The following is a 69772-nucleotide window of genomic DNA, read 5'->3' as shown; positions in this document are numbered from 1 at the left end:
CATGAGCATTGCTCATCTCCAAGCACCGTTACCACAGCCCAAGGGAGGGCATTCGCAGGGCACACCTCATGGAAAAGCTCTATAAAACAGGGACGAGCCTTCAGCAGGTACAAGCCGACCTCAGAGAGCAGAGCCGCAGTGGAGCTAACCTCAAGGGGAAGGCAGGAGCGTTTTCAGACAGACTTGGGAGGGGAGCTGGCAAGAGCAACACGAGGGCGCAGCGTTGCAGGATGCCAGCGCTTGCATTCACCCGCCGCCTCCCAGGGATGTGCACAGGATTGGGGCTGCTCCCACTTTTCCCTAGCCAGCCTCCCTGGGCAGGAGGAGACAAGCAGGAGCTCGGTGCTCCTGGAGCTGCCGTCCTCCCTGCGAGAAGAAAGCAGCATTGAACAAGTCTTGGGCTGTCGGCTTCCCAGCACCTTCAGCAGCACTACCCATGCCAGCACAGCTCTCCTCCACCTCCTTCCCGCCTCGACATCACTGTGTCTGCAGAGAGAGAAGAAGCGGCTCTGCTTCCCAGCCCGGGGTAACAGCAGCTGGGGAAGGATGGAGCCAGCTTGTCCCCATTTCCCAGCCCCAGGTCACTGCACCAGCCAGAGGGGAGCGTCTCCTTCCTGCTGCTCCGGCTCCTGGTGCAACAAGGGCCAGGGAGGAAACCCCCGCATGGGGCTGTCACTTCCCCAGAAAAGGCTCGTCCATGCAGGGTGGAAAAGGAGGCTTCCGCTATGAGGTAAAACCAGGAGGCCCTGGTGCTTTCCAGCTCCATCGTCAGCTCCCTGCGATGGTTTGGGTAGAGCTGTTCAGTTCAGGTCTTCCTGCCCCTTGCTGCAGGGGGGAAGGCACTGGCCCACCTCCCACACCCAGACTCTGCTCACTGTGCTTCATCAGGAGAGCCTCCGTGCAGTTTTGCACCAGACTTTTTGGTTGCCATCAGTTAAGTCTTCTGGGCAGGAGATTTTAGAGCCTGGCGCTGCTGGCTCTGCCCAACCAATCTCACTGGCATGGGGAAAAACCCTTAACTTTGCTCTCCAGCGTGGGTCCTCAAAGCACCCACCGGGGATTAAGACGTTGCTGTCCTGACGCTCAGCATGCCGAAGGACTGAGCGGTAACTCAGACACACAAAGAATGCAGAAGCTCCACATCGGTGCTTTGCACCATCTAAAAGCCTTTTATTTCCTTTCACTCGCTCTCATTTCAAGCTAGCCGCCAATACCTTGGGAAACACAGGCTAGAAAGACTTAGGATTTATTTTTGAGAGCTTAACATCCATTATGCTCTTAAAAAATTTATGCCCTTAAGCATCTCCACGGTGGCTGCTGAACACCCATTTAAAAAATTTCATCCATTGCTTAAGCTTGACAAGTCTTACCTTCGAGAGATACCCATAAAGACCTGGCAAGATGCTCAGCTTGAGCCCTGGGCTCCTAAGACCTGACCATAGCACAAACAGCCCTGAGGAAGACGTTATCCCCCCAAGAGAGCAAGACACCAGAGGTGAGGTTATATCCCGGAGCAACCACTACACGCTGACTTTGCTGCAGACGACCGTGGCAGGACAGCTTGATGTGTCAGTTGGAAATGCAATTAACTTCAATGTGCAAGGGGGTAAGGGAAGAACTGAGGTTCCTATGGATGCAGTTGCTTGGCTCTTAATTCCTCTAGCAACGCTAGCCTAGCGATGTTATCCACATTTCATTTCTACCCTTTCCAGAGCGGGAAAAGTTCCCTTCAGCCTTGGGAACGCCTGTGTGCATGAGAAAGTCACGCAGCATGCAAAGCAGCACTGCACCAGGTGCTGTTTACAGCCAGCTTCAGCTCCAGGACCCCAACCCGCAGCTCCTGCTCCCTCCTCCAGCAGCTGCATTTCACCCTTCGGGGCTTCTGCTCCAACATCAGAGCAGGAAGGGTCCGGGCTCAGTCCGGGTCCGAGCAGGACTGTGTCAGAAGCAATCAGCTTGGGGGAAACGGAGGGGTGTGCACCTCAGGAGCCTTGGTGCAGGGCTCCTCCAAGGCACCTGCTGCAACACAACCATCACAACACGTTAGGCAGCCATGAGGCTGCTGGTACAAGGCTCCCGAATGGCAGGCAAGGGATGAAAAAGCGAACAGGAACAAGCAACAGAGCTCGACAGGCCTGCAGGGGAGCTTTCCTGTGCCCTCCTCCACCAGAGAGCTTCACCAGGTCCCTGTGCAGCCCATGAAACCCCTCCCCAAATGCTGTATCATGGCTCACACAGCCTCACAGGCGGGTCCGTGCTGGGCCAGGCATGGCACGCACACGTACAGGAGCTGTTTGTAAGATGGCAAGTGTCAGCGTCACAGCACCAAGGAGCGCAGGGAGCACAGGGAGTAAATGACTGGATCAAGGTCAGGCAGCTTGGCTGCGGGCTGAGCTGTGCAGCATAGCCCACAGCACGCAACACCTCACCCAGCCCCTGAACAGCCCCCAGAGAGCAGCCAGGCACAGCAGGAGATGTTAGCCTGAGCCCCCATCCTCTCCCCTGAATCCAGGCGAGACAAATTTGTTTCCCCCTACACGATCACCTCCGTTCACACCTCGCAGTAAAGGATGCACTGGTCTGGTCACCCCGTGCTCCTGCACGCTGGTGTGGGCTGGCCACAGATGGGCAAGGACCCCCCCAGGCTTCTCATTTCGGCATCCATGAGACAGCAGGTTGGTCCCGTAGCACAGAAACAGCATGGGCTCCCTGTGCCCCGGGCACCCCAGGCTCCTTGCTGGATGCAGCAGCCGGCAGCTTGCCGCAGGCAGCCTCTCGCACTCCACTGCTTCCTTCTGCACAGAAGAGGACCTGGTGCCGACTCCGCTGCAGCCCAGAAGGGTCTTTCTGCTGCCCTTGATGCACCCAAGAGGTCACAGCTGCACAGGTTGTGATCCAGCATCCAACCACGTGAGTCCCTGCACGCAGGCCAGCCGGGTCCTGGCACCTCAAGTCCCTCTGCAGCCGCAAACTCTGATGGGCTTCAGCCCTTCCGCTCCCACTGTGCCACACATGCACCAGGAGCTTTCTGCACCCCAGGGAAGAGTTCATCTACTCTGGGTACAAACTGCAGCCAGACAACCCCAAATCCAAGCAACACCAGCAGCTCTGCCTGCTGCCAGCCGTGCTGGGCCAGGCACCAGGCTGGAAGCAGTACGGACATGAGCCTGAACTCAGAGCACGGACCAGCTGGAGGCCAGTTCCAGGCAGGATCAGGCATGCCCCATACTCTCTCCAACACTTGTACCCAGGAGGGAAAAAGGATCGAGTGCAGCCCCTCCACAAGCAAGCACCCAAGCCCTGGGCTGTGAGAAGGCTGAGCTGCACCCAACAGCCCAGGAGAGAAAGACTAGGCTGAGAACACCGGGCTCAGCCCTGCCACCCAAGCCCTCCCCTTTCCTTCACGCCAATGACAGCCCACAGGTGAGCCGTGGTGTGCAACCGTGGGCAGCACAGGCAGGCCTGGGCCATCTGCCCCAGAGCATCACCCAGCATCAGCCAGCTCAGCTGCTGGCGCCCTGAAGCGTCACAGCACTCCCCACCAGTTGCATTTTGGTGGTTATTCCTGCTTTTCCAGTCAGCGAGCTTCGGTACCATGCTCCAGCAGCCCCTCTCCGCACATTTGCCTGCCAGAGGGATTTCATCCCCCTCCGCTAAGGCTCAGAGGGGTGCGGAGGCAAGGACAGTGGGGACAAAATGATTCGAGGCAGCCAGGTGCCAACCTGCAGCTGGCCAGCTCTGCTGGGGCAGATGTTTCACGGGCATGCCCATCATGATCCCAGCGCAGGATCACCCACCCAGCTGTGGCTCCCACCCTGCACCCAAGCCAGCCCCAGCTGCCCCACAGCAGGCAGGAGCTGCAGGGGGCTGGATGCTTCACTGTCATCTCCCTCCAGGTTTGCACAAGCTGTCTATAGGTAGCTGCTGGCAAGGAGCCAGGCAAACCACGGTGGCTTTGATGTGGGTGTCTGCTGGGCACATGCCAGGGCCAGTCCAGGGTGTTTGGCTGGAGGCATCGGGTGCCAGACTGAATTATGCCAGGGAGGGGTGCGGAGGGAAGAAATCTCCAGGTCACGGCTGTGCCACAGTGACATGAGAAATCTGCCTCGCTGCCCACACCGTCACTGCTCTACGCTTCGCTCCAGAGCTCTTTAGCCGCAAGGCTCATGAGCGGGGATGTCTCCCCTGCGAGGAAACAGCCACAGCGCTGATTTTCCATGGCACGGTTCGGCACCCACCTCCCATCAGCACCAGGCTCCCGGGCACAGAGCGCCGGGAGGAGGATGCTCTGGAGGGGATGCAGGACCAGAGGTGGTCCAGCGTGGCACACGCAGCCCCGCGGCGAGGCAGGCCCACCGCTGTGCCGGGCTGCCGATGCCCAGGCGCCGAAGGAGTTACTGAACGCAGGAGATGTCATTAATAACGAAGGCCACGCGAGTGATTTTTATCTTTAAAAAGCCCACAGCCCAGGTTGCGCGGCTCCGCTAGGGAGCTCGCTCGGGCACAGCCACTGCTCCTTTAAGGTATTTAACAACAAAGTGGGTGAACACATTGGCTCCTCCCCGAGACTGTACATTCCCTCCGGGTCCCCCCGCCCCAGCCACGAGTGGCAGCAGGGGACCCCCACACCAGGCCTGGACTACCAGTCCCGGCATCCCCCGGGCACCCCCGGGGGTTTGCTCCCTGCCGGGAATTGTAGTCCTCCCACCGCCGTCCGTCCGTCCATCCATCCACCCACCCACCCACCCAAGGGGCACAGCAAGGCCACGCTCCTCCCCGCTGCACTGGAAGGGTTCTGCTCGGGGAAGGCTGCAGTCTCCATCGCAGGCAGGCAGCAATTAACCATTTCGGAGCCCTGTGACAGCTGGCAGCACTAATCGCACACGTTTGGGGTCACTTTTAGCAAGGAAGGAGACCCCACCATGCCTGGGAGCACAGGCAAGTCCCACACACCATCCCGGTGTTCATTCCCCGCCCGAGCCACAGCTCCAACTTCAATACAATTTTTGCCCCACCTGCCCTCTCTGTAGACTTGGCGAGCACAGGGAACAGGGAACGATCTGCTGCTTCGGTTGCTCTCAATGCCAAGCATCACCGCCTGGCACCGGGAGCCCCGTGAGGGTGGTCTCACTGGAGATGGGCAATTCCTATTGCAGGAGTTGCCCAAGGGCCCCCCACACCAGACACTGCCTGCATGGTAAGACAGGCCCTGCCCTGTGCAGATTAGCATCTAGAAACCACAGGACAGGGTAGGTGGGAGGGGAAACAGAGGCAGAGAGACACGATTAGCCCTAGATCAAAGGTGCCTGCTCTCCATGTCCTCCCATTACTGTATAACAGCTTGCTGCCCAGGCTCCTCCAAGAGTCCGCTGATCCCATCGCCGGTAGGGAGCACGGTTGCAAATCCCGCTTGGTCCCCAGCAAGTCCTGTCCTGCTCCACCTGGGACAGACAGGAAAGGGATCTGCAGGTAACATCCCTCATTCATGCTGGGGCTGGAGACAGACCTTCCAGTTAGGGTAAGGACTGTGCTCCAGCACGGCCACGTTTACAGCTATAACATGGGGTCAGACCAAGCCCAGGGATCAACCTTGGCTACACAGCACTGAAGACTTTGGGGTATTTGACCTAGCAATTAAATAGGGTCGCTATCAGGTACTACAGCCCAGCAAACAGCCCTGGCTGCCCAGGGCATCTCACCCCTCCTGGAAGTGATGCTCTGGGGCGGCAGCAGCGAGACCCCAAAGCAGCTCCAGAGAGCCAGTTGCACCAGTTGCCACCAGGAGCCCCCGGCACGGACCTGCTTTCTCCAAGGAGGTCATGGTCACACGTCCACAGCCTCCAGCAAAACCCACTCTGGGGACCTAGCACCAAATGCAGCAAACAACTTTCTGGCCTTTCTTTTGGTTTCTCCCCAGGACAACCTGTTGACATTCCAAACATCAGCACAGAGAAGCAGCCTGACTGCTCAAAACGCAGCCAGACCACGGGAACAAAAGCACATTTCCCAGGCAGGGACAGAGCTCAAAGCTGTCCTTTAGCCATGTGTTCACCTCTCCGTGGGCTCTAAGTGATATTTGTTCCCATCCCTAACCCAAGAGCCACCACAGGTCAAGCATCCTCCCAGGAGTGACCCCACAAGCCATGGTCACAAGTCCCCCAGGTGAGAGAACAACCCTGATCCCCCTGTAGCCCCAATCTCAAGCTCTGCCTAGATAAGAGCTAGTGCTGAGCACAGCCAGGTTTCATGGACAGAAGCATTGAAATTTTCTAGCCCTTCGGCACAGGTCCTGCACGTCAGCCAGGAAAGCACCCAGGCAACTGAGCCCAGCCTGGAGCCATGCAGCCCTGCAGCCAGGCTGAGCTTCAGTGCCATTACCACTGCAAGCTGCAGGACTCTGATCACCCGCAAGTCACTGCCAAGCAGAGCAGAGACTGTGGGTACGATGACACCTGCAGCAGCTCAGAAACGCTCAGGGGAGCCATGGGGACGGCGCTGATGCAAGGCCCCTGTGCAAACCCCCAGGCAGCCACCACAGTGGCTTTGCCTGCCCTGTGCCGGCAGCAGAGGAGCTCCCGGGATCCCTCATGCCCCCAGGAGGGCAAGCACCATACCCATCAGGGAGCTGTGATGAGCTCCCTGGAGTTGCAGGGTCCAGGGGAGCACCCGGTCCAAGGTGCAAAACTCTAGCTCACTGGAGGGAAAGGACGCCAACTTCATCCCCTCTTCCCAAAAAAGCGTCTCCTAAGCTTGCCACACCCAGTTCATCTTGCAGCTCTAGCATCCCGCAATGGTTTTGCGGGAAATCCGCATCCTCCAAATGCCAGAAACAAGGAGACAAGGCACCAGCAGAGATCAGCACAGTGGGACAGGCTCACTAGAGACCTGGGGAAGGACCTGTGCCAGAAGCTTTACAATGCTGCTGCTGCAGAGCATCACCCCAGCAGCTCTGGGTGCCAGGCAAGCCAACCAAATCACACCGAGACCAAGTGGGACGCTGCAACCTCCCCGTGAACACCCACAGCTCTGCTCACACCATTGGCAGCTCATTCCCCCCCAGCTCTAGCAAGGAACAGATCTGCTACTGCAGACCAGCCTGTGGGCACAGCGAGCCAGCAGCAAAAGTATTCACGGGCTACAAAACATTGCCGCGGTCAGACGTCCCCTTTTCCTTTGGGTCACGTCATCAGCTGGCCGACGCAGCCAGTATTTGCCCGCTCACGGCAGGATAAACTGAGCCCACTGCAGAGGTGCTCAGCAATAAGACCCTGGTAGCGATCACCTCCTCAATTCCACCCTCCCAGCATTAGTCAAAGCAAGGGTCATGCAATTCCTGGCCAAGGGGACCTCCCAACACATTGGCAGGAGTGCAGGAAGCACTGGGAATATTTGTAAGCACCTTGGGCACAGGGATGGGTTAGGCTGTGCTTGGCCACGCAGCAGCGAGAGGCCATGAAGCAATGGCAGGGCAGTTTACAGGCTGCACCCATACCCTGCGCAGCAGTGCTCAGGGTAGAAGAAACATAGGAAACGAGTCGGTAAAGTTAAGTAGAAACAGACCAGATCGAAGTACTCAGTGCTTCACCCATGCCCCATGCCACAGTGGTGCTTGGGAGGCATTATACAGCTCCCCAGCTAAAAGCAAGGAGGAACAATAATTGAATGGATGATTTCTCATTATGGTTTTTGTCCCTATTTTCCCCAGGTTTTTATACAAAGTATTTGACTGTGGTACCAGAGCTGTGAAAAAGAGCTAACAGCTACCACAGCGGCGTAATGGCCTTACCCATCGCATGCTCGATCAGTACAGATGGATATGCTGCTCCGAGGGCTGACGGCTTCTGGAGCCTACTTGTCCCATCCCCCACTCGCTGCAACAGACCCTGTGGGTCCATGCTACGGGTCCGTGCTACAGGTCCCCCCAAGTTGGGGAGCAGCCTGGGGGGCCCGGCAGCATTGTGTCTGCCTGGCACAGGGGAGGGGGTGGCAGAGGCCAGCCCTGCTCCCAGAGCTCAGCCTGAAAACCTTGTTCTGGCTTGTTTTCCCACTAGCTTTGGGTGCCTGACTTGTAATAAGTGAGCCTGAAAAGCAGGCTCCTTTTCAGACATGCCAGGCACCCACAGCTCCAACTCGCAGACGCGTCTCCAGGGAGTCAAGTTCCAGGTGCACCCAAAAACAGCCAATACCTGAATGCCTCGCTTCCTTGTCTGAGAAGAGCTGGGCAATGCCCGGGCTCAGGACTCTGAGGCTCAAGGGGAAATTGCTCTATAGCAGCCAGTCTAATTGCACTGAAATTACGAGATCAAGCAGTAAATTCATGTCGGTGTTCATTGCTCTGGGTGGCAAAGCTGCACCCGCAAGCGCCTGATCTCCTATCACTGCAACTTCACATTTCATTGGAAAGGGAAGGAGTGGGTTAATGAAGGAGAGCATTGCCAGTTGGAAGTGCTACCTAAAAAGGGTTTCTCCTACTAGCTGAAGCAAAATGGTTTCTCTTGCCAGCTTGTTTACTCTGCAGCTGAGAGCAGCGGACCGCCAGGTTTTGCTGCTGGAGCCCGCTGCAGGATCGACGGCTGCGAGACCAGCCCTGGCACCAGGACATCAGCCGGGCTGGACCAACTGTGGTACAGCTGCACTGTCCCCAGCCCAGGGCCAGCCCCACGGCACCCACACCACAGCCCGGCCCCCAGGACCAACAGCATGTATGTGGGGAAACGTGCAGCTACAACCCTCCAGACAGCAAATCCTGGGCCCATCCTCCTTTCCTTTGGGGAAATAATGGTACTTGCCATTTAATGGCGAGTTAAAAGCTGCAATTACATTTAACCGAGATGGTTTAAGACCAAACGTCCCCTACAGCAGTAGGGTCCTGAGGGCCCTTTCCCATGGGAAGGGTACACAAACCCCAGCAGATACCAGGAAATAGGGATGCTGGACAGGACGCAGATATTTTTCCTGGAAAAGGCAAGCACCAAACAAACCCATCCTGCCCCAGCTTGCTGCTGCAGAGCCAAAAAACGGACAGGACTCATTATCCTCTTTTAGAAAAGCAGAGCTTACAGTCATGTGCCAAGACAGGTATCAGCCAGATTCCTGTCTCCGGGAGATTTCGGAGTCCACAGGCCAAACTGAAGCAGAGCAGCTTTCACAGCGCGCAGCCCATCCCGGCTCCAGGATTAAAGCCACCGTGTCTGCAAACAAAACACTCGCACCCGCCGGGAGAGCCAGCCGGGGCAGAGAGACAGCCTGCAGCCGCCGCCGGTCTCGCCAGCCACAATGCGGTGCCCGGCAGTCAGCGAGAGGATCAGGCCCGTGTTTTATAGCCTTTATATTAATTACACAGAGTCTAAATAAGATTAAAGTTTTAATTCCATCTTCATCTCCTAGAGGGTCCTGCTGTGCTCTTGGGTTTTCCTGGTGCCACGAAGCTTCTCAAGCAGCTACAGCAGAGGGCACTTCTCTGACAGCCAGAGATGGCAGCATCTCCCGCATCAGGGTCACCCCACCATGCCCAAACAGCCCCGAGGATGCACCACCCTCTGCACCTCCATAAACCCGGCACTGCTGCAGGCAGGGCCCTGCAAAGTCCACCTGACCCTTCAGTTAAAGCCACGACCCGAGGCCAGCGGGGCCACACGATGATTAAAAAGCGGAGAGCCGGTGCTGAGCAGTGTCCTGAGGCCACGCTGCAAGTCCGAGGTGAGGCGGGATGGTGAGCAGGAGCTCAAGGCGGAGGATGTCTGCCAGGGCGATGCTTTGCGGCTGGCACTGTCCACGCTGCCCAAGCCACCCCATAGCAGCCGGCCGACAGGCAATTCAGGCTCTTAGCCTGGACCACCTAGGCTGGAGTTTTACAGCTGGAGGTGGGCCAGAGAGCAGCAAACGCCAGCTAAGCCAGAGAGGCAATTGCTGCCTGCACTGGCTGGGTGGAAGATGTGGCATGGGCTGGCAGCAGAAGCGCTCGCTGCCCTGGTTCCCTGGTACTCAGGAGGCCATGGGAAACACTGCAGAGCCGCAGGTGGGGCTCAGTCCACAGGCACCAACACCAACGCCCCACAAGGATAGAGCTTTTGATCTTGCTGAGCAGGAGCAAGGCCTGGCTCCAGCCACCAAAGCACCCAAAACTCAGCACCGGTCTGTGTAACGCACCCCAAACCCCAGCCCGGCTGCACCTCATGTTATCTGCGCACGCCAATTGAGGGTATCACCTCCCAGATCACCACCTCCAGCTGCAGTACAGCCACAGCCTTGGAAAAGCCGACCCATAGCTGGGAAGGGCTACAAGGGAGAGAGACTGGTGGAAGAGAGGAAGCAGACGGCACAATCCCCCATCTCAAATGCTGCCCATACCCACCACCTTGACCTACAGCCACCCTCTGAACAAGGTTGTTATTATTTTCTACATTACAGCTGAGGAAAGTAAGTCAAGAGCATCCTACAAAAGCTTGGGAATGCGCAGAGTGTCATTTACCCTGGCTTGCGTGGCTGAGGGCAGAATGTGGAGAAGGTTGCTCCACAAGCAAGGCTGCACAAACAAGGAGGACTTAACCAGCTGCCACTCAGGGGGCAACAAGCTGCCCCAGCCCAGCTACTGTCCCAAGGGCCCTTCCAAGAGGGGAAAATCCTCCATGGTGCTGGGCCTGCTCCCGTTCCCTTGGGCAGAGAACGTGGGTGAGCCGAGCCAGTGGAGTCCAGCCAGGCCAGGAAGCAAGCAAAGCCCCCAGCCCTCCAAGCATGCCCCCACAGCCCCCCACGGAGCCCCGGCTTTGCACTGTGCCCCCAAAGCTGATGAGCCTAGTGACCACCTTGCCCAACTGCCCCTGCGGTTTGGAGGTTGGGCTGCACCAGCGGGAGCAAGGGCTTCGGAGGTTTGCTATGCAGTGGGCTCCACGCTACCTGACGAAGTGAGGCTGCTCGTAGTCACCACTAAGGTACGCACGCCAGCGCGTCCCCCAAAGCTAGCGTTCAGCATAGGGAGCGTCCCCCACAGTCCCTGAGGAAACCCCCTCCTCTCTCCCCTACCTTCTGCTTCTTACAGAAGATGCTGTTTCAGGAGCAGCTCTGCAGCTCCCATTGCCCCAGCACTACGGTCACTCTGGGGCACCCCAGCTCACGGCCCCTTCTCCCACCGAGGCACTGCACCCCCTGCCCCGAGACCCCCCCAGTTGCACACCCACCCCCAGCTCTTACCTGCTGGCCAAGGGTCGCTCCTCTGCAGCACTGGCTCCCCCAAGTACTACTGCTCCCCAGGCAGATGGCTGGGTCCCTCGGTGACCAGGTCCTTTAAGCAACAAGCACGGAGGCAGCCCTGAGCCCCTGCACCCCCCTAACCCCATCCACCCCACAAGGGCCTCCCCAGGGAGATACACCACCCCCATCACGTGCACCCTGTGAGGGGGGCACCGCTTGGAGCAGGGGGCCTCGCTGCCCTGCAAATTGATGGCATCTGTGTGCAACAAGGTGGGATGGGATCCCTTAATTAGCAACAACCTGTGCACGGTCCTCCACCCACTTTGGGGGAAAAACTGGTGCGGTTGGGCACCTCCTGAGCAGTGACCGATGCACAGCCCTGCTCCCGCGTGGGGAGGGGGGGAATATCCGACTCCTCTCCGCCAAGCGTGGGGTGAAGGTGAGTGCTTGCAAGGCAGGAGGAGAAGGGGGGGGTCCCTGCCGGGACGCTACTCGCTGCCGGGGCACGGGGAGAACCAGCAGTGCCGGGGGACAGCCAGCACTTCAGAACCGTTAACGCCGCAGGGCCGGGGCAGCCCCACGGCGAGGGGGGTGCACCGGGGTCTGCAGAGGCGGGCAAGGGGCTGCGCCCAGCCGGGAGGGGGGCAGCCCCCAGGACGCCCGGGGAGGGGACTCCCGGAGGGCGCTGGGGGGGTGCCGGTACCACCGAGGGTGCTGGGGATAGGCGGTGCCCCCGGGGGTGTCACTGTGAGAGGGGTGCGGGGGGGGGGCAGTGACCCCAGAGAGCGGAGCGGCTCGTGCCGCGTCCCCGGGGGGCGCCCCCGCCCTCACGGCCGCTCGGGGCCGCCCACCGGGGCGGGAGCCGCCCCCCTGCTCACCTGTGTGAGGCGCAGGGAGGCGGCGCCCTGGCCCCGCCGCCGACTCCCGGCGGACCCCCCCCGCCGCTGCCCGGCTCAGCCCACCGTCCCCCGCCCGGCCCGGCTCAGCCCCCGCCGGGTCCCCGCCGCTCTCCCGGGCCGCGCCGCGCCTGTCAGCATTTGAACGGCGCGAGGGACCCGCCTCGCCGCTATTGGGCGCCGCGCCCGCCCGTCAGACCATTCGCCGCCGCCCCGTTGGCCGCGCGCGTCGGGGGGGCGGGGCGGGGCCGGCGCGGCGCTATAAAAGGCGGGGGCTGGGCGGGCGGGCGTTCAGTGCCGCTGCGCGACAGGTACCGGCCGGCGGGGGGCGGAGGGAGCGAGCGAGCGCGCGCGAGGGAGAGCGAGCGAGGGAGCGCGCGAGGGGGCGGGGCAGGCGCGCGCGGAGGGAGGGCGGGCGGGGGCGGTGCGCGGGGAGGGCGGGGGCGCGCGCGGCGCTGGTGGCGCTGGCTGCACGCGCCGTGCCTGCACGGAGCGCGGCAGCGGCGAGCAGCGGCAGCAGCAGCGGGAGCCACCGGCGCGCACGGCGATGCCCGCTCTGCTCCCGCCGCTGGCCGCCCCCTGAAGACACCCCTCTCTATTCCCCCCCCTCCAGCGACCTCAGGCTCTTCCCCCCCTTCCCCTTCCCCCCCCCCTTCTATTTCCCTCCCCCCCCCGCCTCTTTATCCTCCTTTTTTTGCGACCCTCCGCACCCTCCCGGTTGCCGTGTGGATGCGGCCCGGGGTGCCTGGCTGCGCGGGTGGCGAGAGCAGATGCTGAGGGGCCGGAGGAGGATGGAGTGCACCCTCGATGCGCAGAGTTTGATCAGTATTTCCCTGCGGAAGATCCACAGCTCCCGCACGCAGCGAGGCGGCATCAAGCTCCACAAGAACCTGCTCGTCTCCTATGTGCTCCGCAACGCCCGGCAGCTCTACCTGAGCGAGCGCTACGCCGAGCTCTACCGCCGCCAGCAGCACTACCCCGACGCCGCTCCGCTCCTCGCCATGCCCGCCTGCCCGCCGCCCGCCGCCGCCGCCCCGCCGGAGCTGGCGGCGCTCCCGCTGCCCGCCGACACGCAGGACCGCGAGGCGCGGAGCTGCGCGGCGGCGCGGGGCGGCGCGGAGCTGCTGGAGGTGCCGGTGTGCGCGGCGCCCGCGGAGCTGCAGCGAGCGCCCTGCAGAGACTCGTCCCTGGGCTTCTACCGGGCCGCCGGCAGCGCCGGTCCCGGTGGCGGCGGCGGCGCGCCCCCGGGGCTGCTCTACGCCGCCGGCTGTGACTTCGGGAGCGGCGGGGCGCCGCACTGTAGCAGCCGCACCACGGTGCTGGATTTGGACACTCACGTCGTGACCACGGTGGAGAACGGGTACTTGCACCAGGACTGCTGCTCGCAGTGCCCCTGCTGCTGCCAACCGGCACCGGGGCTCGCCTCCCCGCCGCCCGCGCCGGGCACCAAGCGCAAGTATTACCCGGGGCAGGAGGAGGAAGAGGAGGGGGTGGAGGAAGGGGAGCCGGGGGGAGGCGGGGTGGCGGGCGGCCCCCCCTTCGCCCCGTGCACCAAACGCGCCCGTTTCGAGGAGTACAGCGCCGAGCACCCCCAGGACTCTTCCAACATCTCCAACTTGATCTCCATCTTCGGCTCCGGTTTCACGGGGCTGGTGAGCCGGCAGCAGGCGGACTCGGAGCAGCCCCTCAACGGGCAGCTGTGCAGCAAGCAGGCGCTGGCGAGCCTGGGAGCCTGGACTCGGGCCATCGTCGCGTTTTAGAGGGGAGCGGGGAGCAGAGGCGGGGGGGGGCGGGTTGCAAAACGGGGGTGCGATCCGAGGGACAGCGGCTCTGGAGGGGGGGGGACCCTGAAACAAAGGCGGGGGGGGGAGGTTGGGGCGAGGGGAGGGTTGGGGGGTGCCGAGGCGTGCGCAGGGGAGGTGGGAGGGCAGAGCCACGCTAGTGTTTTATAAATTGTACAATAAAGAAAAAAAAATCTAAGATCTTGGGACTTTATTTTTGCAGAGATGAGAGAAAAAAAAAAACAACAAAAAATAAGCAAACAAACGAAAACAAAACAAAAAACCAACAACGAAGCACCTATTTAAATAATCCTCTTTGTGTCCGCTCGGGTTCTCTTTGCGGCGGGCTGCCCGGGGCCGGTGCTGGCGGCGGGGAGCGCCACGTGAGAGCCGGGCCCCGCCGCACCGGCCCCGGGACCCCGCGGCGGGGAGCGCCCCCGGCCCCCCGCCTGCCCCGGCGGGGTCCCTCCGCCCCCGGCTCGGTCGGTTTTGGGGTGCGGGGAGGGGAAGAGCAGCCGCTGCCGGGCCGCTTTTGTGCGTTTCTTTAGATATTTAAAAAAGAAAAGGCAGAAATGAAAACATTTCAACTTTCCTCCCCGAAGAAACGTGTGCGATGTGACTTCTTCTGCCCACCGCTTGTGCCAGGGTAACGCTGGAGGGTTACGAGAGCTGAACTGGGGGGGTTGGGGGGGTAAAGCAGGGGCCGGGGGTCCCTCCGGGCTGCTCCCCGCCGCGCCGGGGAGGGGGCGAGCCGCCCCCGGCAGCCCGGAGCCTCCGCCTCGGTGTGTGTTTGTGATGCCGCAGGTAACCGTGTAACACTACTCACGTCTCCGGTGTGCTGTGTCGGGTCTCTTTTTTTTTTTTTTTCCCCCCTTTTTTTTTTTTTCTTAAGTTCAACTGTTCTGGTTTCAGCCTTCCAAACCATAAAACCAGCATTGTTCGGTCCTGTGAAGAGATCTGTCTCCTGTAGAGTCTCTTGATTTTTTTTATATTTTTTTTTTTAAAAAGAAAAACCTTTTGTTGTAAAAAGGTGGGTTTTCTGGTCGTGTCCCCCCCCTTGGTTTTTTTTGCAGCCTGCCCACTCCCAACTTCACGGTATCAGCACTATGTGTAACTGAGGATGCTTTGCCAAACGGTCTGTTGGGGTCTTTTTTTTTTTTTTCCTCCTCCTTTTTCTTTGTTTGTAAGCCTGTATTTTTGTGCATATGGAATTGTATATCACCGGGTAAAACTGTTCAGATTTGTTTAAATTTATAATCTTAATAAAAAGTCGATTATAAAGTTGCTGTGCCCTCGCTTTCCTTCACACCGCAGCCCGCGGAAGCCCCTCTCCGCAGCCGCCGCTTCCCCTCTGCACCGGGGAGCCTTTGCGGAGGCTCCGACCCCCCCGTGCACCCCCCCCAGCCCCGGCACCCCCCCTTTGTCCCCTCCCCAACACCATCCAGCTTCACCCTCTCCCTCAGCCCCCCCCCCCCCCCCCCGGGTCTGGAGGTGCCACGCACAGCGAGACCCAGGTGGGGAAGGGGCCGGGGCTTGTGTCCCCTCCCCGCTTCCCTCGGCGGGGGGAGCCGCCAGGACCCCCCGGCCCTGCCCCTACCTGCCCGCCCCCCGCACCTGGGCAGCGCCGCCGCCTGCGCGCTGCTCCGCGCTGCTCCGCGTCCCCCGATGCGCTCGGGAAGTTTTTTTTAAGTTGGAGTTTGTTACCGCCGCGCGGGGCCGCTCGGTGGGGCGTGCGGGTGTCACCCCCCCCTCCCTTTTTTTGTGTGTGTATTTTTTCCCTCCCCTCCCTTACACCGGACGAGCGGAGCCGGGGCCGCCCCCCCCCCGGCTGACCTCGGGAGGGGAGAGTTTAATTTTTATTTATTTATTTTTTTTAAAATCCCCTGCAAAACGCGCTGTTTCCAGCATCCAGCGCAAATCCCGCAGCTGGAGCCGCTCCTCTGCCCCCCGCACCCCCGGACCCCTCCGCCCAGACCACCACACGGACAAAACCCCCCTCCCCAGCCCCGCGCATCACCGCGGGAGCGCAGCCTTCCCCTCTCCCGGGGAGAAAGGCCTAACAAACGGGACTGCGGGGCGGGGAGAGAGGGGGCTCTGCGACCGCGTTACAGCCGCAGACGAACCGAAGCGCGGAGCGCTTTCCTCCCCGCGGCTGCGCTCCGCGCCCGCTCCGCACCCGCGCTCCGCTCCGCGCCCACAGCGCCCCCTGGCGCCCGCCGCGGGAGCCGCAGCGCCCCACCGGGGCCGGGGGTGGGGGGGGCGGCCCTGACCCCACTGCGGGGCAGAGGAAGGGGCAGGGGCGGCCGCGCTGCCCGCCGCCCCCCGGGCAGCCCCGGCCTGCTCAGGAAGCAGGACCCGGCTGCGGGGCTGAGCCACGCTCCCCTCTCCTGCTGCTCCCCCAGATAGCCCCAGGAAATAAATAAATTAAAAATATAAAACCTATAAAACCCCTGTCCAGGCGCAGCAGCACTGGTGGCAGCATAGCCGAGCGCGCAAGCGCTTTGAGAAACCCAGGAGTTGGACGCTTTGACCAAGGGAGATTCGCCCATGGAGCCGGGGAGAAGCCCTCTCCCTGCTCCAGGCCCTGGGGCCGGGACCCCGGGGCAGCCCCGAGGCCTCTCCCGGCCCCCCCTGCCCCGGGAGTCCCGGCTCCCCGGCGCGGAGGCAGCTGGAGGGGGGCCCAGGCAGTGGGAGTAGCAGCAGCTCCTGCCTGCATAGCCCTGGCTGCTGCACAGGGTGTTTGGGGGAATTTTCAAAACCAGGTGCTCCTGCGGGTGCCCACAGGTCAGCACAGCCGGGTGCCGAATCCCAAACCCCATAGACCCCCTGCCCCTCAGCCCCCGCTCCAGGCAGCCCAGCCAGCGAGGGGCTTTAGCCCAACAGCCACATGCACACACTCACCCGCCTCCCAAACCGCTCCCCGTCTCCCAGACTTTGGGGTTTCCAGTGGTAAAGAGACCACCACCGGGAGAACCCCTCGTTCCTGCAGGACTCGACTGCCCCGGGCGCACCCATCCCTCCAAACCTCCCCGCTCCCCAGGGGAGCCAGCCCTCACCCCTGCTCAGGGTGGAAGTTTCTGGGGCTTCAGTCAAGGTTTCGAAGGCTGGAATCGGCAAAGACGCCTCTGCATCACCGGTAAGCACACAGGGTGGGGGAGACGGGGTGCATATGCCACGGGGACACTCATAAAAAATCCCTGACACTGAGGAACGAGGAGGTCCCACGGCTCCACGGAGCCACTGAGACTCAGACGCTCTCGGCGGCGCAGTTATTTATTTATTTTAAACCCCGGTACATGACATTTCTCTTCTTACGAAGGCGGCAGCAGCAGAAAGCCCATCACACAGCCGCTCTCCTGAAAGCAGAGCCTGGAAACCAGAGTCTCATCTGCATATTCATAAGTACCTGATAAATTAATCATGATGGCAGAAGCATTCAGGCTAGAAGGGAGGTGACAGGGGAAGGTTGCACCCCCCAACACAAGCCCACCCTCACTCTCGCACACGCTCCTCATCTTCCAGGCACAAAATGTTTTGATCCCTTCGCAACTCAGCTGAACCCCCTGGGCGCTCGCAGGGAAGGGGGCTGTGCCCCCCACGCACCTGGTAGGCACCCGCCGCCTCAGCCCCCCACCCCTCTGGTCCCTATCTCCGGCAAGAGATGCTGAACAGATGGGCTGGAGCGGAGCAGAGGTCCCGAAATCTGGGGGGAACTCAGCTGCCACCACCAGACACCCCTCCCAGCCCAGACACAAGCTCTGCTCCCATGTCAGCACCTGTCCCCATCCCAGATCTGCCCCCCAGCACAGTTCGATGTGCCCCAGCGCTGCCCGACCTTAGAGCTGGCATTGCTGATGCCAAAGAGTTTGACCCTAAAAATCCTTCCACGTCCTCTCTCCCGTTAGTGCCCCCTCGGCCGGGGGTGAACGGGCATCTCCAGGATTCTGCGCCCGGCAGCCCCGGAGCGGGAGCAAGGCGCAGAGGGGTCCTGCGGAGGGGGCAGGTGGAGTTTGGCTGGCACGGAGCTGCGGGAGGTGGGAGATGGGGGAGAGCGAGGGGCGCCGGGGGGGTCCTGCACCATGCCACGGCAGAGAGAACCACCTCCTTGCACACACCGCTCGCTCCTCCAGCTGTGAAACAGCTGTGGCCTTCCCTTCACCGTGCAAAATGCTCTCCACAGGCAGATCCAGTTCTTGGGGTGTCCTCAGTGTCACTCCGCTGAACCCCCTTGGTTTGGGGGAAGAGTCACCGTGCCCCGGGGAGAGATGCCGCCTCCGGTAACAGAGGCAGAATTTCAACCCGAAGCTGGTGCAGCGCCTGAGCCCACCCCGCTTTCCCCCGGAGTTGCCCTCAGCAGAGCGGGCAGGAGGGGCAGAAAGCAGCTGGCAGCTGCCTGCGGAGCCCAGGAGGGTCCGGCACCGCTCTCTCCTTTATTTCCCCGACCCTGAGGCAATCGCAGAGGTGGCCGCAGGGCTGGGCTGAGCTCACCGACAGCAGAGGGTCAGCACAGTCCGTGGCACCCACCGGTCCCAGGGCTCTGCCCAGCACCAGCAACACCCCACGGGCATTTGGAGGGCTCAGATCCGGCGTTAGGAAGTCGTGCATCAAATCCAGTGCCAAAGCCAACAGCCCGGCCAGGTCCGCGCGCTGCTAGAGTGGCTCAGCCTGGGAGAGGACATTGCTGCACACCCAACAGGTCCCTCTGCACCAGGAGGGACAAGGATGGACATGGTGATGGAGAACTGACCCCTCTCACCGCCCAGGCTGCCAGCCCGGCTCTGCCCCCAGCACCCCCGGGAAGAGTTGGGCACCCACCCAAGAAAAACCCACCCTTGCACCACAAGCCAGGCACCGGTTCCCGGGTGCTGACCCACAGATGGAGCTGCTCCGTGTCCTCCTAAACCACGAGGGCCAAAACCAAGACTGCACCCAGTCTCAGGAGTGCATCCACAGAAGAGCAACTTTGAGCTCTGCCGATCCCAGTGCGGGATCCGGCCTTCCTTCAGTCCGTCAGCTGTGAGTCAGATCCCTCCCACCGTATCTCCCTGGCTCAAATACGAATGAGCAGAAGGGTATTTTGGGATCTGCACGTGTTAGCAGATGTTTGGAGAAGTCCCCTGCAGAGAGAGCAGTAGGAGAGCTACGGGGGACACAGTAACATGGTCGAGAGGCCGCTCCCATTAGCGGTGTGTTTAATATGTTGGGTTTGGTCTGGGCCTGGGTAATTAGCATCTGAGCGGTAATTATTCACACTTGGCCTTTCTATATCCTGCTTATAGATTTGATGATTAATGTTGCTCCTTGAGTTAAGCCTACCCTGGATTTACGAGCACGCGTTGGGAAAGTTAAGAGGAGGTTGTCATGTGAGAGAAGATGCTGTCCCTTATATCTAACAGCAAAAACAATACGATAGAAAAATTAGAGTAAAAAGCACTTTGCACAGAAGCAGCAGACTAAGCACAAAGCAGCCATCTCAGCAACACACCACCGCCACCATCGACGCACGAGTATCTTGGTTGTGTAGTAGGAGCAGCAAAAACCTCCCCCAACATTCGGAAGACGCCGACGCTGGATGCTTTGGGGGTTTGCTGGCACCACGCAGGCACAAGCTGGGCAGATCCCTGCAGCAAAGCAGGGGCACACAGCCCCCCTCAGCCACCTTTCCACCACATTAACCCGAAAAGGGGTCTCCAGAGAAGGACCTGCAACCCCCCCAAGCTGGGAAATGGGGAAACCCAGCTGCTAACATCACGCTGGGACTGATACAGCTCAGCCAAGCAAAATCCATAAGCCAGCAGTGGGCTCACCTGCTCTCCTGGGCACCGGCTCTCCTGGCGTTGCTGCTGGCTCCGGGCGAGGAGGCTGTGCTGCCCGTGACGGTCCTGGTCCCCCCGCAGAAGGACCAGGGACAGGTTTGCAGCACCGCTGGCCGAGACCCTCGGAGGCTGAGTGCTTTTCCAGCTCCTTCTCAGGGCAAAAGGCATTTCCAGCTGAGCTGCTCTCTGGACTTTCTATGCCAGGCAGGCAAGAGGGCCACAAGTTCCATCCAGGATCTTGCCCAATGCCAAATAGCACGTGGAGTTTGGCACGGAGAGAAGGAGCCAGCCAAGCCCAGAGGCAGAGGGCAGGCAGAGCTGCCCTGGCTCCTCGTCCTCAGGGAAGGCACTCAATGATTCCAGGTCCCCCAGATGGAAAAGAGGAGAAAAGAAGAGGAGAAAACCTCCCAAACCCTCCTCTTATCCTCACCTCTGGCCCCATGATTGGGCCAGCTGAGCAGAGGCTCCTGTCCCACACCTGGGGGGGGACGAGGCAGAGCATTAACCCTCTGTGTGCTGCTGCCCGGAGGAGGGGAAAGGGCTTTCCCCAGAGCAATGAAAGCCCACGAGCCACCCAGGATGCTGCTGTGGACCATCCCTGCTCCTTGCTACCCTCCTCTAGCTGCTTTCATGGGACCGAAGCTGCACCTTCTTGCCTGGCTGGCAGGTCCCCCTTGGGCCAGACCCATGGCCAGGAGGGGAGCGTTTTCCTCCTGCTCCCGTTGTGCCAAACTCAGGGGGATTCATACGTATCAGAGCACAACACCTGCACCATGCCCCTGCTCCCACCCTTCTGGTGTGGGAAACGGGGACGGTGGCTGCAGTGCAAAGCCAGAAGCACTTCTGAAGTCGGTCCCGACCAAATCAGCTTTTCGTTCTCCCCAAGCAGGGTAAAGCGAAAAGTCATGTCTTTTACAGTCAGGGCTGGACTCCAGCGGCTGCTTCAATGGCCCCGCTCGGGCTCAGTCCCCGCGGGCAGGAGCAGCCCTGGGCTGCAGGGCAGCCACACCTGCCTTGGGTCCCTGAATATTTCCACAGTTTCATTCTGGGGGCTTGGTTTTTTATAAACTGCCACCAAAGCAGTGCTTTCCCCGCCTTTTCCTTGCCAAAATGAGGCTTTTGCATTGAAATGTGTGAAGCTGCTTTTTTTTTCCCTTTTTCCCCAGGTTTTACAACATGAAAGTGGATGTTGATGTGCACGGAATTTTGAAATTGGAGACGGGGAAGTTCTGCTCCGGGAGGTGACTATTTGCTCACAAAATCGCCTCTTTTCAAGCTCCCCAATGAAATTCTGCACAATTATTTTTTTCTCCTCCTTGCCCAGCCAGCCCGGTGTCCTGCGCTGCTTCAGCTTTTGTTTCTCCTCTGCTCCCTAGCGAGGACTAACAAAACACCACCACGACGTGCCGTGCCCGTGCCCACTTCTCCTCCTCATCGCGGCTGCCTGCAGCGGCTGCAGCACGCAGCCCTGTGCTGCCCGCACCCCGCGTGGCGCTGCCGGCGTTAGCACACATGCTCGGCAGCGCTTGGGGCTGCACACCCCAAATAGGAACCTGTTCCTGCTCCTAAACCCTTTGCAAACAGGATGCCAGGGTGCTCAGGATTCAGGGATATTCCTATGAACTCCCCCCTAGCAGAGAGCCAGGGTTTGTCAGACGCACAGCTCGGGGAACGGTGTTTCAGAAACTCGCTGTTTCAGAAACTCACTGTTTCATTTGATTTGGTGCTGGAGAGCAACCACCAGCCCAAAATATGCGTGTGAAGTGACGGGCTTCGCCCTCATCAGCCCCATGCTGGTGTAAGGCAAGGGAAAGCTTTGCAGACAGCTTCCAGCAGGACTTGGGTCGGGATGCGGGATGAACCTGTGCAGGGACAAAGCAGTGTGGTCCTACAAAAGCCTGGAGGACTCTCAGGGCCAGGGGACAACCCCCACGTCCAGAGTCCACGGCTGCTCTCCTCCATCACCAGTCTCCCCCCAGCAAGGGCCATGCCTGTGGTCCCTGCAGCACCACAAACAGCCCGGCTCTTCCGCTCCCGCATGAACCAGAAAGCAAGAACATGGTTAAAAAGCCCTAAAAGCCAGGACATGAACATCCCAGGCTCCGCGGCGCTGCGCGCTGGGCTCGGTCCTCCAGCTCAGTGACAAGAAGAGATAAGGGGGAGGATTGAGCCTTCCATTTGTCCCTCCGGAGCTACTGCTGGATTAACTCAGCCTAACGTTGTTTAAGGAGCATTTACATGCAGAGCTTCTTCAGCTTGGTCCTCCGTTGCCTGCCGGGTTAGGCAATGCCTCTGGCTTATACCTTGGCTCGGGATCTGTTGACTCTGGAAAATCCCCAGGTTTTGGAGCACGTCTATTTAAACAAGCAGCGCTGTGGTCATCCAGGCTCTTCCCCTTCTGCCCATGGACCACGGAGACCACGTGCTCCGGTCCAGCGTGAGAAACGGCAGAGCCGACTGCCAGCCAGGGTGGATCAGCGGTTCCTGGCGTGGTGCTTCTAACGGGGCATGATCGCCACAGCCTCGCTGCTACTTTATTTGTCCCATGGTCCTCCAACACCAACTGGAGCATCTCAGAGATGCATGTTCAGGACAGGCAGGATGAGAGGCGCAACCGAAGGCTGGCAGCTCCAGCAAGAGCAGCTCGTGGAAACACTGCAAGATGGAGGAAACCTGGTCCCTCTGACTCCAATTTAAAATTTATACTTTTTTTTTTTGTTGTTTTAGGTTGCAGTAAACAGGACCACACTACCAGGCTGGGCTGAGCGGAAACGCGAGGAGCTGCTTGAAGTCGTGAGATGCTCCAGCCGGGCAGTGCAATGTGTGGAGAAGCCCATGCCCCAGCTCCCTGGATTTCACGTTATTGATGTATTTATGTCACCTCATGCCTGGATTTACTGGGTTTATAAAGCAGGACGGTGCTTTTATTCTTGGTCTCCAGGTGGGAAACCGAGGTGGTGCCCTTAGTCAAGGTTACAGTGGGGGTCTGCAGTAGAGTAGGCAACTGAACCCACATCTTCTGAATCCATCCAAACCAGTGGGCAGCTCTCTCATGTATATGCAATTTACATTTGACTCTCTCCCCAGGGACTCATCTCCTATCTATCTTCCCCCTTCAATTATAAAAATTAGTAGGTTTGAGGTGTATTTGAGGGGTTTTCTTTTCCTGTGTTGACAAAGCGCAATACTTGATGACTCTAACCCCAAATTCTCTGCGACACAGATACCCTGGCAATTATAAAATACTTCCAATCTCGCTCCATAAACCCCTTTGCTGTTGCTATTAGTATGCATTAACATTTTATTGGTGTTACAGGATGAAACATCCAGTCTTGCAGCTCCAGTGGGCTTGGGGATTTCCAGCATCCTGCAATATGTATCCGTGCAGAGGAAATTAAAATGTGGATGGATCAGCAAGATACAGTCAAATCCTCTACAGTAATTTGGAGAAGACTAAACTCTGGTGCTAGTGGAGCATATTCCAAGCTATCTAATAGAGAGCTGATGATCTCTGTAACAGCCTTTTTGTAAGTTTTATTCTTGCCTACAAGGGAATTTTTTCAAAGGGGATATGTAATACCTAAACTAATATTTTTAAAGGTATATGCTCTGAACGTGGAAAAGTAAGACCCTTTGCAGAGCAGTCGTTTCCAGCGATCACCCAATAAAAGAATACGCTCCAGTATCTTACAATCTAGCTGGAATTTCTTTCTAACCACCCCACCAGTCAATTTTATATAGTTTGTAGCCATTATAGGACATATCAACTCTTAGGAATATGGGCATGCTTTGCTCTTTTAGCAATAGTACATCATATATTTCCTTTAGCAGCACCACCACTTGAAACTCAAAGTGTTGTGTCTACATGAAGGCTGTAGAAGCGCAGTGCCGGTGTACCTCATTAACTCTGCATACATGAAGTTGTCTACAGCTACACAACTGTTCACCAGGCTGGGGTCCAGCACTGCAGACCTCACCATCTCAAAAAAGCCCTGTTTCCACACGTAAAACTGGGATGAATTCATGTCAAAATAGATAATTTGGGTACCTTGACTTGTGCAGTGCGGTCTGCTTGGGTTTCTCTCTCCCAGGTGTCTTAGAAACAGAAGAACTGATAAAGAACTGCTCCTCTGCTTCCTCCTTCCTCCATTTATAGGTTCAGCAAATCCTTGATCACATCCTTAATCTATTTTTATAAAAGGAAGCGAGTATGCGCTCAGGAAGACTTAAACACACACCTCGATGCCCATTGGAACAGGACCCCACAGCGCCGTTCCCGCAAGACCCCGCTTCTGTTTGCATGACTTTGCATGCACCGAGCATTAAGGAGCCCAAATTCTGATGAGGGTTTTCGATGTTATTTATTATCTGTGTTACAGTTGCAACTGGGAACACGGGGAGTGACTCGTTCCAATTTTAGCGACAACTGTATTTACGCCCTGCATAGAGCCGGCCGATGTAGACATTCCCAAGCCCCGGCTTTTTATAGCAAGCAGAAGCACCCACTCCACCCCCTCAAAAGCCTTTTCTAACCTCCGAAGCCTTGTGCTCTTCAGAACGAGCATATCTCCAAGCTGAAGATGCCCATCATGGTTCGGCCCTCACTAAATCTGCTGTGGAAGCAGCCCTTTTTCAATTTGGCTCATCCTAGTTTGAAGTTTGGCACAATTTTTACAAGATCAGTCCAGAGGAAGGCATGTCTGTCCCCAGGACGCTCAAGGAGTTTGCCGTGATGCCAACAGGAAGAGTGCTCATCCACCAAAGAGGAAGCAACGTTAAAGGATGAAGATCTCTTCTCTTGGCTATTAGAGCATGAAATGACCTCCAAAAGCCGTTAAATTCTACATCTGAGCCAGCAGAGTCCGTGTTGAAGCAGCAACGAGATCCCCGTGAGCTTCTCAACCATAGAAGGTTCCCACTGGCACGCTGGCAGCGGGAGAGTTCAGGTTACGTTAGTAGTTATCGTTAACCACCAATTCCACCTTCTCCCACCGATTTCTGCCTCTTTCCCTCTCTCAGGAAGGAATTCAACACAGTTACAGGGACACAGTGCGGTGTCCAGGGCTCTTGTGTGGTTCAACACCAGCTCCTTGGGGTACGAAGTACGTCTTCGTCCTGGAAACTGCCAGCTCAGATTTTGCTGCTCAACAAATGCTGGTCCTGCAGTGGGGACTTCTTTGTTTAATAGCAGGAACCCAGCACTACGTAATGGAACTGAGCCGCACACCAGGGACAAGTTAATACAGCAACAATGGCATGAAACAGTTCTATTTTTTATTCTTTCACTACTATCACTGCACGAGGCTGCTTCTCTTAACTCTTACTTCATTTATTATTGGCTGCCATGAACGATCATTTATAAAGGAGGGCTGCGAAGAAAGAGCCGGGGGAAGGTTGACGGCAATTTGCGAAACGCGCCCCGTGTAAAGGCAACAGCTGTTAAACAGAAACACGAACCGGCCTACGTATTGCAACCCCGAAGGATCCAGTTCTGAAAACTGAATTTCAAAAAACTGGCTTGGTCAGTGGGCTGAGTGGGAAGATGGTGAGAAACCCACACTACGTCTGCTTCCCCTTCACTGCACGTCATGTTCACCAAGGGACACATTCAAGATGAGTTCAAGTGCCTTCAAAGAAAACATCTGTGATCCAAGATGACATTTCTGCTCGCCATCCATCCCTCCACGCTGCTGCCACTTTTAGCAACATGCACTCACACAGTTGGCCTGCGTTGACAGAGAAGATACAACCCAGCGACAAGAAAACTCGCATTTGCTAAGCACATCTATGCTAGCTCCAACCGCTCGTGAGAAGGTCCAGGTATAATTTTCTACATAAATCCAACAAAGCTGCTGAGATAAACTGATACTGGAAGTCCTGAGTCAGCCCCTACAGCAGGACAGGAAAAACATCTGAAGAAAAAGGTTCCAGTTCTCACCCCGCCTCAGAAACAAGGCTAAAACGTCCTTTGGTTGTAAGAGTCTCTGATCTTCAAGAGGTATTTGCTGGCCTGGGAACAGGCTTTGCACATCACCTACCTGCCAAATCCAAGCTGGGAGAAAGGGGAGTGCACATAGCAAAAAAGTTAAATAAATAAATAAAACATACTATATGACAGAAAGACACCTAGGAAGGACACAGACTGGATATACTTGCTTCATGCAGTTAAATAACGAGTCAATTTTGGTGCAAGAGATCAACCACCAACACGACATGTGCCTCCACAAAGCCTCTTCCCTGTGCCGAAGGCTCCGGCCATCGGCTTTGCTGGCTATGCTCCCAAAGCGAGAGCAAACCCCAGTCCGAGAGAGACCAACACAGTCACCAGTGCAAAACACCCAGACTTTAATTAAAACCACAGTGTGGGAGGAGGTGGGGAAGTGCTGCTTCGGGCATCAAGCAGCCCTAGGTGCTGCTACGTGTGTGGACCCACACGTAGGGGGAGAGCCCCTAGATCCAGTGATGGGTGCCGGTGGGAGTCAGAGGAAGGCAAGCAGCTGACTGCCATGCGATGGGGGCACATCCCAGGTGGGCTGATAAGACTTAAACAAGAATTAGCTGCTTGAAGTCCAAAAATCCCTAGCAGGACAGACGTGCAGACTCAGGCAAGCAAGAAACACCGAGCTCTACGTGAGCCTTCTCCCACCTCCTTGGCAGGTCCCGAGCCCAGGGACACCGTCCCCAGGGAGCAGTGGCTGCAGCTGCAGGGGAAGGATGCACCTCCCCACCCTTTTTTGGTGCTGTATTTCACACTCTTGGTATCCCTCCCACGCATGGATGTCAACATTTCCACCCATCCTTTTGCATGGAAGCCCCATTTCCATAAGATGACCAGGAGAGATGCGTTCCCGACCCTTGGGCAGCTTTGGGAAACACGGGCTTTAGCTCAGCCACTGCCAGCCAGATGCTGCACAGCCATTTAAAGCATGGTGACGCTTGTCAAAAGCCACGCAGCAACACGAGGGGACACAGGTGGAGACACCTGGGGTCTCCGCTCTAGGCTCTGGCTGCTAAACTGCTCCACCAGAGATGGACTCATAAAGTCCCAGCAAGCACACAGATCTCCAGCACCGCTCCAGGAGTGGATCCGTTTGGAAAGCCAAGACAAAACACACGTCCCGTTTAGGAGTAAAAAAAGACTTAACTCCAGTCTTCCATTTTCATTTAAAATGCAAGTTTATAGACTTGTTTTAGGCAGGTCAAAAGATCCTTGCCCCCTCCCACCCCGGGCCAAGCCAGGAGCAGACAGGACAGTAGCAGTGCTAGAAAGCTCTGCGGACACCCATGTTTCACTGCCTCTTAATTTAGACTCTTTTCTTGCTCTCCTTCCTCATAGTGCCTGCGAGAATCTTTACAAGAAGGAGCGAGTAGGTCTGGCAAAAAGAAAACTGTGAAAAAAAAAAAATTCACAAGCAGGCTTTTTTTTTTTCTCCCCCCAACAATAAAGCAGTGCAGCAGCGAAAGCTGAGCAGCCTGGCTGGGGGCCCCCTCCGTGGTCTGCAGGAGTGCCAGAGAAAGGATCCCTGCTCCCCCCAAGCCCCAGAAAACACCAGATCAGAGCCCTGTCCCCCCCACACCCGTCCTGAGAACCCCAAGAAGAAACATCCCCTCTCCAGCTGCAAAGTTCTGGACCACCTTGGTCAAGACCTGTGGACTTGACTGCTCATCTCAAACCCGGCACCAGCCGTTTCTGCCCTCCTAGTGATGCTGCTGGCATGATCCGGACCATGTCCCCATTCATTCACCTGCCTTGGAGACACTACTGCTGGTGGCACTGGAAGTGTGGTCCTTCTGCCTGAGGTCCAGCACAGCAACACCAGCAGCAAATGACAAAAGGAAAGAGCTTTCTCCAGGTATAACCCACTGTCCTGGGCTATTTATGCTTTTTGTTTCCAGCGCGGGTATAGAAATGCACGTAAAGCTGCATGCTTGCCCCCCCATGCTGCCTTTGCTCTGGGGATGCCTCCCTAAAAGAGCTGGGGAACATGTTGCTTCGTGGGGAAATTACTTTGCTATGGGGCTGTCGCTACAATTTATGACCAAGCAGTAGCAACCACGGTCACCTTGTGCCACTGAGGCCAGCCCAGCCCCGGGGCAGCAAAGCATGGAGGAGGAAACAGGGAGTGCAGAGGTCAGGTTGGACCCAGCGATGAATGTGTGTGAATATGTGAGGTTTTGTGACCATTAAGAGGGAGCCTGAGCAGGCGCCACTCGAGCAGTGTCTTTGCATAGCTGTTCCCACAGAGCCGGGTCCCTCCAGGGACCTTGTCTCCAGCTCCAGAGCCAGCTCAGACCCCCGCAGCCCAGAAGGTTCCCAGCTTTACCCAAGAGAAGAGGCGGTGGTGGGAAAGGAAGACTCAGGGAATCTTGCAGAAGACATGGAGGGAGGAGGGAGGGAGCTTTCCTTACCCAGAATAAGGGAGAGATGGCACCCTGGGCTTCCAGCAACCCACAGACCTTCCCTACAACTTCCTCTACCCACTTCAGACCCGCCCCCCCCAGCCCCGCAAGCAGAGGTGGCTGCCTACAGGCACGTGCAGGCTCACACCTCACCCCTCACAGTGGTTTCCCAAACCAAACAGCAACAGGAAACTTCAATGAAATTCAAAAGGGAAATTGCAGTTACCACTGCCCAACACATACACACGTGCCTTCCTCCCCTCCACACCCCCTTCCTCCCGGGAAGGGAAGCAGAAGGCCTTTGCTGCAAGGCAGCCCCTAGTCAAACCCCATTCACATGCCCAGAGCCGTACACGGCAGTCGCGCTGCCCGTGGACGCAGCAGAGCGGAGAAGCACAGCCCTGGCTTGGTCGCTGGCGAGACATCCCCATGCTGGGGATGTGCAGGAGGAGCCGCTCCGGGTCCCGTCTCCCGTGCAAGGCCGGCGAGTGCTTTGGATCTGCGATTGCCAATGAGGATGTGCAGGAATGAATGGGCTGTGTGTAACGGGCAAGATGATGAGGAGGGGGTGAGGGAAGGAGGAAGAGCGCCGCTATACGCCTCTGCTGCCTTGACTCCTCCCGCGGCCTCCTTAGGACGTCACAGGCTGGATGGGGAGCAGGCTTCCGAACTTAAAGTGCTGGATCACAGGAAACTTCTCCAGGCACTGCAGGAGGGGAGATAAAGAGGGGTGAGTTCAGGCGACATTTCCACCTTAGACACGACATTTCCACCTTAGACACGCAGCCAGAGCTACATCCTGCCTCTGGGGTCAGGTGGCAGCAACCTCGGGGCCACTCGGCTCAGCCGCAGGCAGAGGGACCAAGTCCCATGTCTCCCCTCCACATTCCCATCAGGCTCCTCAGCCCAGTAACACTTCATAACCCCATCCCCTTCCCTTCAGCCACAGCCTTTTGCTTGCTGAAATTCAGGCCTGGAGCATGGCAGAAGAGGCATGTTTATGTCAGCAGCTTTCTCTCTCACCACCTCTCCTTGCTTGAGCTGACCTCTTTGAAGAGCTTCACCTTACAAATCCTTTGAGAACTGCAGAACCCACTCCGGGGAAGAGACTCTCCCTCCCCAGGATGGTGCCCATGCTCCGGGTTCAAGGCACGGTCTGGTAGCACTGCCCAAACTGCATTCCAGATTCTCAGGTCTTTGATAGACAAGCAGCAGTGATTTTGCTGCCATAGTTTAAGATGTGATCCTATTCCCAACAACCCCTCACCCCTGAAATTCCCACCCCCCATTGCAGAGGAAGGATGGAGAGAGCACGGATCACAGATCAGTCACACATGTCCACTATGAGGCAGCTTAGCTCAGAGCTGCTTCCTCCAGCTAAGATCGGGCTCTGCGTGGGGAGAGCCGGGCTGCAAGGGCACAGCCCCTTCTGCTCACCATCCTGCCAGGGCAGGAAGGCCAGTGACTGTGGTCAATAACCATGTCAAAGTTTGCCAGCACTCGCCTGGCACAGTCACTCAGAGCTCTGTTTTTTTGAGTCTTTGCAGATTCAGACTGCCCAAAACTCCAGAGAGCACAGAGCAGACTCACCTCCAGACACAGAAACCTCAGCAGTACGTGTAGACCAACCCAGCAGCTCCCTCTACACTAACATCATCCGCGTTAGCTGTGAGTGGTTGTGCTAAACAAGGGCTGTAGACCACCTCACCGTGCTGCAATGGGGACTCATCTACCAGGGCGTGTGGGGACATGGCTGGTGAGAGATGGTGGCCGCTTCCTTGCTGCAGGCAGAGGGGCAAGTTCTTCCCTCCCTAGACAGCATGATATAAAGAGGAGAAAAGAAACCCAAGTGCCCTGTGTCTTGGGAGGAGAGCCTTTCCCCTGTACCCAGCTGAGGCATGGATCTGCTGATGGGAGACTTATCCTCCAGGAGACATGGAGTACATACAACCAAAGCACAGCAGCTACCAACCAACAGGAGTCCATCTAGTCCCAGCAATTCCTTGGCACAAACAGCATCTGCTCAGAGCCCAGGTGGATGGGATGCTGCACTAGGCAGGCACCCAGCTCCCCACAAGCTGCAGACCCAACAGCAGGAGGGTGTCAAGGCCGCACCGGCTCCTGCCTGCAACCAGCAGCCTCCCAGGCAGATCTTGGGGACAAGATGCACGGCTCATTCCTCCAGGCATTTCTTCGAACCACAGTTCCTTCCAACCAAAGGGAGGCAAGAGCCATGTCGTAGTTACAACTCTCCTTTCCACAGGAAGGAGCCTTGTGCCCTCTACGGGGCCGAGGTGAACCCATTGCAGCAGGGGAGATCCCAGCTCTGGGGATGGAGAGGAAGCGGCATGCTGCAGACAGCTCTTCACCCCAAGACAGGGCACAGGCAGAGACAGGCAGCCTGCCCGTGTGCTGTCGTCATGGGCAAACAGGAGGATTTGTGCTCAGAAGCCCAGGCCTATGGTAATCCCTTTGGAGCCAGAGGTCAGACAACTGGTTCCAGCACATCTGAACTGCTCGCAAGCACACTGGAGCCAAAACAAGTTTGGAGGTGGTGGAAGTACAGCACGGCTGTATCTATTCCTGGGGAATAATAGCCATGCAGAAAACCATAAGCCTCCATGGCAAGGCACCAAGGAGAATGAAGTCCTGTGACCATCAGGGCACATCACCTTCAAAGCTTCCTAACGCGTGGGACGCTCAGAGCTGCTGCCATCTCCCAGCACAACCACTTAGATAAACCCTCAGAGGAAGCAGTGCTGGACAGCAGTGACGTGAGGGAAGAACAGAGAGAAATGAATATTGAAGATGTTGACAGCTAGAAATGTCATCCCAACTAGCTCCAAGGAGTCCCACGGAAGACCAGATTGGTTTGGGCTCTGGATGAAGAGACTTTACGACCAGTAGGAAGAATGGGTATCCATTCCACTTAACACACTGCCAACCCAAGAAGAGACAAGCAGAGAAACTTCTCCTCCGTCCAGCAGGACTAGCACAAATTTACTGGGTTACTAGAGGTGCCAGGAGACAGGACCCTCCTTGCAGCACTTGCAGGTGAAACTTAGCCAACACTAGCTCAATGGAGAGGACAGGCTTATTTTCTTCTTGCCATCATCTTGATCACACTGAAGGCCTGCTCAGGACTCAACTGGGGAGTAGAAACATGCTTTGGGTCCAACCTTTAAAGGTGGAACTGGGACTAGATTAGTTACAATGGAAAGTATTTCCCAACTGACTGCAGCAGAGAAGGAAAGATCAGGAGACTCAAAGCAGGCTCAGGGGAAAAACATCAAGGCTTCTGCTTTAACCACACTCCATTCTGTCAACTACTTCACTCGCCTTTGATGGAGAGAATAAGAAAAGCCCTTGTACTTACAAGCAAACACATCTTCACCCATTATATTTATATTCTAAATAGACACAATCGAGATTTCATAAACACACAGAGCTGAAGACATGTTGTCTTCAGTCTAGTGCCCATCCACAGACTCCACAGTAAGCACCCTGGAGTGCCTGGATCCAGACTAGAGCTCCCAGCCACATGGACGCACCTGAGCTTTCTGTCGGCTGCTTAAAGTCATCCCATAGAGGGGGACAGTGCAGAGACAAAGCATTCAGAACACTTTTTAAATGAACCGGGTCTGGGGACTGCCCCGCTCCTGCCAGGTGAGAGCAGGTTGCAAGTGAGCATTTAATTTCTCCTGATCTGCTTCTAGCAAGTGAGCCCTTCGCCCTGCTGCTGCCTCCGCTCAAAACCCACTCACAGTCAGTGCCGCCCAGCACCGAGCACTTCTCAGCTGCCCCAGACGTGTTAAGGAGACGGAGCCTCCATCTCAGTGTCTGATTTCACCTGATCTAATTGCAACGGGTGATCGGAGGGGCAGGGAGAAGGGAGGAGGAAAAAAAGGAAATCTTGCCCTCACCTTAGCCCGTCAGACAGAAAGCAACACCACAGACCCAAACCTTCCCTCGCTTTATTATCACACGCTCTGAGCTCTGCCACAGAAGCTGCCTGCCTTGAGCTGGATGAAGACCCATGTCAGCACTTGGGGGCTGCTGGCTCATTTATCTGCTGCTAATGTCGGCAGTGGCTAATTGGAGAAAGACCACAAGGGTGAAGGCAACACATCTGCGAACATCGAGCAGAAACTTGCTCCAAGAGTCAGCAGCAAACAGACAAGATATTCAAGAGTGACTGTGGCTGCCTGGCTTGAAACACCCAGGATTCAGTTTTCAAAGGATGAAGCCTCAGTGATTCCTGACCATTGTGTCCTTCCCAGAAAATCAAAGAGATCTTCTAGTTGCAAATGCTGGTAAAAGCTGCATGGCCAGGCACACCATAACCGAAAGCTCTGCCCAGCCACACTGCCATGTTCATGCTCCCCTCACCTCCCAAGCCAGGCAGGAACCAGCCGAGCCAGCAGCGAGGTGGGAGACTCTGCACAGCAGATATAAAGAACCAGTGAAGACTCCTCAGCAGGACTCCTTCCTCTTTTCTGCCCATGCAGGCGAACACAGGCACCATGCAGTGCCAGAAGAGGACACTGCGGCATGAGGACCATGTGCTTAGGAATAGTCCTTTAAGATCTACAAATGTTCTTTGAGGAAAAAACTAAATTTAAAGTGCTTTGGTTGACTCAATGTTTTCTATACCTTAGCCTAAATTTGTGTCATTACTCTTCCTAGCAGCTTTTGCATTCTCCCCCTGACACAACTACATCTCTAGATATTTCTAGAAACCCACCAGTACTGGACCTGGCATTTCTACACAGAATGTCATCTGCTATTCAATATAGACTGAGGCCTCCAGAAAAGACCATGTCTTGGGTACACCTAAAAGAGCTAGCGAATCTCCTAGTCTCTAGAGGATCCCCGAGCTACACTGTCCCCAGCAGACCAGATAGCTCTGCCAACACAGGGTGGCCCCAAGACATCGGTGGACACGCACGTTGCACCCTGGGCACAGCACTGCCAAGGTCCTCCACCGGCGTACATGGTGCACGAGGTGGGAACAACCATACAGCACATGTGGGGCAACAGGCAGAAGTTCCCAAACAGTGTGGACACATGGGGTGCCAGGGGAATACCGGAACAGTGTGGGAAGGAACTGGTCCAAAGGAAAGGAAGGACCAAGGCAGGGCTGTCGAGGCAGCAGCAGACCACGCTCAGGCTCTAGGTTTTAGGGGACCCATGTTTCACTTTAATAGCATTCCCAGGGCTGGGGTCTTCCCTTCAGACCCCCCAGTTCTCACACTAGAGCCTCCAGCTCAGGGTTTGCCAGCAGGCAGCATCTCCAGCCCCCATGAGGGAGCTGTGAGCTGGGGCAGTCCTGAAGGGGCAGCCCAGGGGCACCCCTCTGAAAAGCAGCCAGCGGAGGGGGTTGACCCCCAGCCCCGCTTCTCCTCTTTGGAGGCCGGGAGGAAAGCTGAGCTGGGGGCGGAAGGAGCCAGCGGGCCTGGGAGTGACACCTCGCAGATTAGAGAGGTATGTGGCCTGGAACCTAAACACAGGATGTGCAGTGCAGAGGAAGGGCTGGGGGAGGGAGCGCGCCGAGTTCGGCACAGTTAACCCCTTTGTGCGCTGGGTTTGAGCGGAGCTGCCCGCCAGCTTCTGCTGTATGTCCCAGCAACAGGAGCATGGCTGACTTGAGCAGAGACCACAGGGTATGGGATTAACTCCTTCAAGCCCCACCAGTCTCCCCAGGTGCACCAGGGAGCTGTGCCATCCCTGCTCCTCCAGCGTCTTTAGTACAGCCAGTGCCTCCCTGCAGAGCCAGCACGGTCCCATCCTTCCCAGCAAGGGATGCCGCCTGTCGGCCATTCTCTCCGGAGGCCCAGATGTGGCGGTTCCTGTCCTGTTTCCTCAAGCTCAGGGTTAGCTCGAGCAGGAAGGAGAGATAAGGGAGAGCCAAAACTGCCCGGTTCCCCAGGTCAGGGTTCGCCAGGAAAGCCTGCTGGGGCAGCGCCAGCAGAGCCCCGGCGGGTGGAGGGCTGCCAAGCCAGGGAGGTAGCTGTGGCCTCGCCGATCCGGCACACTGAACAGACGTGACTCGTAGTGTGGGGAGATTGGTAGGAAGCGTTCAGTCTGCTTTGGGGCTCTTGAAACACGGGATGATAATTTAAACCAAACCTCCTCCAGCCAGTAAAATAGCAGTGCGGGGACGAGAAGGATGAGCATGTCAAGACATCGGCCCTAATTTGCAGACCTGCAATTTGCACTATGGGAAGAAAAGAAATGGCAAAAGTCACTCACGTCTGCAAGGAATGGCCATTTTGGGATTGGTTTTGGGGCAAACACTAGGCAGGCAGGAGCCTCCTTCTAGCCAGCAGCACCTGAACTGCCAAGGGCTCCCAAGCCACATTCAGCACGGGACCCCCACCCAAGGAGCAGCAGAAGAGAAGAGCTGAGCCACAGTGAAGTGGAAGGGAGGGGGCGAGTGGCCAAGCAGCCTCCCTCTGCCCACGGCGCTCACCTCTGCCTTGTACATGCGGATGAGGCCCTGGTTGACTTTGGACCAGGAGGGCACGGCGCTGATGTTCCAGAGCTGGTTGGAGTGCTCGGCAAAGGGGCCCGTCTTCATCTGAAAGAGACCCGAGAGCAGGGCTGAGGGAGCCGGGCCAGCCAGGAAGCTCATGCACCAGCAGTGACTCACGCTCACACTCTCTCCAAGCAAACATTCCCACCAAGCCCTGTGACCCACGCACCAGCCACCTCACTGCGCCTTCCCTTCCTCCCTCCCTCCGTACTCCCTCCCGCTGCGGCCACATCACATGAAGCTGTGGCAATCCAGCTCTCCGCTTCCCCGATAAAATTAAGCCTTTTCCTGCCACGCTTTCCTAATCAGCTCCCTCTGCACACCTCCCTTTTAATGACTGCATTAAAAAAGCCCCACGTAAGTCCCATTTTCCCCCCCAGTAGAGTTTGGCTCAACGCTGTTCCTATTCTACCCAGAAACCTCCCAGTGCAGCATTGCTGGGCTTTCCAAGAAAATGACTCATTCCCCATTCAGATCAACAACAAGCAGCAGTGACAACTGCCGCTGCCTTCCCTGAATACAGAGGGCAGCACAGGTTGGCAGCAGCTCCAGTGTCCGCAGCCCACTCTACACCTGCCTCTAGCAGAGGAGGGCTCCAGGGGAGGCAGGAGCAGAAGGGACGTGCTCCAGTCCCGCTCTCCAAACCGGCCAGAGCTGCGAGTTGCTAGCTTGCAGCAGATGCTTTAAATTTATTTCCTTTTTTTTTTTTTTTTTTTTTTTTTTTTTTTTTTAAACACTCCAGTGTTTCTCCTCCCAGGGCGAGGGGTTTGGAGAAGGGAGGGCAGGGGGGAAGCTACAATCAGGGACAGTTGCATGTAGATTCCCTGGGTAGTTGTCTCTCTCCTTCTTCTCCATGAACAAAACCAGACCCTCGGGGAGAAAAAGAACTACAACGCAGCCACTCTGACTGAGCGAAGTTCCCATGACATCAGAAACCACAAGGCCGAAGCTCAGGCTAAAAAGGAGCGTGGGGAGAGAGGAATCTCTTGGACTCTTATTCTCAACTCGGGGCTTGAACAACTAACCCCTTCCCTCCACACATGCACAGGCCTGAAGCAAGGGTGGGAAAAGAGCCTCCAAAACCACCTCTCTGCCTACTGTAAAAGGCAAGCAAGGCCAATCAATCAGCTTTGGGATATTGCTGCTGCCCTTCTGCAAGGTCTGTGTGGCACCAGCCTGCAGCAGAGAAAGAGAGAGGGAAGGGGCGGGGGAACCCAAAAAACCCCACTGCTTGGAGGACAACATGTTTCAAACCCGCTGACCTCGGGGCTGGAGTACTGGAGGAAGCGGGTCTGTAGTTTTGCCTGCTGCTGGGAGAGTGCAGGCACATACCCGCTTCCCCTCAGCAGTTCTTGCGAGCTGGGGGATGACGGATGAGCCGCTCAGCCGCTCCCGCTCTCCTTTGCCGTGTGCACTTTCCTTGCGGATACAAGATGAAACGCGCAGATACACAAAGCACGACGTTACCCAACAGAGCCGGCACATTATTAAGCGCAAGGTTTTTGGCACCTGAGTTAAAGGCTGCCGGGGAGTTCAGCGCCAGGCGGTTTGCTCAAAGCATCCCCCCCTGTATGGGAGATTTGGCTGTGTGCATTTCGAGGCCAAACCTTCCTCCAGCATCGCCACCCTTCGCAGGGGCACAGCTTGCATCAGACACCACCGCCGCGCTTTGCTTCTTTCCCCTTCCCAAGCCTGAGCAAGTCAGCTGGAGAGCGCGGAGGAGGCGAGCGTGGCTGGCCGGCCCCACGCGAGCACCTGGCACGGCCACCACCATGGCCCTCCTCACGCAGGGCGCCCGGGTGAGGGACGGCTTGGCTAAGGCTTCAAACTGGGGAGGGAAAAATAAGAGGGACAAGGGGGATACAAAAAAAATCATCTCCTTCCAGCCACAAAGGGCGAAGAGCCGGGGCGGGGGGAGAGTGAGAGGCGGCGAGCGAGCTGCAGTCCCGCAGTGACCCCAGGGGAACGGAGTGAGTCAGAGCAGCCATATTGAGCAGGAAATTACTCACAGACGCGGCGTTCCTGCCTCTCGGTTCCCAAGAGAATCGGCCTTTTGTAAATGGTTCCTCTGTCAGTGCCGGGGGGAGGGGGACTGCTGAGGCCGTGCTTTCCTGTCAGCTCCTTCCCTTCCAGCCGAAACCCGAGCCCTCCCTTCCCAAACCTCCAAATTTAGAAGCCAGATTGAAGCTGAAATTCCTGCTGCCTGCCCTGGGCCCTCGGAGGAGCATCTGGGCGATCGCACTCATCCACCGCAACAGCCGGGGCGTACCCGGCACCCCTTTTCTGCACAAACACACACAGCCCTGCCATCGCGGCGGTCCACAGCTCCTAGTGCGGCAGGCACCGCAGAGATGCTCCCTAACCCTCCTCATCCTCGCACCTACGGGTACCACACGCACCCCACAGCACACTGTGGCAGGCAAGGCGGCAGCAGGGGGATAGCTCAAGTCCCAGCCGGCTCTGTAAACCTCACCCTATTCCAGAACCACGTGTTCAGGTCCAAAACTACCCTGCAGATGTCCCAACAGCAGGCCAGCTTACGTAAGGCTCGCTGCCATGCCTGCGCGCCATGCAGGGTGGTGCTGCTGTAAGGAGGATGCCTCGGTGGGTTCAGCCTGGACATCATCTCGCTGCTACTTTAAGAGCATGAGCTTTAAATATACACATGGCAAACACCATGACAGTGTATATTCATGTCCCTGAAATGCCACGCAGGGGCTGAGAAAAATATCTGCTCAAGAGAATATTCTCTCGGTTCTACCTCGGTTGTAGGTTGCTGAAACAAAACCTGCTCTCATGTCAGTAAGACGTACCAGACCCACTGTGGGAACTGCTGTGGTGCTTGCTATGTGTTTAACACCTTTAAAGGAGAGCGTTTCCAGCTGACAAGCTCAGAAGAAAATAATATCGTTCATTTATTAAAGTCTTTAATCCCTTCTATCTTTTTCCCTGGTATTTTGTTTTGTTGTTGATTTTGGAGAGGAGGGCACGCGAGGCTGTCTCAGCCCCCCCTAGTGGCAGTAACAGCCTTCCCAAGCATTTGGGAGAGAAAAAACACATTTTAAAAGCAAAATCTTTACAAAAAAATGAAAAGCGCTGGCATGAAGATGGACTGAAAGTGCCGTGCATTTGATAATCCACGTTGTTGCCTTCCCTTAGCGGCTCACGCCAGGAGGGCCCGAGAGGAGGGCTCCCTGCCACCAGGTGGCACTGAGGAACGCAGCAGAAACACCAAATTCCATGATTCTCAACAAATGTATGGAAAAATAAGTGAAATCACTAATTTAAAAAGCCTACTAAAAAGCTAACTTTCTGCAGGCAAAAGCAGAGTGACCTGAAGAAACAGTACAGTGCTGTGTAGTTTAAACTTTACATGTCATCTGTGCACTGCAGAATTTTCTACACACATGTCAAGAGATGTACGTTTTTATGTTTTTAACAGGTTAGTGCACTGTCTGGATATTACAGAGGCCCAAATTAAAATAAATCTTAGAGCATCTTGGCTCCTGCTTTCCTGGCCTCATGTTGATCTCTTCTGCCAGCGCTTCTTAACTACCCATGGCATGATTTATCTCCGCTTTAAGGGTTAAACCCTGTGAGGTGCTAAGTACCAACAAACCCTACTAGATTCAGCAAGACTTGACACAGCACCTCCTGGGGTTTCGGGCAAAGGCTCCTATGAAAATTTCCTACATGAAAGGCTAAGTTCATACTCTGTAACCTCCCTTCTCATCTAATCACTAAACTAGAGAGGTGAGGAGGAGCGAAAAGCAAACAGAACAAAGGCGAAGAACCGCACTCTGTCCTTCAAAATTAATCCCATCAACTCTCTCTTGCCAGAGACAAGAAATCCCTCACCACAACAGAGCGTGTGGTTCTTGCTCTCCCTGCCCAGACCGTGCGGCAAGGGGGATGGTAGAAACACAGCCAGATCATCCACTGCAGCTGAGGGCAAAAAGCCGTGAGCTCCCTCATTGAGAAACACTGTCCACAATTGGCAACACGCTGAATATCCCAGTCCCTCACCCAAGGGCCATAGAGTGCTTGAGCAGAAACATGATCCTGATAGCGTTGCCAGCTGGGTGAACCTCAGCACCAGCCCTGCTCCGGATCATTTGCAAATAAGGAGCATTTAATAGGCAACTCTTTTGGTAGAATCTGGAGGAGACCAAGCTGCACAGAGGTTTGGGAGGCTGCCCTAAGCAAGGGGAGGCCCAGGGCCTGCTAGGCAGCACCCAACAGCTGGAGGGAAGGGAGGTTATCTTGGCAAGCCCAGCCGTTTTACAGCTCCTACTTCATCTTCCTAGCACACTTGCAGGCACCAGTCTTCTCCATCCAAGTTCCCACTGACTGATCCAAGTGATGATCCAAGGTTATTTGTTTGCTCTTGTTACAGCTCCCTTCAACTGCAATCCGCAGCCCATCTAGCTTAATTATACTTTCCTCTCAACATCCCTGTCTCTCAACTCATTCAAGGAGAGCACCTCAGACATGCAACAACAGTTCATCCGCACAGTTCCATGAGAGCAAACAAACAGGCAAAGGAGGAAGAGAAAACCACAGCCAGAGCCAAGTATCTAATGTCAAGAGAACTTCTCTGTGGGACAAACCTCCCAGTCCTCACCTCTGTAATGAAGAGGATGCACTCCAGGAACATGAAGTCCTTATGGTTTTCATTTACCACCTTCTCATCAACAAAGTGTCGAGGTTCCAGATTTGGATGGTCTAAAAAGAGTAAGAGACAATAGGAAGTAAACCTGTATGGCACCCTCCTTCTGAGACCAAGTTCAATCAGGTCTTGTCCTGCCCCTCTTCCAGAAGAAATATGATCCTCCCATCAGAGCTCTTCAGCAGTCAGCACAGAGCTGCTCCCTTCCACCTCATCTCCCACTCCAGTGCCTCAGCAGTGAGAGCACCTGGTAAACTCCCCAGGGCAGAAAATATGTTTTCTAGCACCAAAACCAAGACTATCCTTTTAAAAAACTTGCAGTCATTGCAATAAAAACAGATGTACTGTACAAGGAAGCCTTCCATCTCCCAACTTAAGCAACTAGCTTTATTTGGAAAGTTGAAGGGAAAAAAAAATAAATCTAAGCTCCAAGCAAACTCTTCTGCTGTATTATACACAAATTTGACATATTTGAATTTAAAAGTCAGTCCCAAGCCCCATCATCTTTGCAACCTAGACAGACAGGGCAGGGGGCAGGCTGGGACACGAGAAGATTTTTATTAGTACCTATCAGCTGGGAACTGCCCCATATGAAAGGTAGAAATTGGAAGTCATCCAAGCCCCACACGCCCTGGCTGCCAGCAGGTTCCATCCTGTAGGTCTTCTGAAGTTTTCGCATCACTTCTAGGTACCTGGGACCAAAGAGAGAAGGAAAGGTTAAGACAAGGCCTTCTTCTGTCTTCATTGACTTGCATGAAGACAAGAACAACCAGCGTGGAGAAGGACACAACTTTACCGCTTGCAAGCAGGACCCCCACATACAGCACAAGTACATAGAATATATATTCAGCTCCTTTGCCACAGAAAGCAGCTTGATGGTACATATAGTAGCAAATACCAGTACCTTTTAAAAATTGGGGGTTTTTTTACACCAAATTCACTAAGAAATCAAGTGGCCAGGGTTTATTTTATCTGCAGTGTGACTTATGTTGGTGCAGATCTTTTCCCACCCCCACTGTTATTTGAAAACATTGACACTTTGTTCTCCTTCAACAACTTCCAAAAGAGCGCAGAAAGCTTTCCACCTTATGGCAATTGCTACTTCCACTTTTCAGGTGAAAAATTAAAGCTGGAAGTACTACTGAAAGAAATTGTTTCCATGCCACCAAAAAGTGATACAGCTGGGATTAGATCTCTGGACTCCAACACCCATTCCACCAGTTTCATCACTACCAACTCTACCTCCTGGGCTGGAAACACATCTAGAGGAGCAGTGGAGGCCTGCCAGTTTCATAGATTTTTTCTTTTTTGGTAATGCCTGAAGAGATGTTAGATCCTCTGATCAGATATCCCTGTCTATCACAAAGCACAGAGCTTCACCCACATACCTCTGCAGAGCTCAATAACTTGTGCTCAACTAAAGTAACTTTCCAGAAAGATACTCAGGCTCTAACAGACAAGGTGCTATCACCTCTTCTGGAGATAGTTATAATGGGTCACCGAACAGTCCATTAAGAAGTACATCTTCCTCCTAATTTTGTCTAAATTTGTCTTCAGTTTTCCCATTCTGCCCTTTGTCCCTAGGCCAGCAAGCCCTTCGGCACTCACGTTCTCTAATTACGTACACATCTTTGTAGAAGGCCCTTGATTTGCCCAGCTCACATCCCAGGAGGAGGCTCTTCTTACCATGTCTTACTCCCAAATGGGTGCGGATGAGTGGAAGAAAGGGGGCACAATCAGCCCAGATTACAGGAGGAGTCTGGTGTACAGAACAGGCAGTAACATCTCACACATCTCAGACAGCTGGAAGGGGACACTGTCAGGGACCTGCTCCCAAACAGCCCAATGCTTCCAGCCCTTCTCCTTCCATTATCTCACCTGTTAAATACTTTAAAGACGATGGCCATCTGGTCATCCACTCTGAGCACACCGATTTTGCAGAGGCAGCAGAGAAAGGCTGCAAATGCAGCTTCATGCCCTAGAGTTAAAAGAGATGAAGAGACATGACACTGGTGTCTCTGGTCCCCAGGACAACCTTTCTGTGGGCACCACAACGGCTCTTCAGAAATCACAGCAGTCACAGTCCCATCTCAAGATCCCCAATCCTACTGTCCCTATTAATGCCATGAACTGACAATATTTCATCCCCATGCTGCACCCACCCGAAGTATACCTTCTAGACATTCATAAGCTGATTATTAACTTTGAGAAAAGAAGAGGTTCTTGAGGAAAAACAGCTCCAACACTGGGCATGCTGGGAGCAAGGCAGGGCCTTTCCCAGGAGCTTGGCACAGCAGGGGAAGCAGAGCACCGCAGAGTTGTCTGCTTGGGGGATGCAAGAGAACCTCACATCTGCAAGTAAACAGATTTCCTCCCGCTTCAAAAATATCTCCATGTCAGAAGGATGCAGATCCCATGACGCTGCCAGGAACGGTCCCTCCCAGAAGGTACTGGGACCTCAGACTGAGCCTTTGCAGCTTGGTCCTCCAGCTAACAGCAAGGAAAAAGAAACAACCAGCAAAACCAGACCAATGTCTTTTATTGGAAGGGACCACAGAAGAAGGGAGGGTACAAGATCAGCAGCTCCACGCTATGAAGAAGTGCAGTTCCCCAGTGTAGGAACAAAGTGCACCTATAGTCTAGCCACTGTGAGCTAGGACATGGGCCACTGGCTTGGGACACACAGGAGGGGAGGAAAGGCTGAATTTCCTTCCCTGAGCTGACAAAACCCCAGCCAGCGGGTCCCTTTCCAAAGACAACATCTCCCCCTGGTGCCGGTGAGCCGCAGCTCTCCTGACAAGCACTGCACAGCCTCCAACTCTTCAGCCTTTTACCCATGTCCTCCTCTTCCTCTCCCTGCCCAGGTCCAAGTAGTGTTTCCTTGCACTCACAGTGTCCTGCTCTCCTGCTTTTTGGTGAGGACACACCTGTCCTCCAGATAGAGGAGCAGAGCATGTAGACGATTCTGGATTTAAGTCTAACTGAAGCCAGTGTAGTTACTCTAACCTGCAATTCAGTATCTCCTTAGGTGCAAAATGCTTCTACCTTCAGATTTCAAAGCCCCACTGTAAGCAGTGATATCACTTCCAGGTTGTACCAGACCTCAAGCCACCTTCCACTGAACACAAACGTGGTTCCCATTCTAGTTCCAATTCAAGTAGTTACATTTTATGCCTCTAAACTGCCTACTGCAGATCAGCCATGCAGGACTGCTGTATGTGGTAAAGCAGCTCCTAAAGCTTATCCCAGAACGGCTTGCACAGCTTGGTTCACATTTCCTCAGATGAGACGTGGAAAGGGTGTCATAGCTCTAGCACAGCCCTGCTCCCAGCCCCAGCTCTCTGAGTCATAGACCACACTGGACGTAGGGGTGAGGAGGCTTTAGAGGGAAGGTGTTTGTATCAACCCGGCACTAAAAAACAGTGTCAATAACATATTTAAATAAATGCAGCACCAGGCTCCAAAGGGTCACTACCCGAGGAAGTCAAGCCCCAGCTAGCATGCATTGAAAGGTACCTGTGCCATAGTCAATGCGGGTGGAGTTCCCCACAGATTCCTTCAGGTACACGGCCACTTCTGGTGCAGCATCAGCCAAATGCTTGGGGATCACTGTTGCCACCAACTTTTCTGCTTCCTGAAAGACACAAAAGACTCCCTCAAGTGAGTGCAGATCTGTCACAGTCCCCAGGAGCAAGTCACCCTCTGCTCAGACACTGTTGCAGAGTGGGAGCTGCAATGGTGCACTCCTAAAATGGCCAGAGCCAGCATGGCAGGGAAACCAATTATCCTGTGGAAGAAGTCATCTCCAGAGTTGGAGTCACTCAGGGAAAGCTTGTCCTGACACTTATCCAGGCCACATGCATCCCGTAAGAGAAAAAAGCTTCACAATCCAAGTACATCAACCCAGTTACCCACTGAGTCATTTCCAGGACAAAAGCATTAATAGAGCAGGAGACCAACTGCAAGCTCATTGCTGCTCTGACTGTGCCCGTGCCACCTCCAGACCTCGGTGCAGGGCAAGTGCTCTGAGCTGAAGGAAGTCGAGCAGTTTCACAACATTACCCTGATTTTCTGTGTCATCCATCAGCTAGCAGACACAGTGAGCAGTTACAAAGCAAAGGAGTTCCTTGGAAGGCCCTCATGGACCATCCAGGACTTGGAGACCCAGCCAAGAGCATTTATGTGGACCATATGCTGTCATAAGAGGAGAAGACAGCACCAGATCAGGGGTAAGTGATGCGTATCAAGAGGTGGATCCCACACAGCTTATCTGAGCAATTCCTCTGCAGGTTGCTTGGCTGCCACACAATGACGGAGCCATTCTCCTACCCCTGCTGGGCACACTGCCCTTCTGTAGGAGCTACATGTGAAAGACATGCTCACCTGGTCTAGTTTGGCATACCAGGTCCTGAAGGCTTTGTTCCCAAAGCGAGAAGGTTGATCCACTGGCGGGGTTTCATCGATCCATCTGTCAAGGGTGTTCAGAAGAGCCACCAGCTTTTCAATGGGCTACAGAGACAAAGAAGATGAGGGGTCACGGTGACATAAAACAGAGCTGTCCCTCAGGTTCTGACATCTCTGACCTGGATTGGAGTCATTAAAGCCCACACCATCCTTCCTAAGGGTGATAAGTGGAAACGGGATGTGCCAACCCTCCCCGAAACGCGGAGGGGCTGGGAAAACCGTCCTTCCCCTCAGAAGTTCAGCCCAGTACAAAGCCCAGTCTGAGGCAGGCTCTCCAGTCGCCTACACAGGCCTTCACGAGCTGTAACAGCACTATGCTCTAAAACCTCTGGGAGAAGAGCTACAGCAAGCTCCTAGTTCTAGGGCATACAGGACTGAGAAACAGGGAAGTGCTACACAATTCAGGAATCTCCAACACAAAACTTGGCTCTGCATCTTGAGGGTCCTGCATCCCCCACGGGATACAGCACAGCACAGCACTTACCATATATCCTCACCAAAGGTGTGATTTAGAGGCCCTTCTCAAGGCCTCTAATCTTTGTCCTGAAGTGTCTCTTAGGAGCCAGGATTAGCAGTGATGGTGTTAGCGTTTGTACAGCACCCAGTGCAGCAGGGCCTAATCGCAAGTCAGCCTTCTCAGCATGATTCCTGTTGCTTCAAACTCAGACCAGCCAGACTGCCACGGCAGCTCCAACCAGGGATACCCACTGTACGTGGCAAAATACAACCTACTCAGAGGAAGAGGCAGCCTGGTTTGCCCACCAAGGGTCTCATCAGAGCAAGTATGAGAAGCTCTCAGCTCTCAGAGAAATGTCTCAATACAAACACAAAGCTGATGGGAAGACAAATGCAACAGCAAGACAACAGAGCCATCTTTGTTACACCTAGTGCTGGAAGGAGGAAGTGAGGAACCTGGGTAGGATGTATGAGAGTGACTGGAGGCGGCACTGCTGTGGCCATGAAGGGAAAAAAGAAAGGTGCAACAGGCAATACAGCATGATGTCTCAAGCTGTACTGTTAGGACCAGGGCTGGCCAATGCACACAGCCGCCTTCCTGCCTTGCCCATACAGCTGGGGAATGGCTACACCCCACATGCCAAGAGGTAACACCATAGGCAACACTTTAAGCAGCTCCAGTTTTAGGAGGCTCTGCTGACAACTGGTCAAGCCTGCCAGAGGATCTGGGATTCTCCTCTCCTGACTCCAAGCAGCCGGAGAGCCATCAGCCGCCACAGCAGCTGGCCAGGCCCTGGGCAATGTAGGCTCCTCTGTCTCGAGAGGGGATTCCTCCTTCAAAGGGACAAAGAGGACAGCAGAAGCAGCGGCTGGTTTGACTTTGCTGGAGGCATCGACCGTGTGAAGCCGGCTGGTCTCCTGGGCTGTGGTTCAATTCTTCACACTGCCTGCCAGGAGGACGAGGAAACAGCCGAGCCCAGCAAGTTTCTAGCCCTTGAAGTGCCACTCGAAGGGAGCGGGCGGAGAGACAGGCACAGCAGAGCCAGGCTGCCGCTGAACCAGCTGCAGATCGCTCCCCGTGCCCTCCGCTCCCAGGAGGAAGGGTCTCATGGCAGACACAGCTTCCCACAGACAGCGGGTCCCGAGGTGCCATCCTGAGGACATGGTGGGATCAACCAGTGGGAAGTGGGATCAGGCAAAGGAGGGATCCACCCACCCCACAGGAACTTGACACTTGGCCACTGAGCCAGGCTAGAGGCTGGGATAGAGGACAAGACCTGAGCACACCAGCAACACAAAAGACCCAAGTGCCAAGGGACATGGGGGGCCAGAAGCTCTGGGTGCTCTGGTGAGGCTGCAAGCTGGAGCCACTAATGGGTCAGTGTCCCAGATTTGCATGGACCAAGGCAGCACGACCCGCTCTGCTTCAGCTCCCTGCTGCCCGAAACACTGCAGAAACCCAGCATCTCCCCACTGCACCGGGCCAGGTTTGGACTCAGCTCTACTCCTTCCTGGCTATTACATTCCCCTCCAATTAAGCAACAGCGTCCCCAGCACTGGGTTGCATTAAATAATTAAATTGTACTGGTGATTTATCCGCCGGCACCAGCAGCTCATTATGAGCAGCCACCGTATTTCAAACCCCTCTCAGCGAGCACTCAGTGCTGGCTGGATAAATGGCTGGCAAGGACCAGCTCCTTCCCCCTCCCCAGATCTGCCCGCAGGCCTCGGGGAGCTCGAGAGTTGAACCTCCCCTTCCCCACTCGCTTGCTTTAAAGGGATTAAAAAGCCCAGCCCCACTGAACACAGGAGAGCAGGACCCAGCTGCCGGCTCAGCCATGCCAATAAATAATTAAAGAGATGCGGCTCATTTTGGGCTCAAGGCCCTTTCAAAAGGGGGTTACTAAAAGAAGCCGTTTCCCATTGTCCAGCAAAGGAAACCTGTGCATCCAGGGCTGACCCCAGCAGGGGAGAAGGAGGGGAAGAGCAGAGCTTACAGGAACACAACCATCAGCACCACTGCAGCCTTGTTTTGCCTGGCTGGGTTTTTAAGCTCTATTTTTGCTTTACCTTTCCAGTGATCAAAGCAAGGGCAGCCTCCCCCCCGCTCTCCTTGCTCTTCTCGTTGTGCTGATTTTGCATCCCCTTGACCCTGAGTCTGCCACCGGTCCCAAAGGCAAACCACAGAGCCTCCTACAGAGGAGAGACCTGTCAGCATCTCTCAAGAGCAGGGGTCAGGCAGACCGAGGTGCTGAGAAGGCATCACAGCAGCCAAAGCTGCCCACGGGAACGAAGCCTGCCCCTGTGGGCTCCTTGGGTCCTGTTGGAGGGGGGAGCTGCTAAAAGCGAGGCATTTGCTGCTTCCCCCACTTCCCTCCTGGAACCAGAGCATGCCACCAGGCCAGCCAGTTTCCCCCAGTGCAGCAGGCTGTTTGAAGGGAAGGTCTGCTCCTTGCATGGCCAAAATTAACCTCCTCCTTGCTGCACTGCTCCTCTGATCAATGTCACAGCTTTGAAAAACTGCTCCAGGCTGCAGCCCCAGCAGTCACTGCATGGATCCCCATGTGAAAAGCACTCCCTCCAGGAGGAGAAAGCAGGTCACAGCCTATCAGTCACACAACCTTGTGCCAGACATAGTGTCTACGACAGAGTCCTAAACAACAGCTCAGCTATCACTACTTGTCAGATGCCTCCAGCAAAACCCCAGACAGCTCCATGCAATTTTTCAGTAAGAGCAGAGCAAACTCAGCAAGTCTCAGGAGGGGCTCAGTCCCCAATGGATCCAGCTCTCACTCCAGCAGACAGTTTGGTATCGACACACGCTACTCTCTAAACCATTAAGCTGTCTCTTTCAAAGCAGAGCAGACCATACTTTCTTTTTTTTTCCATAGCAAAGCAATACCAGTAAGTTGCACAGAGGATACGCATTCAGCAGAAAGGATTCCAGGAGGTCATTTGCCAAAGGAAGGCGTCCCCAGCATTTGATCAGGGAGGAAGATGGGACAGCACAAAAGCACATCAGCAGCAGATACAGCAAAAGAGAAGAAAGCAGAGCAGAGATGCAAGCAGAGGCCACAAGGGGCTGAGCCTTTAAAAGCACAGATAAGCAGTTTGATCTACAAACGAACCTGTGTGAACAGGCAACCTCATCAACAAGGCAACCCTGGGGATGCTCCACCTGTGCCTCAAGTCACAGGCTTCTGCTCTCCGAAGCGCCAGGGGAATGAGACACATTCCCTACCACTTCCCAAGCAGCCAGGATCGTGTCTCTTGTTTGTCACCTGGACTGGAACTGAGGATGGAAAACATTCACTCCAAGAGAGATCTGCAGCACGGACACAGCCACAGCCCCAGTACAGCTTTTCCTAGATAGCTGACAGCTCAGAGGAGTTGGCGGAAGAGGGTTGGTTTTTTTTTTTTCCTTTGTTTTGCTCATTTTTAACGCTTTGTTTCCCTAGAACTGCTCTGTGAATGGTTGGGAAAGAGCGAGATCATGACAAAGACAAAACTCAAAGGTGAAATGCAAACAGCAGAAAGCAAGAGCAGCATTTGACAGCAGTTTCTACTGAATTGGAGGAACAAAAGGTGGACACAAAGCCTGTTAGGGAGGGACTCATTATCCCTGATCCCCCCCATGAACTACAAGCAAGTTTCTCATTCACACACTGACTCCTAGAAGGGAAGGCTGGACTTAACATGCCTGCTTCAAACATAAATCACTAGGTTAAAGATCATCGTAGGCTGCCTTCCCACACCAGAATAAAGCTATAAACACACAGGGCCCAGTCTGCTTCCCATTCTGCCTAGATCTTTTTAGACTATTCCCAGCTTTCTTGCACAGCCGTGATAAGTTTGAACAGTAAAAACGTACCCAAGAATCTCCTCATTGCAATGCACAACAAGGGAGGGACATCCAGCGTGCAACACAGAAGCAAAGCTGGTGGCCAGCGTATGCTCTGCGGATCACGGCAGCAGCCAGAGAGACCTCAGGCGGGCAGTGAGCGTGGCTGACGCCAGGCAGTAACACCAGTGACAGTGCCTGCCCTTTCCCTCTGGCTCCAAACAATCTCTCCGTGCCCTGATAAGGTGAACTGGCATTAAAACTGGCCAGACAGAACCAGGGGACAGTCACGTTAATGGAAGGGGAAAAACAGGTCCTTTCTGCTTCACACCTCGGAAGGGGCGATCCTGCCCCACAGGCTAAACCTACCTCCCCGGCCCAGCCCTCCTGCATGCTCCACAGCCCCCTATAGCCCTCCGCACATCCCTAGGTGAGGCAGGTCCACTCAGTGACAAGCCTTGAGCTCACACGCAGTTAAACTAGACCTCGCACAGCTCAGCTACAGTGTGGTCCAAGGAGATCGGTGCTGTTAACAGTCTGAGCAACAAGAAAGCCCAGGGACAGGGAGACAAGTGACTTGCCCAAGGTCCCACAGAAAAGCCAGTGGGAGAACAGGAACGGTACAGATATCTCAGCCTTTTGCTTGCAACCAGGAGGGAATACCACACCTCCAAAACATCACTGGTTGAAGCCAGACTGTGAAAACAGGGCCAAAACATGTCCTTTCTGCATTCTCCTTTTCCCCAGCAGCTTCTGTCCACTTGTAACTTGCTTGATGACCCATCCAGCGAGCACACACAAAGCCTCTGCATCCTGGGGGGAGGACTGCAGGCTGACATTTGCATCCCCAAGCATAACCCAACTGCATTTATCCTTCCGGGCTCCCAGATAAGCTGCCAACTCATTCCGCACCTAGGAAATATTCACTGTAGAGCCAAAGAAAAAAAAAAGAAAAAAAAAAAGGCAGAAAGGAGAAGGGGATCCAAACTCTTCTCCTACCTCTGAAACTTTGTATTCGCAGGTCAGCTTCTTGCTCCTGACACCTTCATTCAGAGTGAGGATGAAGCCCATGTAATCTGCATATGCCTGCAAACACACCCGAGAGAGCAGGCTGTTATTGAATACCCACGATCTGTTTGAACAAGCAATGTGGCATGGGAGCACTCCTGTGCACCAAGGGAACCTTTCCCAACACACAACGCTGCTTGCTTGGAGACACCCAGGGTGCAGGGCTTGCTGTGAGGTTACTGCTATTTTTGGCAGACATCAGAGGCAGATGGCGATTGCACTAAGAACTCTGCATCACTGTAAAAATTACAGAGTGGAGAATCCTAAAAATGCTCGCACTGCCCCCGAAATCATTCCCTTAGCTCCCTGCCTCCTATCAGATCAAATTCAAACTCCTCAGCTCTGCAGAGTCTCAGCTCTGCCTAGACATCCTGCTCTGCACTGCTGCTCCCAGAACTGCACTGTTATCCCCCCTTTCCTCCTTCTACTGTTCTCCCATGCTCATGTGTGATGGAGAAGTGGGAGACAGCCCAAGCTCCTCACCGCTCTTCTCTTTAATTTCGCTGCTTTTGAAGCAACATATCCAGTGCAGCTCCACAGCTCTAGTCTTTGAAAACACCAGACTAGCACGCTGCCACCTCTCCCCCCTTGGGCCCCTCTTGCACAGAAATCCTGACCAGGAGCAAGTCCTTAAACCCAGGAGACTTAACAAAGGAAGCTGCACTCAGAGGTTTGCTTGAGACCTGGCTATAACTTAAGTTTCTCTTAAGACATCACAGACCAATCATCAAGTGAGAACTTGCTCCTAAGAGGTGGGACAAGTCTGGGCTGACACACCAACCCCTCAAAGGCAGAGAGTGGAGAACGTGCCTGTTCCACCAGCTCCACACATACTGTAAACAAAAATTATCCCAGCAATTGAAGGCCTCGGCTCTAGATCCCTTTCCGGTACAGCAAGGTGGGAAGGCCCCAAGAACCAACCCAGCCTGGTGCTATTAGAGGGCCAGGCAGCAGGACCATGTTCAAGCTGAGTTCAAACAGCACTGGGTAAATCCAGTTTTGATATGATGTACAGTCTAGATAGGATGAAATAGTTACCAGCTTCTTGTCTAGCTTGTTGGGAGGGAGCAGTAATAATTTTTAAGCACCTCTGGTCTCCCTCAACCTCTGGGCTCTCCCTGCCTCACCCCTTTGTCAGAGCGTTTGGCTGCCAGACTCCACACCACACTGCCAAGTCATTTTCCTACAAACAGGCAGTGACTCTTCTGCTTTAAAGCAGAAATCAATTAATTTCCCATTACTTGCCCAAACCTGCTTTACCTTGTGGCTGTTCCCAGACCAGACCTGGCTGCCACTGAAGCATAATAAACACTTACCAGTCTTCCCTGACCCCAGAGCCATACCTGAGATCGCTTCCATTTGGCCATGTCAGAAACCATGTTTATCTCCTTTTTGGGGATCATGAAGCTCTGCTGGAGGGGAGGAGCCACCTCCTCAGAGGTGCCTGGGAGATGCAAAAAAGAGGTAAAATAGAGGCAGTGGAGAAGAAAAAATCCTCTATTTTCCTTTCTTAGAAATCAACATTCATTTCTCAGGAGACAGAAAGCAAACAAGTCCACCCCAGCTTGCGCTATTATCTCACCAAGTCCTCCTCACCAAACAATATCCTCTCGATCACGGGATAATACACTCCTAAGGACACTGCAAGGCTTCAGAAAGTGGCATTATGTTTGTTTTTACCACTAAAGATGCATTTCCTAATCGGACAGAGAGGCTGGTGCAGGAGATAAATAAACTAGCGGGATGTTGTCTTTGTTATTTCTGTCTAGTGAAGACAAGCCTCAGGTCGTGCTGAAGCATTGAGCTCTCCTACCAAACTAACTGTGTCTTGTTTTTAGGGTGTTAAGCCTCAATTGCATTCCTCTAAAAAGGACAACTCCTGCAAAGACAAAGCTAGAGCAATTCAATAGATGGCAGTCCAGAGCCACAGCCCTCCATCGAGGCAGTGCAGGGGCTTGGAGGATGCCAGGACACAGCCTCTTCCAGGTGGAAGCTATGAAGATCATTTCATTTTAAAGCTCTCTCAGAGCCCAGGATGTAATATTTAAAGCAAATGCAGCAGACCACTGTTAAGGAAACCGGGTGCTAATGTGAATTTATGAATTCTGTTAGTCACCCAGCTCACCTTTTTAATCCTAGAAAATCTGAAGGCATTTGTTCAGCATCAGCCACTCTGGCAACACTTCAGCAACTGCTCTCCACACACGGCAAGTTCAGGCACTGGCTCCCTAACATACACCACCAAACCCCAACTCCTTAAAATATTATTTGCTGCATTTACATAGAAAATACTACCCAGAAGCATCAGCAGCCTTTTCTGCAGCAGAGCAGTGCTGTCTAGGACGCAGATCAGGGAAAAAGGAATCCAAAGTCCCCCGAACAACACAGAATCTGCTGTAGACTTGTCACATAACCTTAGAAAGTCATTTAACTTCTCTGCCTTTCAAGTTCCCTGTCTACAGAACAAATGCAGTCTCATCACCTGCCTAGGGTCTTATGGCGTTTGGTTCATTCCTGCGCATAAGTTACAGTAAAACTTTCAGGTACACAGACGTGAGGAACAACACGCGAGGAATTTAAATGAAAGACGTGTACCTCTTCCGAACAAAACTCAGCACACAACTCACAATGACTAGCATCATAATGATGGAGCTCTTATTTTAAAAGAACTTATAACATGAAAACAATGAAAAACTCCAGAGCAGTGTTGTAAAAAGGCAAACACTGACTTGTCCATAAATACAGATGACACATAGAGACCAGAAACATGGCCAGAGCAGTGTTCTGGTTTGGGGGGATCCAGGTGTTAGCCCGGCCTCTGTCTCATCACAGAATTTGTTTCATTGCTTTGCATTTGTTTCTCAACCATCACTTCTTCTGACACACACTTTGTGCATTTCCTCTTGGGGAGGAGACCACAAACACTCAAGGAAGGAAACACAGTGAGGGCTGCAGGGGTTACAATATTATAGAAAGAATTCATAAGCAAAAGTCCAGAACCAATGATGCGATGGAGACAGGAGCAGAACAGGATAGTTTTATGATGAGAAGCAACTTGGACAAAGAGGACACTTTTCAGTCTTACTCTCATGGTTTGGGGAGGGGGAATCAAACTCAGCCGCAAGATGGACCTTCTACGCCAGCAAACACCACCCATCTCAGCAACGGGAAATAGAGTCACAAAAAACGGGCTGCAGATGACAGGCAGCCCCCACTCCAGCGGCACCGGCAGCCTAAATCCCAACCACCTTGGCCCTGGGTTGCGCAGGACGGACCCGCACACCCTGTCAGCCCTCACAGGACACAAGGTCCCCCCCGCCTCACCCCCGATGCCTGCTGTGGGGCGCAGATCCCTCAGGGAGCAGCAGCCCAGCCCTCGCCGTCTCGAGGGGATCAGGCCCTAACCGTGCCGGCAGCTTAAGGCCCAGCAGGCCTCAGCCCGGAGCGGGGCCCGATGGCCGCTGGTGCCGGGGCTCCCCGCCCCACCCGGCCGAGGGTCAGGGGGCTCCAGGGCCCCTTCATAACCTCAGCAAAGCTTCTTCCCACCTCACCCCACCACAAGCCCCGGCGCTCGCTGCCGTCGCCCCCCCGCAGCCTGGGGCCCGGCGCCCCCGGCCCAAGGACCCCCGTGCAGCATGAGGCCCAGCAGCCCAACCCCCGGCACAGCCCTGGGCGCGGCACCCCGGCCCCGAAGACACCCCTCAAGGGCCCCGAGCGCAGCCCCCAGCCCAGAAGGCCCTGGAGCCGGCCCCGGCCGTCCCTCACCTGCCCGCCGTTCGCTCTCTGCCATCTTCCCGGAGCCCGGCCACCGCCGCTGCCACCCCTCACCTCTCACCTCCGGACACGCCCAAGCCGCCGGCGGCCATCTTTGAGCAGGGCACGCCGCCCGGCCCTGTCGCTCCCGGGGCTGCTAGCCAGCGGCATGGCCCCTCCCGGCCACCGTCGTGGCCCACGCCGCCATGTTTGTATGGGGCATGCCCACCTCTGCCCACGGTGGCCATATTTGTGTGGGGCGCTGCGGCGCCGTGAGGCGCGGGTGTGCGCGGAGGGGAGAGGAGGCGCGCCTCGGAGAGCAGGAGGACTCTTCTCACCAATTCCCGGGGAAGGCAGCTGACGGAGGAGCCGCATCCCCGCTTCGACACCGACCGCGGCGCTCCCTCCCCTTACAGCGGGACTCTGCCCTTCCCCAAGATGGCGGTGCGGGCTTCGCCCCGCTCCGAGACGGTGGCGGGGCGGCCCCGCCCTCTGGCGGCCGAGCGGGGCGGCGGGGCGGCGGCGCCCGGTGTCGCCGGTGTCCTTGCGGCGGGCGGCGGCCGGGGCCGCGGGCAGGCGCGGAGCCATGCTGCCCTTCGTGGCGAGGGCTGTGGTAAGTGCCAGCCGCGCTCCGAGGGCGGAGGCGCTGCGGGGACACCGGGAGGGCCTCCAGCGGGTCCGGGACGCGGCGGGGGGGGGCGTGAGATGGCGGCCGGGCCGCGCCAGGCGCCGGAGAGGCGACAGCGGGCCGGGCGGCCCCGGGGGCTTCTCCGTGCCGGGCAGGTGGCCCACGGCGCCCGGCCAGCCCCGCGCCTCGACAGCGGGCATGAGCCGCCGGTGGTCAGCGGCGACCGGGGCACTCTGGCCCCGGCCCCGCCGCAGGGGTGTCACGGGCTGGTTCTGCCGCGGGGGCCTCCGCCATCCCCAGCCTGCCGCTGCGGGCTGCCTGGAGGCGTTTGGAAGGGGCAGGGGAGGAGATGGCAGTGCCAGGCTCGGGCACGGAGGCCCACCCTGGCCCGATCCGCTGCTGTCGGGGTCCAGCACCGCTCCCTGAACCTGGAGGAGACACACGGCTCCTCGGGCCGGGCCGTGAGGAGGGTGGTCACGGCACGCTGCGGGCACGCGTCTCTCTCGGACGAGGATCCCCGTGGTGTGGAGGGGTGGAAGGAGCTTGGCCACCGCTGGGCGAGCCGTGGGAGCACCACTGCTTATCCCGGGTGGCAGGCAGGGACGCTGCCGAAGTTAATCCTCCAAGCCGGCTTGGTTTCTCCAAGCCAGCTTGGTTTCTTCACGTGCCTTGAGGCAGCGCTGGGCGGTGGAGCGTTCCCCAGAGCTGTCAGAGATGGAGGGCTTGGGGCTGGCTGACAGCAGGGAAGGTGGATGCCGGCCATGGCTGGTCAGGGGTGAGGGAAGCCCAAGCAGCAGCTATCTGCAGCTGCAGGCTTCGCCTTTAAAACACGCCTCTCCCTGCAAGCAGGGGGAAAGCTACACACGCGGCAGAGCTGTCAGCCCCACGCCTGGTCTTAGCAGCAGTTTACTGCAAACACAGATCCCGGGGAGGAGGAGGCAGAGCGGGATGACAGCAGCCACATGATGGATTCGCCCCCGGAGACGCTTTCTCAGGGGCCAGTCAGGGCTGGTTGTCTCTGGGCTTGAGGGGGTCTCCAGCTTCTCATTTAAAAATAAAAGACAAACCTCTGTCATCTGACACTAAATGTTGTGACCATGCTGGGAATCAGACACTGCTCTGAAATTCCTCCTGCCTCCCAGCCCCAGCTGCAGGTGGATTTCCCACCAGCTTTGCAGGCTCTGGAAAAGGTCATCTGCCGCATTGGAATGTGGCTCGGGAGCAACGCCAGCCCGCGAGCTGGCCATGTCTGCACACCCTGCTCTCCACTGGTGTTCGTTTTCCCTGTTGCTTGTGGGGAAAGGTGGACTGTTTGCTCTGTTTGCTGCCAGCTGCCTTCTCTGTTCAGCTGCGATCACTATTCCTCCTCCCACCAAACGGCTGAGTTTGACCTCAAACCAAACAAGCAGAGGACGTAAAAGAGGAAAGATACAAAACCACTCCACATTTTAACATGCAGTGTTTTCAATTAATTTGGTTTGGGATTTTCACTGTTACCCCGGGAAAATCTGAAACTGTTCGTTTGGAATCACCATACTTGATCTTAGCTATGTAGAAGACTGTGCTTGTCTGCCCCTCAATCGATTAGACAGACATGAAGGAGGGGGTGATATTCCTTGTGACTGCACAGTTCTGTTGTTGCCCTGCTTTGGAGATACCTTTTTTTTTTAAGGGCTGACAACCCAGAACTCCCCAAAGTCTCAGCTTGCAATAATGACCACATATGCGTGGGAGGGTGAAGGCAGTTACGATACCGCCTTTAGCCCCAATCTAAATTTGCTCCCATCTCCAACTAATCCACCTAGAGTGATGCGGGGTCACTGTTCAGTTCCTGCTGGAGAGCTGTCCTCACCTGTCACCCTCTGGCCACCTTTGCCTAAGCAAAGGGACTAAATTCCCCATCACCCGCAGAAGTGCTCCTTGCAGCTTGTCCCCTGCATTGGCAGCCCACCGTGTCACCTGGCTCCAGGACATAAATTGGGGTCTTTCCTGCCCAGAGGTGTTCAGGCTTCTCTCACAACGGCCGCTGTAGTTTCATGGTCCAGGCAAAGGCTGGGGGAATGATATCCTCAGCACCTTCACTTCTGCCATGGCTGGAGGCCCAGAGCTATTGATCAGAGAGAGACTCTGCCCACACGGTATTGATCAGCAAGCACCGACTGGGCAACGCAGGGCTGACGGTCAGTCGCCGCAGGAGGGCTTCCCAGAAAGGCGCCCTCATGGCAGTTGACGCAACCTGGTAGTCCGATCACCCCCATCCTCTGCTGGGCCTGTGTCTGGCCTTCAGCCCTCTGATCAGAGCAGTCATGTGGCAGTTTGCTAATGAGGTGACGCCCTGCACGGGCAGCACATTGTCAGGTGGAAGAGGAAACCGAGACAGGCCGAGGGAGAGGTTTACGATCTTTTCTGTCCTCCCAGCCATGGATAGGAAGCAGAAGCAAGCAGAGAAGGTACAGTATGCCCACACTGCCATGATTAACACCCTTCATTTCTTCCCAGCCCCACTCTCCTTTCATGCTTCAGTAGTTCCCCCTTCTCTTGTTTTTAACATTTCTTCTCCAAACCTTGATCCCGTAGTTCTTGCCAGCTCCTACAAAGAGCATAGAGCATTTTGTCGGGGGGGCTCAGCACCATGCAGAGGCTTTGTCACCTTGCAGATTTAAGTTCGCTCTTCTCTGTGCTTAACTCCTGGGAGCAGGTGGGGGGACAGCTATTTTCTCATTTGCTTTGGAAATCAAAGGGCATCTTCTCATTGGCTTTGCACTGAGGATGCAAAGTCCAGAGTCCTGTAGGAGAGCATCTGATTAAGTAGATCCAACAGAGAGGGAGAAACAGAGAGAACTGAAAACCTTTAGGGTACAATTTAAACATCTTCAAGCTGAAGAGTGTCCAACCCTGTTCACCCAAGAGGATGTTGTTGTTCTTTTGGGGGAAAACTGGCAAGTTCATTTCCTGGTTAGCAACTGGGTTTGCTCCATTTCATTTCTCCACCCAGGGAAATGGTACGGTGTGTTCTAAGGCTTTCACTCCCCCATGACCCCATCAGATCCCAGGAGCCTGTTGGCATCACCCACACTTTCCTGAACAGCTCTCCCTGCTCCCTCTCCAAAAGCTCCTGTAATTTGGCCAGTCCCATACTGGTACAACTGGATAGAGGTTCTCTTAATACAGCTGGGTCCTCCAGTAACTGTGAGGTTCACAAGCATAAAGGAGCATTGCCCCAAGGCCCACACATCACAGCCAGCCCTTCCCTGAGCATTGCTGGTGATGCACCATCCCTGGCCAGTCAGAGAAGAGGTTTTTAATCCTGCCCCAAATTCATCTAAATTCTGCCTCCTCAAAGCCCAAAAGGTAGTTTGATTTGACACAAGGGTTCTCCTTAACTTTCTAGCCTTACGCTGCTGTAGGAAGTAATGAAACAGTTTCCAACAGTACGTAAGATCAATATTTCTTTCACGACTTACTTTCTTCGCACTTACGATGCGATAGAATGGTTTGACTTTGTCGAACACATGGAGACTCTCAGCTGGAAGGTGCCCAGAGAGCAGGAGATATATCATTATCCTGGCAGCATTTCCTCTGATGAGCTGAGAGTCAGTATCTTGGGAGATGAAGTTTTCTTTTGCAGCTTTTCTGGATGTCCTACAACCATCTCTAGCATGCAGTCAGTAGACCAACGCCTTGTGTTTGCGCTTTGTGTGCTCTGCTCCCATGCCAAGACATTTGTGTGCCCTCCGAGAGGTTGGGATGGAGCCTCCCAGATCCAGGTTATTTGTTACCTCGTGCACATCGGAGGGAAGTTTTGTCTCGACATTTGCTCTATGCTTTGCAGGCCAGGCCCTACGGCCTGCTGAAGCCGACAGCTTTAGGCAAGATCCCAGGCAGATTCCAACTTCATCAGGAAGCGTTGCCCCATCTCCCCGTGCCGCCGCTCCAGCAAACGCTGGACCGCTACCTGCTGGCTCTGCAGCCCATCATCAGCGAGGAGGAGCTGAACCACACGCAGGAGCTGGTGGCTGAGTTCCGCAAGCCGGGAGGCGTCGGGGAGAGGCTGCAGAAAGGCCTGGAGAGAAGAGCCAAGAAAACAGAGAACTGGGTAGGTTGGGACTCTGGCCCCAGGCTCTGGTTAGGGAGGGTGGAGGTCTGATGCATACCTCTCCAATGTTCTGGCTGCATCCACTGGCACCTGTGTTTTTCTGGCACCACCTTCATGACCAGTCTGCTGCCAACCTCCCTGAGCTGTGCGAGCTCCTCACCAGGACTTGGGTGAGCAGAGAGATTTACGGCAGTACAGGGAGCCGTTGATGCTGCCTGTGGCTGCTGAAGCCTCTAACCCGTTAATGTCACACAGCTGCCCCAAGAAGCTGAAGGAAACCCTCTGCTCCAGCCCTGCACCAAGATCCCCCACTGCCTTGCTCAAATCCCCTTCTACCCTTCCACATGCAAAGCATAAAACCCAAACATTTGGTTTGCAAAGTGTGGGACAGAACTGGGGGCAGGATGCTGAGACCGTTTAGCCAGGCTTGGGTCAAACAGCAGCAGATGCCATGCCTGCATGTTGCCTTTCTCCGTCCCAGCTCTCAGACTGGTGGCTGAAGACAGCTTACCTGGAGTATCGCCTGCCAGTTGTGGTCCACTCCAGCCCAGGTGTGGTTTTACCTAAGCAGGATTTTCTGGATCGACAAGGTCAGCTCAGGTAAAGTCCTTTTCTACCTTCCTCTAGGTTTCAGATGGGATGAGCTATCTCTACTGGACAGGCAGGAGGGTGTTCAGGCTGATTGGGAAAGAGTAGTTAGCATGTGGTCCTCAAGTTTGATAGCTGTCTGTGCCGTGCAAGAGGGCTGTACAGATAAGGAAAGGTTGCCAGGCTGTAAGGAGATTCCTGGTTGTACCAGACTAAGTATTTCATCAAGAGAGAAAACCAAAGACTCCAGTGTTTCAGGTACTAAACTGGGACTAAAAACCTAGGTTTTGGTCTTTGCTGTAGCACAGATCTTCATTGCAAGACGGCCACATTGCTGGCTGGAGGCATTGTGAGAATATATCTGACACACTAAAGACTACGAGGCACTAAGATTGCATGTGCAGTTACAGGAGGCATAAAAACTAGCCCAGACATGTCAGGGAGACCAACCAGAAATGCCTCTGGCATTTGCTAGTTTAAAGAGATGGGGGAACCTGCTGCAGGGACTGTCAGTCAGTCTGTTACTGCAGGGGACTGGCCCCTATTGTGTCATTTCACTCGTGGATTTATGGTTTGGAAAACTTAACAGTCATCAGCCTCTCTCCACCCCCAGTTTTTCCCTGCAGTCAAACCCTGCCATGTCCTCTCTTCCTTGCGGCCTCCCTTTAATTTTTAACCACCACTACGACTGTGTTAAATCTACCTGCAAAACTTTAACATTGACCTTTATGCAGGGTTACCTTCGCCACAGTTACCAATCATCACTGCTCTGGCAGATCAAAAGTACCAGCCAGGGGAGCTGTGAGGCTGAGAACAAATCCTCCCTTCCACTCCCTTGGATACAGCGGAGCAGAGGTGCAGAGGGTGAGCCTTATAGGGACACTGCAAGACTAGACAAACATCTTTGAAGGCTCTTTCTCATATTATTGCCTTGTAAGTTATCCAAACAGAAAATAAGATCTGGAGCACTACGAATGCCCCAGCCAGGGGAATCAAGCAGCTGCATGAGAATCTGGGCTCCCATGTAAAAAACAATTTACATGCGTGTTTGTATAGTTTGTGGCTGCAGAAGGAAGGTTGACAGTGTGGCTTGAGACTAAAGCCTCAGAAACCAGAAGGCAAGTTTAGAAAGTGGAGTTCTCCATTCCTTAATCTAGCAACACTACTGGCTGAAAACAAGTTAGCTAACCTCTCCCTTGTCTCCCCCTCAAGCCCTAACTCTGCTCCCAGGCTGTTTGCGCTCTGGAAAGGAACACAGGCTCTCCCACTGTTGTTTCCCAGCCATTTTACTTCCTCAGGTTTTACAATAAGGCTGGGAAATCTTCATTGAAAACTACTTTGCAGGATGCCTTATTTGTTTAACAGCCCTTAGGCTGCTGAAGTTGCATCCTTTGAGCTTTACTAGGGATGGGTATGCTGAGCAAATCCAGATGACACTGCCTGCAAATGCCAAATGCTCGCACCACTTTAACGCCTTTGAAGCTCAACTGACTGCAACCTCTTGTCACAGTGACCCCCTGCCTCCTTCCTCCCGTGCGTGGGTGAAAACTCCCAGGTCAGAGTAGGCCAGCCTGTCACTCCCAAGCTAAGCAGTTTGATGTGGCTTGTCACAGCCTCCCTCCCTGCTGGGAGTTGGCATTGGCAGTGTTTATGTTGATCCTGGTAAACACAACACCTCCATGTCAGCATGCAGCATGCCTGAATTTGTTTCAGATGCCTCAGTGCCAGAGGAATGCTCTTAAAGAGTTGCATTAGCAGCAGAACATTCATCGGGTAGGAGCTAAGTCAGGATGCAGGGAGATACAGCTGCATCTTGGCTTGAAACTCAGAGGTGGCCCCTGGCCAGGGAAGGGCAGAAATCCCCTTTTCTCGGTGCTGTTTTAATGCTAAGACTCAGAACTAGGATGTGATAAAATCACAACACATCAGTAAAAAATGCTGCTGTTAGAGGGTCATTTATGCATCTGGACTGAACCTGGCTTTCTTGAAAGTTGTCCGGAGTTCCTTGGTTATACAGTAAGATACATAAAGAAAGTGCTGCAATGGTAGGACTGTCCAGTAATCTCAGATCACAGCCCCGGAGTGGCTGTATCACCTAACCAGAGATAGGCACAATAGGGGCTTGGCAGAAAGGCTGCACTTTCTAAGGAGCAGAGAGCAGCTCTGCTAGCCCTCCTCAGCTAGTTTCTCAGCCCCAGATGTTTTGTGTTTGAATCTCAACTTGTTACATTTGATATTTTTCCAGGTTTGCTGCAAAGCTGATCGAGGGCATCCTGGATTTCAAGACCATGATTGACAAGTGAGTTAGTGACCCTCCTGTCTTCTTACGTGTCCTTATTGTTATAGAGAGGCTGAGCCTAGTCAGTAAATCTCCCTTCCAAATAGAAAGGCAAGAGTAGACAGCACATATTTGAAAAGAGATACTGTAATCAACATTACTGCTTACTGCCAAGGTCACCACCACTGGAAAAAAGCAAATTTACTTTTCTTTCTTTATGTTCTTTGTTTACCTTAATACTTTCATTGGCACGTGTATGTGTTTAGAGGGAGTGAGCCTGACTGACAGTCCTGTGGAGCTACATACTTTTGTTTGACCACAGAACAAGTTACAGCTCAGGCAGCAGGAATTTGTTTCTCTCCTTTTGGGTTTCTGGTGTTTCTCATCTCCCAGCTAGACAGGATGAGCTCTGGAGAAATTTGTTCCTCCCTACCCCTTTTCTTCCGATCACCAACAAACCTCTGCTGAATATGCCTTATTTATATTCAAAAAAATACATTTACCAACAGATTACCAACATCATGGCTCAGGGCCTACCGTGAGAAGTGTAGAGTATGACTGCTGAAATTATCGATTGAGTCCCAGTCTAGTTCCTGAGTCATAGATAGCACATCAGACACCCACCACTCAAGATTATAGCTGAAAACCTCTTTCTGCTATTTCACTGGAAACAACACATCTCCCAGTATATGGTGCTGTGGAGTCTCCTCTGCAAACAACTTATTGTATGCTAAGCTATGTAGTAGGTCCAGAGATCTAGTGTTTTTCCCCTTCCCAAATGAAAGGCTGGCAAACAGACATTTTTTGTAGCCCCAAGTAAGAAAGCTGGTAGAAATGGGGAAGGACATTCCCTTTTTTATACCGCCAGCACCAACACATTTAGATCTCGCTGGAGTGACAGGACTGCATGGCTGAGCCTGCGTCTGTCTTGGGTGGGGAGTGCAGACTTTCTCACTGCTGTGTTTTCTTCTTCCCCTTCCTCCTTACCTTGCTGTGTCTCCAGTGAGACCCTCCCAGTGGAGTATATGGGTGGGAAGCCCCTCTGCATGAACCAGTACTACCAGATCCTCTCATCCTGCCGCATTCCTGGGCCCAAGCGGGACTCCATTGTCAACTATGCCAAAGGCAAAAAGCAGTCCAGACACATCACAGTGGTTCACAACTTCCAGGTACGGCAGCTCCTGAGCTTTTGAGGAGGTTCGTTTAGATGCAGGTGTCCCTTTCAGCTTGCTGTGGTACAGAGGAAAGGGAACAACAGAAGAGTGTCTGCCCACACGGTTTGCCTCACCAGGAATTCATTGCTGCTTCCTTTAACCCCTTTGGCCTCAGCTGGCCAACAGCTGGGATTGCCCTGTGCGAGCAACAGACTACAAGGCAGAAAAACGCTCTCTTCTCTGTTTCTTGTCCCTGCAATTCCTGTCTCTCAAAGCCCAGAGATCGTGTCTGGAATTGGAAATTGTAAGTGGAAATTGGATAACAAACCCTACCACCATAGCCGAGTCTCAGAAATGGGAATTCCTCATGTGTTTTAGCCTTCATTACCACGGTTTCTGAGCTTCTTAAAACCTGGACTGTATTTACGGCCTGCAAGGGAAATTGGACTTGGGTCTCTCAATTCTGAGCATCCTTCAAAGGTCTGCTTACAAGCAAAGTTCTTAGGTCAGGTCTTACCTCCTCAAAGTGGCTGTTCCCTGTTTCTGGGGCTGGACAATAAAGATCTCTCATGTTCTGTCTCTGTCCTTGTCCGCTCTTCTCACCTTTAGTTCTTTGAGCTGGATGTTTACAACAGTGATGGAAGTCCCCTTACCACTGACCAGCTCTTCATTCAGCTGGAGAAGATATGGAACACCTCCCTCCAAACAAACAAAGAACCTATTGGAATCCTCACCACCAACCACCGAAACAGCTGGGCAAAAGCCTACAACAACCTTCTGAAAGGTCTGTAGAGCCCTTAATATGCAAGCACTAACAAACACCACAAACGCTTGAACTACCAACCTCACCACTGTGCTCTGCTCAGTTCTTTCCTTTGGAAGCTTGTTCTGGACAGATAACGTGAGCTTTCCACCTCAAAGAAGCAGCTTGATTTCATTGCAAAGTATTGTTATTTCTGTTTTGGAAGGTACGCAGGTGAAGTCTGAAGCTTGGTTTGTTAGACCTGAAATCCAAGTTTGTTGCCTTGCAAAGGGGTGGGATGTAGGAAACATGAAAAAAGGAGGGTGAATGCAGCATGCTTGCATCTGTAACAAGCTAGCTGGCTACAATCTTAATTACTGTGTACACCCCTAAATGACCAATATTCAATTGAAGTACAATGGGAATCCAACCACTCTGAGTCCTTCAAACCTGCTCTTTCAAATTTAAATCTCCCTCCAACTAAAATGCAAGTTTTTCAACTCCCATTTCTTATTTGCTGTTCATTTCTCTCCCAGATAAGACCAACAAGGAATCTGTGCGTACAATTGAGAAGAGCATTTGCACTGTCTGCCTTGATGCACCTATGCCACGGGTGTCTGAGGACATCTACAAGAGCCGTGTGGCCGCTCAGATGCTACATGGCGGAGGCAGTCGCTGGAACAGTGGGAACCGATGGTTCGACAAAACCCTTCAAGTAAGTGCTGATGCTCTAAAGATGTTGAAGACATGGGTCTGGAGGAGATGCTTTTTCCTGAGACTACAAAGGTCCAAGAAATCCCAGAAACCTTTTGCAAGAAAGTTTTCCTTTTCCTTATATCAAGAGAGTGGAGAAATAGGGGAGACAAGGTGTGGTGGCTGACAGTATGAGATCCTATGGTTTTCCCTTGCAGTCACCACAAGCACTCATTCCTGCCTCAGGGACTTTTGTTTCTTTTACTGCCTCTGCCCACGCTTATTCAGTGTAGCAGTTCTTTGTGTTCCTTGCAAATCAATTTTCTGCTTGCAGTGAACAATACCTTATCTGCTTGGAGGCAGCCCAAACACAGGGAGGTCTGTTCCTTGTATCTTCTCTGGGCTTGTCACTTTTCCTGTTTCTGCCAAAAGCTGCCCAATGGCTTTTTTGGTTTGTTTTTTCAAATGTCAGCTGCCATCCCACAGTATCCCTCTGACCTCTTCTCCATTCAGTCCTGTCAAGAGCCTTCAACAGCAGCTGCTATTCAAGCTTCTCCTTCATTAGTTGGTGTATCCTGGCTCATGGATAGTAGCAATGGTGCTTTAAAAGATTCTTCTCATATCTGCTGAATTCTTCATAATGCTTTCAGCTATTTTATTCCTATCATCAACTCTTCATTGATGGAATAAAGCTTAGATGTTCCAGCTAATTGAAAAGTAAGAGTAAGCTAGCACATGGCAATATTATTCCTGTATTACGTGTGCATCTAAGTAAATCAAAGCCATTGAACCACTCTATATTGCCAGGACACTGAGCACACCAATATATCTCAGGCACAGTCTCATCCAGTTAATTTTGCAAAACTGTAACAGTGCTATCAATTCTTCCAGGCTTGCTGAAAGGCTTCCATTGCTGTTCTGCTAAATGACACTTTTGTGTTACCTTTCCAGTGTGCAAGGATAGGATCACTGACCATTCTGATACAAAGCAGTGAGATATTAAGATCTCTCTGGATAGCTCCTGTTTCACACACTGGATGTCTGTCTTCATCACTGTCCTCTCATGCTTCTCTCATAGTTCATCGTTGCTGAAGATGGCTCCTGTGGTCTTGTATATGAGCACGCTCCCTCAGAAGGCCCACCCATCGTTGCTCTTCTGGATCACATCGTGGAGTACACGTGAGTCATGCCTCCTCTACTTTTCCTCAGTGTTGGAGATACGTTTTAAACAACCTGCTCCCCAAGAACATGCCTCTTCACAGCTCAACCCCTAGGAATTTGTTCTGGAGGAAGGGTCGTGCTATGCTAATTAGGTATTGCCGTTCTTGTATTTGTGATGAGAATTGAGTGGCCAAGCTACTCTAATAGTTTTGCTACTGCTTCCATACCCTTCAGAAAACACTGTAATGGTACCGTGAAGAATTTTTCAGCCTATGACTAGCGTCACAAGGTGTTAGGGAAGATCTCTTGTGCATTTCTACCCAGGCTCTGGTGTACTTAGCTAAGACTCATGTTAAAGGTCTGGTTAAACTTAGTAATTTCTCTATGCAGTAAGAAACCTGAGCTGGTAAGATCGCCCATGATTCCTTTGCCGATGCCCAAAAAGCTGCGGTTTAACATCACCCCAGAAATCAAGAATGACATAGAGAAGGCAAAGCAGAACCTCAACATGTAAGTATGAAGCAGTGGAGAGGTATGGTGAGTGTCTGAGGGAGTAATTCATGTCCCCCTTTGGAACATGTCAGTTGTTTAAATGGCTTCCCCCACTGCAGCCAGGGAGTTTTCCCAGTGACTTCTTGGGTCAACAGCACTAAACCTAACTGAAAAGCACACTAAAGCCACCTGCCAGGAATAAAATCAAAGGTGCTGGAAAGGGGTGATTACTGATCCATCCCATTTACTGAGAAAGAGCAAGGCTTTACTGTATCTAGCTAGGGATACTGGAGCATAAACACACACACACGTGCCCATCTAACCTGGTGAAGATTTTCAGCGGTGGCCAAAAAAAGCTCATCTCTGTGGTGCTGCAAATCTGTGTGTGATGGAGCTCTCTGTCCCTGGGTAGGTCAGATCTAGGTAGCCTGTTCTCTCAGAGCCTTGTGAAAGCAAATCCATACCTTTATGTTACAAGAACAACCAACAGGCAGAGGAACACTTTGTCTTTCTTTCCTTGCAGAATGGTCGAAGACCTGGATGTCAAAGTCATGGTCTTTCATCAATTTGGGAAAACCTTCCCCAAGTCAGAGAAGATAAGTCCTGATGCTTTTATCCAGCTGGCCTTGCAACTAGCATATTACAGGTAAGACCATCAATAGGTAGCTTCTCCACCTCTTCACCATCCGACTCAAATATGTGAGCTGCTATGGCCTGCTTCCTAAGTCCCATGTTTTCCCCACGCACTGGGGCTGAACAGCAAATCTCACTTGCGGCAGCTGCCAAGCAACAGTTGAGATTAACCCTTCTGTGTGTGTACACTCATAGTAAGGAAGCATCAGAGATCAGCTGTCCATGGGACTCACTGACAAAGTCTTCCCCTCAGTTCTTCTGCTTCACAAGAGGCCATTCCTCTCAGGACAAACTCACTACTTTGACTTTCTTCTCCATCTTACAGAATGTATGGCCATGCCTGTGCCACGTATGAGAGTGCATCACTACGGATGTTCCGCCTGGGCCGCACAGACACCATCCGCTCCACTTCTGTAGACTCTCTTAAGTTTGTGCAATCAATGGACAGCCCTGACAAATCGGTGAGGATCTCAAAGAAGTAGAGTAAGAGGGCTCCACTCCCCAAAAAGAGGAAAACTGCTTATTTGGCTAACATTGTGTCAGCTGGTTTCAGCTAAGCTAAGCAGAACTGCACCCGATATGAAGTTGAGCTAAAACACAGCTTGGAGTATATAGTTACACACCTTGGGTTTCATTTGGCTTTTCTTTTGCATGTATTGAAAGCCTGGGAAACAACATGTGGACATTTCTAATCCCACTAGAAAGAAGTATGTCCCTTCTAAGTCTGTTTAGCTACTCAAACTAAGTTCTGCTACTGATGGATGGAGAACTCCATTCAGAATGAAGTAACGCAGCCAAACAAAATTATTTAAAAATTAAATCTAGTAAATCTAAAAATTAGTCTAGTATAGACAGTCTGGTATAGACACACAAGGCAGAAACGCCCTCCATCCTAGCAGAACAGCCAAAATGAGGTTTTGCATCCTGCAGAAAAACTTAAGGCAGATCTGTGTGTTCTCAGGACCAGGAGAAAGCAGACTTGCTGAGGAGAGCTACCCAGGCCCACAGGGAATACACTGATATGGTGAGTGTCCTCTATGCAGACAGACTTGGGGTTTTACATAGCAAATGAGGGTTCTGGTGAAAGACAAGACCTTAAGAGCTTTCTCTGCTGACATAGCAATGTGGCCATTAGTGCTGTTGCACAGGTCTAACTCTGATCTGACAGTGCTCTAGGCCACAGAGTGAATGCTTTCTCTCTAGCTAGTGGTTTAAGTGTCCCTTGTGAGTGACCTAAAGGAGAGAATCAAATATGAAAATAGCTTCAGTTCTCACTGTCACTGTTGCTGATAAATGCCAAAGTTGCCTGAGGACCCCTTAAACCAGAGGGAGACCACAGGCAGGAACTGTAAGGTTGATTCCACTGTGTGTTTAATTTCACAGTCCTTACAAACAAGACTGACTGCTGGTCCTAAAGGCAAGATCTAGTTTCCTTCTAACTTTAAACATTTAGAAATTTTTTGGAAGTGCTTTTTTCTTTAACCCAAAGAAATTTATAGTTTTGCTCACTTGCCTGCTAGACAGGCTTTCATCTAGTCTTCCTTCCTTACAGGCAATAAGGGGCAATGCAATAGACCGCCATCTCTTAGGCTTGAAGCTTCAAGCTATTGAGGACCTAGTGAGCATGCCTGAATTGTTCATGGACACAGCATATGCTGTTGCAATGCACTTCAATCTCTCAACCAGCCAGGTAGGACTCATGTGAGCAAAGACAGAAATGCTCTCTTTGTTTATTTTCATTGCCTTTCTTCTCTGTATTTCTCCTTCATTTCCTTCTGTTTGAAACTAATCTTCATTTGGGGACAGACATTTTTAAGTCTGCTACCAATCCCATAAAGCTGCAGATCTGATCTTATAGCTGCCACAGTCCCTCTCAACCCTGTAGAACACCAGCACAACCAAGGCCAAGATCACCAGAAGCATTTGGTGTCTACCTGCAAGTGATAGCAACTGAAGTTAGCTGCCAGAATAGCTTTACGTTCATCTGCTGTGCTGTGCTTCTTACTGATATAGTTCTACTTGTGACTTACTACAAGCTTATCTTGGGGAGAAGTACTTCTTTGCAAATGCATAGGAAAACACACTGATACTAAATGGCAGAATCCAGCATGTGTGTGGTGGTAGGTGGGTCTGACCAAAAAGGCCCTCTTCTAGAGCATTTTAATGAGATGGCAGTTTCTTCTACTGTTGACAGAGCTGTTAGCATTTGATGGCTACATTTCTCTCTGGTTAGAAGTTTTTAATCACATTGTCTCCACAGGTCCCAGCAAAGACAGACTGTGTGATGTGTTTTGGTCCTGTGGTTCCAGATGGCTACGGAATCTGTTACAACCCTATGGACGAACACATCAACTTTGCAATTTCAGCATTCAACAGCTGTGCTGACACAAACGCAGCCCGCATGGCGCATTATCTTGAGAAGGCACTGCTAGACATGAGGATCTTGCTCCAATCCACTCCCAAATCAAAACTGTAAGAGGCAAACATGATGCAAAACCCCCAACTAAAGGGGCTATCCCTCATGCACTGAAGCTCCCAGTTCCTCAGAAAATAATTGAGGGGACAGCTTCCCCTGACTGGAACCTAGGAAGGCATCTACCATTTGTTTTCAGCAAGAGATTGCAGAATGGTCAACTGCAGATTAGACTCTGTGGTGAGAGGAAACATGGTCTTAAAGCCAAAGTAGAACTGAATGGTCCTCTCCCATCAATACAAAGTGCACGTTCCTGTCCTCAAAGAGGACCGAAATAAGATTTTTATGGAACTTACTGTAAAGGAATACAGAAAGCACAGTCCTTACCAGGATCTAAATCCATTTGGTGAGGAAGGTAGTTCTTCTCCAGGAAAAGCAGGGAATGTTTATTATATGATGGAACTACTAGAAGACCAAGTCTTTTTGCTGGTTTAGTCTTCTGAGGAGTGCAGCATCTTTCAAACTTGACTGAAGATTTTTCTGCTACTCCAGCAAAACATCACCACTGAACTTTGGCAAGGGGAGAAGGAAGTTCTTAAGTCAGAGCAGATCCAGTTTCATTAGAGTGCACTGCACTACTTATCCCAGGCACTCTGACCTTTACATGCTTTACAGGACTGGGAATGTTCCCTTCCCCTTGTTTTAGGATGCTGGGATCTCTTTTCTGTTGCACTGACCCTATTAACAACAGAATATAATTTGCTACAAACTAAGATGGACTTTTTTGTTGTTGTTGTTCTGGGCTTTTTGTTAAGCTTGCTGTTGTGGTCCTAGCTGTGGATCTTCAGGCTCAGCATAAAGCTTTTTCCCCCCAAAGCCTCCATAAAACCTCTCTCACCCAGGTTTTGCTAGCTTTGGCTTTATGTACCTTAACATTGGGAGAGATGAAGAGGGATTGCCTACCCAGAAGGCCACATGCCTAGTCTACTTCAGGGCCCACATGTTAACCCAACGTGGTTCTATCCCTTGCTTTCAGAAACAACATATTTGTGCATAATGTGTTATGCCTAAGTTGTAGACAAATAAGAGTTCAAATCTGTTAGAGCCAAAGGAAAAAAAGCTGCAGAATCACCGTTCTTTCACATCATTCTGCATTAACAAGGCAGAAAATCTTCAAAAGCAGGAAGAAAACTGAGAACATGCGGGCACTGTAGTTGTCTACTGTGGCAGCCATTGTTCCTGCAGTAATGTACTGCACCTTTTCTGCCACTCTTGGAGTTTTTTTCTTACTGCAATGTTACTCAGATTTGTGCCAACTCTATTCCGTGAGAGAATGATCTCAGGATAGTGTTTTCATATTCAGTTGACAAACCTTAGACAGTAAAAGATTATACATAAACATTAACATACAATTTTAGCATAGGAGTTTTTGTAAACAGTACTTTCAATGAATCTGCCAGAATCCAAGCTCTGTATTTTCATTTAGTAAAACCGTATGGTAAATGAAGAACTCTAGTGCTATTTCTGCAACAGGAATTTAATATTTAAATTGCACACCCTTCAAGATGTGGCTGCTGGGACATCACCATAAACAAGCAGCATTGGGAGTCTGATGGCCTGTTTTGTTACAGGGAAATATTTGATCATAATTGCTACTTTTCTGGTCATAGAACAGCAAGGGATATGATCAAAGTGCCTTGGTGAACATACATGAAGAAATTTGCACTAAACCTGTTTAAAGAAAAAAAAAATCATTCTAACTTGCTTCTTGAAAGACACAAGCCAACACTACTGCATTTTTTCCTAGAAGTTTTGAAAGAACATCCTTTTATCTTATACCTAAATAAACCTTAAAAAGGAAATTTTAACTGAAACTCACCTGCACAGCCAGTGATTGTATGAACTGCCACTTTCACATCATCTACATGGATTTAGTTGATCTTTTAGAGGAATCCTGAATGGAGTGAGATAGTCTAAAAAAAAACCACCAATAGGAGCACTACAAACCTGTGAGCACGCATCCCT

At 53.6% G+C, this 69772-nt stretch overlaps 3 protein-coding genes across 3 annotated transcripts; 2 read left to right on the top strand and 1 right to left on the bottom strand.

Annotated features, from left to right (window-relative positions):
- Positions 1-12744: 12744 nt before the first annotated feature.
- IER5L (immediate early response 5 like) lies at positions 12745-13847 on the top strand. The gene has a single exon (XM_059828951.1). The coding sequence runs from the start codon at positions 12857-12859 to the stop codon at positions 13844-13846; it is 990 nt and encodes a 329-aa protein (XP_059684934.1). The 5' UTR covers positions 12745-12856; the 3' UTR covers position 13847.
- Positions 13848-28314: 14467 nt separating this feature from the next.
- Positions 28315-52938, bottom strand: PTPA (protein phosphatase 2 phosphatase activator). The gene is made up of 10 exons (XM_059828874.1): positions 52882-52938; positions 50460-50560; positions 49048-49134; positions 43671-43796; positions 42804-42921; positions 41166-41265; positions 39855-39979; positions 39243-39343; positions 34556-34663; positions 28315-28789 (listed from the first exon to the last, which is right to left on the bottom strand). Exons 1-10 carry the CDS (start codon positions 52904-52906, stop codon positions 28715-28717), a joined length of 966 nt encoding a protein of 321 aa, XP_059684857.1. The 5' UTR covers positions 52907-52938; the 3' UTR covers positions 28315-28714.
- A 369-nt stretch (positions 52939-53307) lies between these two features.
- On the top strand, positions 53308-69551 carry CRAT (carnitine O-acetyltransferase). The gene is given in 16 exon segments (XM_059828778.1): positions 53308-53436; positions 53439-53482; positions 55845-55947; positions 57330-57593; positions 58075-58193; positions 60427-60480; positions 61463-61628; positions 62223-62397; positions 62892-63070; positions 64127-64227; positions 64600-64719; positions 65225-65347; positions 65660-65795; positions 66296-66358; positions 66887-67024; positions 67595-69551. Coding segments are annotated over 16 exon segments (2130 nt in total). The 3' UTR covers positions 67811-69551.
- The last annotated feature ends 221 nt before the right edge of the window (positions 69552-69772 follow it).

This window comes from Gavia stellata, chromosome 24 (genome assembly GCF_030936135.1).
Source record: "Gavia stellata isolate bGavSte3 chromosome 24, bGavSte3.hap2, whole genome shotgun sequence".
In the NCBI taxonomy this organism is placed as follows: domain Eukaryota; kingdom Metazoa; phylum Chordata; class Aves; order Gaviiformes; family Gaviidae; genus Gavia; species Gavia stellata.
The sequence above is the reverse complement of the archived record's forward strand: the minus strand, read 5'-3'. Positions and strand labels throughout refer to the sequence as shown.

What these genes read in the sequence shown, in the direction of transcription:
- IER5L (XM_059828951.1), top strand. Translation starts at nt 12,857, where the DNA reads ATGCTGAGGGGCCGGAGGAGGATGGAGTGCACCCTCGATGCGCAGAGT.
- PTPA (XM_059828874.1), bottom strand. Translation starts at nt 52,906, where the DNA reads ATGGCAGAGAGCGAACGGCGGGCAG. An exon ending in GCATCCTCTTCATTACAGAG is followed by an intron (nt 34,664 to 39,242) that starts GTGAGGACTGGG and finishes GGTCTCTTTCAG; the next exon opens with ATGAAGACGGGCCCCTTTGC. An exon ending in TCCGCATGTACAAGGCAGAG is followed by an intron (nt 28,790 to 34,555) that starts GTGAGCGCCGTG and finishes CCCCTCCTGCAG; the next exon opens with TGCCTGGAGAAGTTTCCTGT.